Raw genomic sequence first — 72,089 nt, forward strand, 5'->3', positions numbered from 1 at the left:
GCCCATTTTGATTTAAGCCAGTGTTAAAGTTTTACTTGGGAAGAGGTGCTTCAAAGTGTTGCTTTGTGCCTTTGTAAATCTGATTTATGAAGATTTTTTTTCAGGATGGGGTTTCTCCAAATAACCAGGGCAGCCTCAGAGTCATAGAGATCCACCTGCCCCCACTTTCCAAGCACTGGGACTAAATGTGTGCACCGCCACCACCTGGCAATAACGCAACTTTTATTGACATTTTGGTTTTGCTGTCAGTGACGTTTAACATTAACAAGTCAGGTGGCTATTTGTACTTCTGTGTAACTTAGGCTGTGATTTTGACAAACTATAGACAGAGGAACTGTTGCTCTTTGAAAGCATTGTCTGTAGCTGTTTCTGCCCTCTAAGGGCATATTCATCTCAGGGGACTTGTCTCTCAGTTAAGGAAAGTATCTTAATGACTAATTTCAGTTTAAAAGATGAAGAGCTATGGTGTACAGGGATGGGGAGGGTGCATGTGAAAAAGCTCAGATGTTCTCTGAGAAGGGAGAATGACCGGGACATCTGTGAAGATTGGGATCTCCCTATAGGGAGAATACCAGCAAAATAAAAAAAAGGAGTAAACTAACAGGAACTGGATCTTGCACTGCAAGCATCAAAGGCATTAGGGATGAGCTGTCTCTGCAGCCTGCTTGCCTAGCACGCATGAACCCAGGTTACACTCACAGGACGATAATCAGGGTGCTGTTTCTGTAAGCCTAGTGTTTGATAGGTGGGGTTAGAAAGATCCGGAGATTGTGGTTATCCTGGACTACATAGTGTGTTTGCGGCCAGCCTGGGACACACAAGACAGAAAAAGGCAAGAGGAAATGAAGTTAAAAAAAAAAATCTCTAGATAGTTATAGAGAACTTAGGTTTCCAGTTGACTAGCAGGTTTGAAAAACATATTTAAACTAGTAAAGATGAGATGGTCCTAGAATGGAAACACTGACGAACACCAAGGCCATGTAATAAAATTTTGGATACGAAATATTTAAAATTTAAAGATGCGAATTTTTTCCAGAGACCTTGTTTCTATGTGTAGTCCTGGCTATCCTGGAATATGCTTTTTAGTAGATCAGGCTAGCCTCTAATTCAGAGATCTGCTTGCCTCTGCCTCCCAAGTGCTGGGATTAAAGGTGTGAAGCACCATATATGGCTGTTTTTTTTTTTTTTCAAAGCACATTGAAAGAAAAATCTGCTTATGCTGATGCACAACACAATACAGCTTTATAGTTCATAGTTAATAATTTCACATTTAGCCCCCTTTTTGGCCCTCTATTCAGTTCTGATAACTTGCCTGCCACTTCTGGTACAAGACCACAATGTTATGAAAGCTGCCTCTCAGCCAAGGTTTAAAATGTGTGGACCAATTTCTTTCCTGTACCCTAGTGAGTCCCTGTACCCCAGTGAGTCCCTGTATCCATCAGTCCTTGTACCCCAGGCAGTCCCTGTACTCCAGGCAGTCCCTGTACCCTAGTCAGTCCCTGCACCCCAGTCAGTTCCTGTGCCCTAGGCAGTCCCTGTACCCTAGTCAGGTCTTGTAATCTCAGTAGCCACAGTCCCTGTAACCCCAGTCAGTCACTGTAGCCCCAGTCATATTTCAAGCAAAAAGCAAGATTCATGTTGGTTTCAATAAGATCATTGTTTACCTTCCATTAGTGTTTTTGTTTTATTATATTATTTTGGGTTTTTAAGACAGGGTTTTTCTATACAGTCTTGGCTGTTCTGGACCTCACTCTATAAACCAAGCTGGCCTTGAACTCAGAGATCCACCTGCCTCTCTCTGCCTCCCCAGAGGCCTGGCTCAGGGTCTCACCCTGGTAGTCCTGGCTGGCCTTGAATTTATGGTATTCCTCTTACACTGCTACTAACACTCTGTGATGACAAGCACAAAGCACCTGTGTAGCTCCATTGCTTTTTTATAGTTACTGTAGAAGGAAATTAGCAATGGTTTCTTTTAGAAAATCCTTAACAATGCTAAAAATGTCAGAGGGGACTGGGGAAGCAGATGTGCTGGAGGCCGGAGGGCTTGCTTAGCCTGAAGCCCAAGTGTGCTCCCTGGCACTGCATAGACCAGTCCAGGTGGCACATGTTCATAACCGAAGACTTGGGAAGATATGCTAGGGAAATCAGAGGTCCAAGGTCACTCACAGGCTACACAGTCAGAGGCAACCCTGGGATACCTGAGGCAGCGTCTGAATAAAAAGATGATATGCTTTGATAAGCTGCTTATACTGTGCACAACTGACATCTTGAATCTGTCTCCTGCATTTAGCATGCTGTGTTGTCATTCACACAACAGCTCTGGGAATTTACTGTCTGTACTCGTGGAGCTCAGATGGCAACCTTGATGGTCCGTCTTCCCCTTCCACCTTGGGTAGGCCAGGGTCCTTTGCTGTTCAGCTCTCTGCATGTCAGGAGACAAGTCTGGGAGCTGCTGGGGACGCTCTCTCCCACCTCATCATAGAATGCTTGAGTTGTAGGTATGTGCTCCTTTGTCCGATTTGTCTTGGCTTTTGTGGGTCTGAACTCAGACCCTCATACTTCACTTAAGCCAGTGGGTTGGCTGCTGGTGAGGATGTGAGCAACATCATCTCTGTACACTGCTGGCAGGAAGTAAGGTCGCACAGCCCATTATGGGAACTATGAAGGTTTCAAAGATTGAGTAGCTGGTACAGTGCTGTGCACCTATAATTACTCACTATTACTCAGAGCGGAGATGTGAAGGCGGGTAGAGATCTTGAGCCAAGGAGTGCAGGGCCAGGCCAGGCAACACGGCAGGCAACTCCATCTCAAAACTAATTAGCCAGATGTATTGACACAGATCAGTAAACACGTTTGGTGTATACATCCAAAGGAATTAAACCAATTTGTAAAACAAAACTTCTCCATTGTAACACTATTCACAAACAGCCAAAACAGAAAAGAGAAAGAAAAAAAGACTCCTAAATATCCACCAAATGTTCAAGGAAGAAAGATGAAGTACTTACTATTCACATCATGTTTGCTCATAGAAAGAATGAAACCCTGGCATTTGTAATTTGTGAGTGCTCTTAAACATTCTTTACAAGTTTTGTTATACCTTCTCTCTACGTGTATGTCTATGGACATGCATGAGCAAAGGGTGCACATGTTGAGGTCAGAGAACTTGCTTGGTTTTTTCTTCCATGCGGGTTCTACCCACCACCCTGCCCATAAGGCTATAAAGGTTGATCTGTCAGCTCACACCTACAGGTCCAGTACTTGGGAAGCTGCTGGAGTAGTCTGAGGCCAGCCTGGGCTACATATAGAGTAACTGGCCATTTTGAGTTAGAGTATGAGACACTGTCTCAAACCAAAAAGCTAGAAATAGCACAGAACATTGACTTTACAGGTTAAGAGCACAGTCCAGTAGTGCTCAGCCACTGTGAGGCTGGGGAGGTTGGGCAACGGTGCTGCCTATCAGGTTACTGTTCGGCGGGCGAGAAGCAAGAGGTTATGGTACACGGTTACACAAAGTAGTGACCACAGTGGACAATGTGTCGCAGATTTCATAAGGCTAGATTTTGAGTACCCACACACACAAATGGGGCCAGGGCAGTCTGATGCTGGGGCTATAGACTGCCAGCAGAACATTTGCTTAGCATGTACAAGGTCTCTAGGCTCAATCCTTAGTACCAAACAACAAAACAAAACAGACCCATAGAACAAGAGCGCAAGATTAGTCTGGGGTTACAGGAGAAGACTGGAAAAGAAAAAAGAAACAACCCCAAAGGGCAGGAGAGACAGCCTAGTGGCTCAACAGTTAAGAGTATACTGAATTTGGTTCCCAACACCCAGTTGGGGCAAGATAACAAAATCACTTATTAAGTCCAGACCTAGGGGATTTGACACCCTTTTCTGGCCTGCACATGGGCACAAATGCACAGTATTTTTTAAAAAGGCAAGGCAAGTTTATAATGATAAGATGCATTGTGGCCTTCTGGGGGGGGGGTCAGTAAAACAGGGTGACTTCCTGTTGTCTGACTCTACACAGCAAGGTGCAAGTTTGGACCAATCAGACACTAGCATTAATAACTGAGGTTGGAAAAAAAAGATCACATGTACCATCAAGGGCCATGGGCATTTTTAATGGTTATACAAAGTACAGAGCACCTGGCAGTGCCTAACAAATATTAATTAAAACCAAGACCATTTATTGAGTAGTATTTCAAATTACCTCCAAATGCTACATTCATACATTTAAAAAAAAATCTGTATCATGTATGTTTATGGGAGTGGATACACATGTACCACAGCGCCTACGTCATTAAAGGGCAACCCTGGGGTTGGCCCTTCCCCCTTGAGTCAGTGTCTTTTGTTTGTGGCATACAGGTCTCTACCTGCCATCTCATTGTAGCATCTCACTGTAGAACACTGAAGTTACGGATGCACGCACAGCATCTAGACTTACTTGTGTTTTAAAGATTTGAACTCAAGTCCTCAGGCTTACGGAAGCACTTAACTCAGATTGAGCCGTGTCTCTAGCCTTTGCATGTTTCTGATGAACAACATTCAGCATATGAAAGAAACTAAGTTCAAACACCAACAAAGCTGGGAAACTGCTCTTCGTTGCAAAAGGAACAACACTTTGAGGTGATCGGTAGCCAGGAACCTGTTACAGGAGTGGAGCTGCAATTAAAGTGAAGGCTGGGTGAGCTTCAAGAATGAGCTCAATAATGTGAGTAACCAGTTCAGATTTGACAGTTCTGTGTACCAAATCTTTAGTCAGTGTGGGAAACAGGATCGAGTAGTAGATCTCATCAGTAGGAAGTAAGAATATAATCTTGCTGGACTACCTCCAATTAGAGGGAGTATGCTGCATGTGGGCATACATGGTCAGGACAGCTTAGCCCTGACACAGGTGTGTGCGCTCGACATCAGGGCAGAGCTGAGCTGCCCCAGCAAGGCTGAGCTGGCTCAAAGGCAGCATCTCTGGATGACTCCACATCTGCAGCACTAGTGTTACTTTGGCTCAGTGGTGGCAAGCGCTTGTTGCTCTTGCATAGGACCTGAATTTGGTTCCCAACATCCACATCAGGCAGCTCACAACTACCTGTGACTCCAGCTGGTTAGAGGGCGCCAATGCTCTCCTCTCCCTCCACGGACACACACACTTTAAAACAGAAAAAAGGGGGAGGGGTTATCACTTAGAATTTCAAATGGTAAAACACCACATTCAAGTGTCTTGACCCAAGCACCAGAGAACCAGCAATTATGTAAGTACCATGTACACGACACTCCAAGCACCTTGCTGCTAGATGTGCCTGCGTTTTGATTCCACCACCAAAACCCTCGGCTACTGCCCAGCACCTCAGGACAGCAGACTAGCAGTTTAACCATATGACCAGCCCTATCTTTGCCAGGTTCTCTAAAACCACATAACCTGCCCAAATCCTTGAGTGCCTTCACTGAGCTCCAGACAGACGTAGTAGTGAAGACCCCCTCCAGCCTCACAGTACATGCTTGGCAGCAGGACAGACAGTGAACACAGCCACACATTTTAAGCGGATTCTGTTTCATTAAGGAATTTAATACCAACCCAGAATTCCAAGAAAACCATACAGCTAGAACTGCCCAATTCCTCATCACTGAGAGTTAAGCACCCTGCCCTCCTTTTAGAAACCTAACTTCTAATTATTAAAAACAACGATCTTCCACCAGCCCCTCTGAAGTACATTTTCAACGTTGAGAATTTTGTCTAGTCAGCTTGACTTACAGGCTCAAAGGATCTTGGAAAGAGAAGAAATGAGACACTACTATCTTTAAATAACATACATTTTCAACAAGTGAAAAGTTTACTGAAAACTTTTATTGTAATCAAAAAGTGACATAACGGGGCTGTAATGAGTTCAGCAAATCATTCTGCTGATATTTTTGAACTGATATCAGCATTTGCCAGGCAATTAAAAAAATTCAAATGTGAAAATTTCACAGTAAACTCCACCCCAACTAATTAATGGTGGTTAAAAATAATAGGCCCTAGCAAAACCTCTCATGTTCCATGGTCACAACTCACAATTCTGTACAAAAGTTCGTTATAAAGCTCTGATGTAAAAATGAAATAATCAAGCAGCAAATACTTTAAGTGCAGCACAGGGTCTTCCATTCATTATTTACAAGGCTGGAATCTCTTTACATTATAACAGAATTTAATACAGATGACTTAGTAATTAAGTCAATTAAAACATCCGTCCTTCACACAGTGACAGATTTCACTTTTTGGTCATCTTTCTCCTTCTCCTTGTCTTTGTTCTTCTTCGCCTTCTTCTTCTTGTGTTTATGTTTCTGGCTCTTCTCCACATCACCGTCCACGCCTGCATGCTTCTTGTGCTTCTTGTGCTTTTTATGCTTCTTGTGCTTTTTCTTGTCTTTCTTCTTTTTCTTCTTTTTGCTGTCTTGGCTTTCTGCCGAGCTGGCACTGCTGCTGTGGCTCCGGGTCTGGCTGCCGGAAGGGCTATGACTTCTACTTGGACTAACACTGGGGCTACTTTGGCTCTGGCTCCTGTCTGCACCTGGCTGGCTGGCTGTTGCTACATTCAAGCTCTCTTTTGCTTTCTCTGTTGTTTTCTCTTTCAAGTCCTTGGAGACACTGGCAACAGCTTCTTCTTCCTTCACAGACACATTACTCTCACTATCGCTCTCGTTATAGTCTGGTTCAAAAGCAGCCTCATCAGTCTCTCTAGTTAGATCAGAGGAAAGCCTCGAGGAATGACTCAACTGGGGTTTTGGCTTGATGGTGCTCTTCTCAACCTGCCCAGCAGCCAGCTCCTTCTCCATGGGAGGGTCTGGCGGGTTGGGGATAGATGGCAGCTTGCTGCCACTGGACTCTTTCCCGTTCCGAGAAGCCTCAGCAGCATGCTTCTCCCGTTCCTTCCCCGCATTTTTGTCTACAGACTTTGTCTCCTCACATGAGCGTTTGGTTTCATAGGAGGCTTTATGATCATGAGGCTTTTTGTCTCTTGGGGGACTAGAATTACTTTTTTTTAACTCTGTCCCCTTTTTAGGTACATCTTTCTCCTCCCTCAGCTTACTTTTCTGTCCAGATAAAGAATCTTTACTCCGAGGAGGAGAGTCTTTTCTTCTTGCTAATTCACTTCTTTCGTCTCTTCGTTTGGAACTGGAATAATCTCTGCTGTCGTAGTCCGTTTTCTTGTCTCTACCAGGAGTGAAGTCTTTATTTGAGGAACCACGAACAGACTCATGCTTCTCTGAAGTCCTGGTCTCTTTGGAAGACTGAGAGAGATTCTTAAAATGTCCTTGCTCACTCAGGCGGTCCACAGTGCTCTCCTTGTCTGGCTGGATACTGGTCTTCCTCTTGTCAGGGTTGTCCTTCTCCGACCCTGAGTGATCCCGGTCCTTGGCTCTCCCCTTCTCACTGGACACAGAGCCCTTTGAGCTCCTGAGCTCATGCTGTATTACCTCATGGCTGACCTCCTTGGTAAGCTTCTGAATTTTCTCAGACTGCTCATTTTCTTTCTCAGTGCACTTAACTGTAGCTGATGGCTTAGTAGTGACATTTTTTATAATACTGGATGGTTTCCCTACACTCTGTATAGGCTGTGTGGTTCTAACATCATCTTCTTCTTCAGATTCAAAGTCATCTTTATCCCATTTGGACTGAGGAACCTGAATCATAATTATAACATCTTCTGCAGGCGCTGTATTATCATTATTATATTCCTCCATAGTTTTAATGACTGTTCTCTTTGTATCTGTCTTTTCTTCAGATTTCCTCACAGGACTGCCTCCAGTTGAGCTTGTACTAAAACAAATGAAACTTTTAATTAATAAAAAATTTATTTCTAATAAAACATTGGTAAGTAAATTTTTTTAAAAGTTAGCTTAAAATAGGATGTCATTTTAGCTTTAAAAAGTTCAATTATTCTGCCCTAAGAAAGACACACATAATCAAACTATACAAAAACCAATGTGGTTCACCTGTCCCAACTTGAAACAATGCTGCAAACCAGACTCATCTGTCTAATCCCCACGATGCAGACTCTTAAGAACATAAATGGATCAGATCAAATGATATAATTTCTTATAAAGGACACTCTCTGCTGTCACCCCCCCCCCCCAGCCTCCATACCTGGTGTAGTCCACAAGCGTGGAGCTGGGGCCTTCAGTCCCAGCTACTTTCCGTCTGGCCTTTCCCTTGACTTTTTCCTGTTTGATTTTGTTAGATGTTGACTCCAGTTTTTCAGAGGGTTCTTTTGTAGTAGATGGATTTTCTGCATTTCCAATTTTTTTTCCAGTTTCTCTATTGAGTTTAATTTTTTTGGCTGGGGTAGTTGATGATGCACTCTTGTCCTTTTCTGGGGTCCTTTCCAGCTTTTCAACATCACCTTCCATTTTCCGCTTTGGTGATGGTTTCACTATTTCTGTTCCTTCCACTTTAGAGATTTTCATTGAAGAGGACTCAAAATCTACACTCTTCTCTTCGGTTTTTCTCTTTCGTTTCTCTCCCTTGCTTTCAAGTAGTTTATTTTTCTCAGGCTTCTTGGCCTTCTCGTCCTTATTGGCTGGCTTTTCTGACTTGATGTCTTTGGAACAGTCCTTTTTTGCCTTCTCCTCCTTGACTGGCTTTGCCTCCTGGTGTTCTTTTGCAGATTTGGAGTGGGCTTTTCTAGGGGTTCCAGTGACCTTCTCATCCTTCTGAGATGAGGAAGGTTTTACAGAGTCGACCTTTGTAGCCTCCTCTTTGGCTTTTTTGAGTGGAGGTTCAGACCGAGGAGATTTTTCACGGTCTCCATCTACCTTGTCTTGGGGTCCTTTAGAAGGTTTTAAAACATTTTCTTTCTTGGCTGTAGCAGACCCATCACTTTTCCGTTTGGTCTTGTCACTTTTTACTTTTGGCTTATCCTTTTCTCTCTTGTCTTTTTCAGATACTGATTTGAAGGTGATAGATTCTGCATCCATTGGTTCATCCCTAACAGGTGTAGCATCGTCTCTGCTTGGGAGAACAAACAGTGCATCTGTCTTTGTTTCATCGATCCCTGAGGATTCCCTGGATTTCCTAGAAGTTTCCAGTAGCTCTGGGTTCAGGAAGCTCTCACTCTCTTCCCCCTTTCTTCGTTTCCTGTGTTTCTTATGCTTGTTTCCTTTGCCGTCTCCTGGAACATTTTCACTCTCCTTCTCTTTCGATTTTGGATTATCTTTTGGATTGTGACTATCTCTTGTCGAAAGCTTTTCTGGATAGTTGCCACCTAGATTTCTATTTCTATGACTTTGTCCAGCAACATAGTCTTCTCTGCGCCCTCTTGTAAAGGGTGAATTTCTGATATTAAGAGGTAAGAGTCTCTCTGGAGAAAAGTCCTCTCTGTTGGCCGAGGGTCTAGGCTGGGCTCCCACTGCGTACCCTTTGTAGTACTTCTCATACCACTCTCGGTATTTCCTCTCCCATTCCCGGTAGCGTTCTTTCTCAAATGGGTCTCTAAAGTCGACACTCCGCCCATAATAGGCTTTGATATCATAAGGGGGTGGAACTTCTCTGTATCTATTAAAATACTCACGCTCTGTTTCTCCTTGAGGTACATTGCGTTTAGTGGGAGACTGTCCCCTAAATGCTTGAGGAGATCTCGACCGTGAGTGGTATCGTCTATAGGGAGGTGACCTTGACCTAGATCGGTGGTATCCATGAGATCTGGACCGTGAACGGTAATTGCGGCTCTTGCCTCTGCCTCTCCTGGGGTATGGGGGTGACCGTGAATAGGAGCGAGAGTGTGAGCGGCTGAAGGACCGAGAGTAAGAGCGTGAACGTGTTGAGCCAGACCTTGACTTTGAGTAAGTGTATGAACTTCTTGAATACGATGACCCACTATAGGGAGATTTAGACCTAAAAACAAAAGCACAGTTGATGGTTGAGAAATATACATAAAGTAAAAATAGACAGTCTAGTATTCTTTTCTCACGGTTTTCTCTTTCTTTGCATCAAGTTTCATCTTAGATGATTAAAGAGGTGCAGTGACCTCGACTGGAATGGAATAAAGTACACAAGTCACTTAGTACAAAACAAAAGCCAAGGCTTGACATCAGAGTGGAGTGCATTAATGTACCGTGAGTTTTATGAGCTATTAACATCAAACAAATGCCAATTAAATTTAAATTTCACTTCCTGTCTGATTATTTAGGTAGGAATCTATTTTTTATCTTACACTAGCCAATAGTCTAGCTTTAAAAGGAACCACATTTTAAGTGTTAAGTCTAAAAAACAAAGTCTTTAAACAAGCTTCCAGGGAACTTCCATAACTGGTTTTTCTTTTCTAACAATCCAGCAAGGTGTATTCTACCACTACTTTTTATCGCACAGGTTAATGTTACAGCAAGAAGCTGCAGCCTATGGCAAAGGCCCTCAGAATACTCTCGGGCTAGTCCCCTATGTCTTTCCTTCCATAAACATTTCCCATTTATCTCATATTATGAATACCTTCAAGGGACAAGGACAACTTAGTCCCCATAAATGCTAGTTCTACACAATAGAATTTACACTGAGATTATTTTAATGGACATATTGGGGAATAAGCTACATCTCCTCCATTCTGTAAAACTAGACCGAATCAGAAAAATCTCCTAAGTGCAATGTTATTTATATCCATAGGTAATCCCTGGATATTCAAAGTCCCATTTGTAATTCTGTTGTGAAGGCTTGCAAAACACTAACCTGGAAAATGAGCGCCTACGCTCCTTTTGAATCTTTTTGTATTCCATCAATTCCTTAGCAAAATCATTTGTAAACTCATCTAGCTTGGACTTTTTCTTTTCCCTAGTAAAATAAAGTTAAAGAGTGAAAGTTAACAAAAACCATTTAAGAAAACTAACAAGACAAATGTAATTAGATCATGAATGAAATGAATGAAATTGCCATTAGTTTTCTACTTTAAAACTATGAATAACTAGGTATCCCTGAGGAAGTTGCTTGTATGGCTTTGGTTTAAATTTTAGGTGAATTTTCTTTACTAACTGGAAACACTGGAAAATGTTTCCAAAAATACCTATTTAATGTTATATCAGAAAATGAAAAAAGTGTATGGTAATTTCAAACTAAAATACTCACTCTTCCTTTAGTCGTCGCTGCTCTCTATAGAATTCTTCCCTGGACAAAGGAGGTGCTTGTGTTGTAGGGATGGTATTTGAATGGGCAGTCTGCACTCCTGATGATACCCAAGGTGTTGATATATTGGCAGGAGCTGGCGGGAACCCTGGAGGAGGGACACTATATCCTGCTGGTGGAGGCTGGCCAGGAGGAAACTGAGGAGAAAACTGTGGGGGAGGTACACCTGGAGGAAGAGGAAGTGTATGGGGAGGAGGTGGATACAAAGGAGGTGGTGGGACAGGCACAAAGACTGGAGTTGCTGGTAGTGATGGGCCTTGAGTCCTCTGTGATCGTTCGCTGTGGTGTCGCCCGCGGTTTATACTTCTGGAGAGATAAATTCCAAGGTATTAAACCTTTACATTAAATTCGTCTTTGACAAATGAGGTTTTCTTTTTCTGTTTATAATTATTTTCCAAAGTGCAAAAATGGAATAGAATCAACTACTTCAGTACAAATGCAATGAAGGTGTTATTTGTATACATTAACCCTACAGGACAGGTATGGTGATATAGGTCTACAGTCTCAAGCCTTTTGAGACCAGCTTGGGTAACATACCAAGAACTTGGCTAAATATAAAAACCTCTCAACAACCTTATTTCAAAATCCTGGACCCTCTGCAAGAGTGCAAGTGCTCTTAACCACTGAACTACCTCTCCAGCTCCCAAGGTACTAATTTTTAAAGGTCTTTATCAACTGACAGCAAACGTATTTGGAAGGAAGTGACAGGTTAATATACCTGTGACCTAGTTCTCCCCCAGATACTTTTCTAGACTCAAAGTTTACATTAACAAAAAAAACAAAAAACCCCACTGTAACTTCCTTTTGGAAGAAGTGGGTGAAACTAAACAAAACAGAATCATACTAATTCTAGTATTTGTAATTAAAACTGAAGATATCAACATTTTCCCCCAAAAAAGGTTAAACAAAAAAGGTTAACAGTGCTAAAGTGTCTGAATTGTCTCAAAGAATTTGAATGCTTTTGCTAAACAAATTGAGCAGGTGGTATGGAAGGCAGGTGTTCAGACTTGTCTGCTCAGAACTATATCTACGATTCAGTACACATCCCCTTTGCTCAATGCAATCTGCCATGAGATTGGCAATTCTGAGTGGCCCACTAGAAGATCAGTCATAGCCTTTATCAAGCTTGGAAATTTCTGCATCCTGATTTAAATAACTATCACCATATAAAACCTAAGATTCTTAAGTTAACATTGTGAGAGTAAGAGCCCTAAACAAATCTCCTGGTCTCTTCTTATGGAAAAGAGAAGGCGAGGAAAAATTGAGACAAAGAAACACAATGTTTTTCCCCATCTGGAAACTGAGCTAACTTTCATAAGCTGTATCCTGCCATGTGCCAATACAAACCAAGAAATCAGTGGAAGGAATTCAAAGAACAGAGTCTCAGGGACTCTGAGGAGATGGCTCAGTGAGTAGGTAAGGGTGCTTGCACAAGTACAGGGAGCAGAGCCCAAACCCTCAGCACCCACATAAAAAGCCAGGTGTGGCCATGTATTCCTACGTTTAACCCCAGTGTTGTGGGGGCAGAGACAGGCCGACTCCTAGGGCTTGCTGTTTCCCAGTCTAGCTCCAGTTTTAGTGAGCTACTTTTTCCCAAGAGTAAGGCAGGGAGTGACAGAGCAGGGTACCTGACATCCTTCTTGGACCTCTATAAGCATGTATTCTCATATACACAGGAGTGTACATACCAAAATGTAACTTTTCTATGTTTTTCTATTTCCATCCCTCCTTCCTGGTCTTTTTAAGTCATGCAAACTAGCTTCTAACTCAACAATCTTCCTGCCTCAGCCTCCCTGGGATTATAGTTGTGCTCTAAACCTCTCAATAAAGAGTTTTTGTAAACAAACCTTCAAATGAGACTTTATTCTGCATCTGGATCCTAGGGATTACACCTAGGGCCTTATACAGGCCAGGCAAGAAGAAACTAACCACTGAACTGTAACTCCCAGTTCCCAAATTGAAGGATCACTAGAAAAAACTTATTAAGAGAAAGAAGGAGAGCAAATAACCACTCCTTCCTTACCACTCCAGAGTTTTCTTTGTATATTTCCCAGTGCTATGGGGTTCTTTTCTAAGAGTTTTAGCATGCTTACCTGTAACAGCTTCTTTCTCCTCTTCTAATTTGCTGTGGTGGGGAAACCAGGTACCCAAGTTTGTTGGAACTGTGAAAGGTTTAAAACAAAACAGAACTGAGTATTTATTTTTCTTAGGTGTAACGTATCATTATTACAGTACATTATAACCAGTCAGTGCATTTTAACTTGCTTTGAAGTTTCCTCATCTTAAACTTAATTATATAATTTTAGTGTTTAGCAAGGCTCTATGTAGGTATCTCACATGCTCAAGTAGAATACTTTTTGAGTGCAAACAATGAGAAAATAGAAGTTGAAGAGAAACCTGTACACTCACAGTCCTGTACCCAGTAACGATGCCAACTCCACTGTGTCTGTCCCTACATCCACACACAGGTGCACCTGTCTCTAAACTTCATATGCTTTCTTTTTTTTTTTTTCTTTCTGGTTTTGTGTTTTTATTGGGGTTTATTATAGGCAGGAGGAACTGCCACCATAAAGTATGCCCCTCCCACCAAGCAGGTCCATTCTAATCCTCCTCCTGTGCCTTCTGCAACTTTTTCTTTTTCTTTGTGCTGTTCTTTGTGCAGCTAGCAGCAGCCTCAGGCTCCTCAGAGAATTCCCTTTTCTTCTGAGGGGCATATGCTTTCTAACGATATGTTCTACTAGCCTCTCATCAGTCTATTTTCTCTACAAGAAATTTGGTTTATCTTTTCAAACAAAAGAAAACAAAATTTAGTATGTAAGTTTCATAGAAACGTCTATGTAATTCATAGAAATAAATCAGAATATTAATTTAAAAAATACTTGAATTTATGTGTATGAGCATTCTGCCTACATGTATGTCTGTGTACCAGGTCCATGCAAATGGTAGCTGCAGAGTTTCAGAGAGGGCATTAGATACCCTAGAGCTGAGATAAAGACAGTTGTGGGTGCTGGGAACCAAATCCAGGTCCTCTTGGAGATGAAATGCTCTTAATTACTTAGTCATCTCTCCAGACCAAATATAATAATTTTTAATGCCATAAAGCATCAGAAAAGTCACATCCTATAGATTTTAATAACTATTAACAAGTCAGAAAAAAATGAGATTAATGTGGTAGACATTAATCTTACAATGTTTTTATTTACTAAATTGAATTTTGATCATCCAAATTAAGACAGAAAAGAGTTCAACTGTTTAAAAAAGTGAAGAATCTAGAAAATTTAAATATGGGATCAATTTACTAATTTGAGGTCCTATCAAGATCCAAATGTACTAAATGCAGAAAAGAACTTAAAAGTTTGTTATTTCATTGTTTTGGAAAAGAATTGCAATGTGACCTCTGAAATGGGTTTAAAGTTCATGAGCCCATTTATTGTGGACTTTCGAGATTTTTCAGATAGCAATCTGAAATATTTGTAGACAGCATAAAAGTACTGGAAGAATTAAGAAAATGGTGTTGTGAACACATAAAGTGTGATTAAAAGTCTATTTTATTGTTTCTTTCTAAACCACAAAATATCTAAAGTTAAAATTTATTGAACTCCATAGACAATACACAGCACCATCTGGTCAAGAGAAGTCAAGATGCAGCATCAGATCAAGACTGGATAAGATTGATCATTATGCACACAGTGCCACTGTGACTCTGAAGGTGGCTTCTGTTGGGAAAGGCTACACAGCACGCACCTAAGACTGCTGCTGCTCTCTATATGCAGCTTGCCTTTGCTCAACTGGCTATCAGATACTTTCACCATATAGAACCAACTATGTTACTAGGGGAAGTTCAGTCAATACACTGGGGAGTCAAAAATAATGGGCGGGTAGCAAAGCTCCAGAACAGAATATGTTCCTAACTCCCTGTCCTGAAGCCCTGCACTCAATTCCTAGTAACACACACCATACACACATCCATATATACATACACACATCCATACACAGACTTATGTGTACATTTTCTCTTGTATAAATTTGTCTCCAACCAAGCTTTTCAAACAGCATTATTTTCAGAAAATAATTCAACATATAAATCTGAATTTGTGTTCTAAAAACTATCTACTAGGACTGGAGAGATGACTCAGTGGTTAAGAGCACTAACTGCTCCTCCAGAGGTCCTGAGTTCAAATCCCAACAACCACATAGTGGGGGTCACAACCATCTGTAATGGGATCTGATGCCCTCTTCTGGTGTGCGTCTGAAGTCAGCTGCAGTGTACTCATATAAATAAAAATAAATAAATCTTTAAAGACAAAAACAAAAACAACCCTGTACTAATCTGGCATATTTAAAGAAGTTTACAATAAAAAGCATTCAGCAAGAGCCTGTCTAATATGAAGTTGCCACATTTTAGTTCAAAGGCAAGTATCTGAGGTTATTTTGAATATACTTACTGTTCCCAACCTGGTCGACCACCACCTGGACGAGCAGCATTTATTCTTACTGGACCTTATAAACAAAACAAAAATGATGAATAAGAAATTCAATGTTATTTATTTCCTAAAGGGAAAAAGATCCAAATCAAAATTAATTTTACTCACCAGTTGTGGGTATTAACTGTCCATGCAATAATGACTGTCCCAACAAAGATGGAGTTCCAAGGACTGGCACCTGGTAACCCTTTAGGAATAAGCACATACACACAAAACAAGAATAGTTAAAGTTTTAAAAAGTCAAAGCAAAAATGAAAAAAAAAAGTATATTGTTAAAAAAAAAACAACCCTACATTATAAAGGCAGTACAGTCTACCTTTTCTTCCATAAGAGCAGTAATAGCAATTGAGGACGCTCCCTTTGAGTGTTCTGATGCAAGGGCGGCAGCTGGTAATAGTTTATTATCAGAATCCCTAGAAAACAGTGTAACATAAGAAAACGTCACCATAGTGGATGATGATGAGTAAAATGACAACTATCAGTAATATTGCTTATCTATTATATCTATACCCAGCATTATGAGTTAGTGATAATGATTGTATATGAGGAAAGTCAAAGGCCTGGGCCGGTAAAGAGCTCTCCGTGCATAACATAAGTGGTGGGCCAGCGAGATGCTTTAGGAGGAGGCATTCCATGCAGACCTAACAACAGAAACTCGACCCTCAAGCCCTACAAGATGGCACTAGAGAATCAAGTCCCTATAGTTGTCCTCTATCTCTACCCACATAGCTGGGGTTGCCACACTCCTGCATATACACTAAAAAAAGATGGAATTGCCTGAAAAAATACTACATACGATACATATGATAGAAAAATAAGTGCAGAAATATAAAACTTCAAAATATTGCTACTCTTTAATATAGTTTCTCATGTTGTGACCTCCAAACATAAAATTATTTGTTAATCCTTCCTAAGTATAATTTTGCTTCTGTTATGAATCATAATGCAAATAACTGTGTTTTCCAGTGGTCTTAGGCAACCTGTGAAAGGGTCAGTCAACTTCCAAAGAGGTTTCAACCCACAAGTTAAGAACCAATCACTGCTCTAAGAGCAGTCTTTGTATTATTTCCTTTACTGATTAAATAAAGGCTAAACTCGAACAGTGGGTATTTTTATATATGTAAAGGTTTCACCTTTAAAATTTTCTTTCAGTATCTATGAAACAGAACCTGACACCTGTGTTTTGTTAGATTTTTATGTAAATAACTGCTCTATCTGCATGTACACCTGCACGCCAGAAGAGGGCATCAGATCCCAGGCTACATGGTTGTGAGCTACCATGTGGTTGCCTGAAAATTGAACTCAGAACCTCTGGAAGAACAGACAATACTCTTAACTACCGAGCCATCTTTCCAGTCCCCAAAGCTGGCTAGTTGTTAAGAGAATGCATGTGTTAGTGGACCACAAAATCCACTGTTGCTTTCAGGAGGTCACCACAACTTATTCTTTCTTTCTTCCCATCCCCCTTCCCTATGGTCTTTCTAGATACGATTTTTCTGTGAAGCCCTGGCTGTTCTGGAAGTCAGAAATCCTCCTGCCTTTTCCTCCTGAGTCATGGGATTGAACACATGTGCCGCCACTGCTAGGCTAAAATTTAGTATTTTAGTAAGCACAGGGGTCCATTAAAGAAGGTGATACTTTAGGGGCTGGAGAGAGAGATCTGAGGTTAAGAGCATCACTTGCTGTTCTAGGACCCAGGCTTTATTCCCGGCACTCATATAACAGCTCACAATCATCTGTAACTCAGTTCTAATTAAGGGTTCCAACACCCGCCTTTGCGACTGCAGACATAAATGCAGACAAAACACCCATACATATAAAAATAATAAAATTAGAAAAAAAAAAAACCTTTAAACTTAGCAACCAGGAAGGAGGCAGGCAGAGGTAAATCTCTGAATTTAGAGGCCAGATTGGGTCTACATAGTGAGACTGTACCTCAAAAATAATAACTATTATCAAAGGAAAATCCTTTTGTTTTCAATAATAAGACATATAGTAGACTTACCGAAAAGGCCCATCGGATTTTTCTGAGTGGACTGATATAGATACTGTTGCAGTTATATCAGGCACTGGAGCTGGGGCAGAAGATGGATTGCCAGGCACGGAAGGAGCCAAGGAGGATGGATTTGAAGTTAACGAAGATATAGAGGGAGTTGAGTGAGCTGAGGAAGATGTCACTGGAATCATCAGAGGATCCTGCTGTCTTGATATGGGAGATCTCATCAGAGGTTGCAGGTTCCGCTGAATGAGTGGTCTTGGCGCTGATATTGGAGGTGGGGGTGGAGGTAACTGTTTTCGTAGTCTTTTTGTATAGCCAGTTTCATTTTTGAAGTTATTAACAGCCTATTATAGACATCAAACACAAAAATGCAGAATAAATAATGTATCACTCATTTCAATCGGTAAAAATGTTAAAGATTTTTTTTGTGTAAAAAAAAAAACAGTATAAAAGCTACCTGTCGTAAAAACTTGTTGGCAATTAAAGCATCAGGAGAAACATCATTTTGATGACATGTTGGACATGTATGCTCATCTGACTCCAGGAGTGCTGTCCTTATACCTATGTATGATAAGATGTTAAACATGAACTGGCACAGTAGCAACTTGGTGTTGACATAATGAATTAATGATACCTCCCAGGCCTAAACCATGAGACTGTCTCAAAAACAAACAAACAAAAAAAGTAACTTTATCGACATGATTGTGAGCTACTATGTGGTACTTGGAACTGAACTTGGGTCTGCTGAAACATCGGCCAGCACTTAATAGATGAGCCATCTCTCCAGTCCCAAACAGTTTTGAGACAAGGTCTCACGGTGTAACCCAGGCTGGCCTTGAACTCACAGATTTCCTTCTGACTCTACCTCCAAGTTAAATAAAAAAAAAATGCCACCATATATGGACCTCAAACAAATGTTTAAACAGGTATAAAATGTATTATATCAAATATTCATTTTTATTTAGCTGGCAATCAAAATATTATACAAAGAAAATAGAACTAGGTCTAGAAAGGAGTGACAAATTCTTTAGTTTTTAGTTTACTACTCTCACAGAGGACTGGGGTTCAGTTTCTAGAGCCTACATGACAGCTCGCCCATACCTGCTCTGTGGCTTCTAAGTCACCACACACACACACAGTACAGAGAAATACATGCAGGCAAAACAACCTCTCCTGTGTGTGTGTGTGTGTGTGTGTGTGTGTGTGTGTGTGTGTGTGTGTGTGTGTCTATCTGTCTGTCACACACACACACACACACACACACACACACACACACGTAAGGATCTTGTTAAAAAGTAATGGCAAAAGGTCAGGGCATATATTAACCTAAGGGTGGCTTAAGCTAGCTTAAGCTAAAAAATAAGTAAGTTAACAAAGGTAAAAAAGACCAGTTATTAAAATCAACCAACCATCCATCCACCCAAACATGAAATACACATCTTTACAAGGATTTCCAATCTCTTACACTCATCACAGTAACTGTTTCCACAGCAGGGAATGACAACAGCATCAGTCATAATGTCTTTGCAGATGAGGCACAAGAGCTCGTCTGGGATAGGATCATCTTCTTCTGAAGATGACGATGGCTCCTCTGGTAAGAAGGGTGGTTTCTCTTTCTTCCCAATTGCATAGGCCTCTCTGGAAAAGAGGTCCAGCATTTAAGACTGTCAGAAGGTAAAGGAGTCATGCTCTATGCTCAGTACACTGTATCATAACAGCAACACATGATTTCAGTACAATGACTGTGTAGACCAACATGTCTTTCGATGCTAGAAGGCAGTTATAGCTATACTATAGACACAGAACAGAATCACAAATAATTAAAAGTAAATGCTTAAAAGAAACTAAAAGGATCTTAGAATTCTTAACTCTAGGAAGTAAAGGCCAGGGATACATGTTAGGTTACCAGTATTTCTATGTGCCAGACATAGACAGAATTTGAATAAGAGAATACCCTAAATCAAGTTTTCCTTTACCAAATGTTTCTTTAAAAAAACCAAACAAAGAAACAAACAAAAAGACCAAAAACACCTTCGCCCACATTCTAGCATTCTGTAACAGCCATGCAGACACCAAGCTAATGTCCCATGTATTATCTATGACCAGGCCCTCAACCTGACTATATGATATGCTTGTAACTACTTTAAAAGATTAGTCTACTTAAGTCAATTAAACGTGATTTAATGATCATAATGCATTACACAAATATGAAAGAACACATCATTACACATTCTGGGTCCAGTGTTTTTGTAGAAATGATTTTTCTGGTGGTGGGAATTAAATATATCTAAGAACACACACAGAGTTTACTCTGAGACTTGCCTCTGCTGCTTCTACAACCCCCCCACTTCTCCATACTCCAAGTTGTAAAGCATAGGAATTCTTAGAGAGGAACCTTTGTCTCATTTAGGAACATGCTGTGCTCATCTCAGGGCTGAAATGAACAGTCTCGGCTGGATGGAGGAGGGTACCTTAGGTGTGTTATTTGTGTTGCAGCTGCTCCATAGACATCACCACGATTCCACAAATAAGTATCAATTTGCTTATGCCCCATTGTTCCCAATTTGTGAAAGAGGAGTCTCCCACTGCCCAAGAGAAAAGAAAAAAGGGAAAAACAAAAAGGAGGGAGGGGAAGAAAACAGAGGATAGAAAAAGAAACAGAAGAAGAGTCTGAGTTGCTTATCAGTGGTGTCAGTGGAAAGAGTGAATGTTTCATTTAAAATATTTGGGCTCCCATCTCTCCCCAGTATAGGCCGTGTGTCTAACACAAATGGGCTTTTCTCCCCCAGAACTCAAAAGCAATGAATTATTATTAGTTAGGGTTCACAGGTGATGCTAACTTTTCCAACACAAACTTCTATTCTTTAAGAACTTTTACATAATATAGATGAAGCAGTCTGCTCTTAAATTGACTGCAAAAATCAATTGCAATTTAAAATTGTTCCATAGCGTTTATGACATGTCTCTGAATTAGACAGATAGAGCATAACAACAGACTGCTATAAGATGAACCACAGAAAACTCAGGATGGTGGCTGATGAAGGCAGGAGTGAGCAGAGCCTGAGAGTGGGGCTGGAGTGGAGGACAATCATTCTTATTGAAAGCATCTGAATATCAGAGTACGCATACATCCCTAATGCTCCATGTGTTCAGCAGCAACCCCGCCTGCTCACCACACGACGCCTCAACAGTCGTGTGCAAAGCCGAGGAACTGACCTCTCACTTAGAACATGGACACCCAGCCTCTGAAGTGGAGTTACTCAAAGGATGTCCTAAGATCTCAACTTTGTGATCCTCTGCAAGGCTAGCTGAACAACGCAGAATCAGGATCTTATCACAATTTCTAAATAAAAACTGGAGGTTCATAGCATAGAATCTAGAATCACGCCCTAGAGGAACACCTAAAATCTACCTGTGTTCAAGCTGTGTGGAGAAGATAGTGAAGACAGCAGCCAACTACATTACTGAGAGCAGACCTTTAGAACACTAAAACACTGACTGCCAGACTGCCAGACCTTCCTGTTATTCCTTTGTCAAATACTGGCTTAGAAGGAGCCTAACAAAACGGCTCAGCAGGTAAACTGTTTGCCAGACTTCCTGTAAAGTTACAAGAGAACCAACTCCACAAAGGGGCGCGCTCTCTCTCTGTCTCTGTCTCACACACACATACACAGACACACATACACAGACACACATACACAGACACACACACACCACACACACACACAACCCTACTAAGAAGGAAAAAAAACTGGCTTAAAAATACAGTCTGAAAGCATATTAGAAATAGGCTCTAAGACTGGTCTGGTGGTACCTATACATTAACACCAACAATAGAAGGAAGGTCGAGGAACACATATTTGAGACTATCTTGTACTCCAAAGACTTGTTTCAAAAAGAGAAGAAAAAGAAAGAACACTAAGGCATTGTACAGAGCTGGCTGACCCAGTAGTTTGTGAACTAAGTCAGAGCGTAACTGAAGATGACGTGGTATAGCTAAACCTAGCCAGAGTCTCGGCATTTCAGCCCTGCCTGGCATTTACACTGCCTTGGTATCTCACTGCACTTTCACTCCTAAACATTTGTTTCTCACAGTGATTACATGTTTTATTCACTTAGGAAATGGAAACAGCTTATGTTAAGATAATGTAGGAGCATGTATGAGAATGAGGAAGAAAGAAATGACAGAAAGAAAAAAAATCAGAAGACTACAAGGGAAGTGGCACTCACTAATGACAAAAATCCCCAAATTCATTTGAAATTTGCATAAATGGAGCAGACTGCAGCCTCTCAGAATTAACACAGACATGTAACATGTGGAGATGAACAATTCTGGAATGGAAACTTCCCAAGGAAACCAAGTAGCCAAGTTATTAGCCCAAGTGTGAAACACTATACCCTGGGACTGCCTGGTCCCCACAGGTCACAGCTAGCTGCATACTTACGCATCTATAGTCGGTATTGCGTATTTTCCAGTGTTCGTAAGCATTGCGCCTTTCATGTTAGGATCTTTCACTTCCATCATAAAACTTCTAGGAATTCCAGTGCTCTTTTTGATCCTAGGACCAGATTCAAAGTTCTTATCCTATACGGAGGAAGCAAGAGGAAAGGAAGACAAAACAGTCTTTAGTAATGTCTGTGCACACCTCACACAGTGCTTCTCACTGACTTTGACTTGTATGCCTCATACACAGGAACTCAGTTAGTTCTCAGAATTGCCATGTGAGCTAAGTACTAATCGCCTCTATTTCAGAGAAAATGAGACTTAGGGACAAGGAACATGCTCTATTCAACAAGACAGCCTTGGACCTGGCAGCCTGGACTCCAGAAGTTGTGCTCATCTACCAGATTAAAGGGGAGCTTGACCATGGTAAATACAGTTAAGAGATGACTCTAAGAATAACAACACATATCAGTTTCTACATGGAACTTACCCCGTTTGTTGGGCAATTCTTAATATAATGACCAGGTTTACCACAACGAAAACAGGTATAAGACGGAGGTGGCGGGCCTACTAGAGTTTTCTTCATGTAACTGAAAAGGAAAAATAATTCATATGTACATAGACGCTTAGGAAAATAATGCTTCTGATTGTGGGGGCAGAAACACCCCAAAGTTCCTACTAACATAAAAATATTTATAAACTTACTTGATTGGGTCGTATTCATGGCCAGATTGCGACATCATTGCTTTAATTTTGTCTTCCTCAGAAGCATTGGCTTCAGCCAGATTGGCAGTCTGTTTAACAGGTAATTATTTGACACACACATTAGAAACACATTAAGACCACACAGCAAAGACAACACACGCATTCTACACAGAGCAGCATCTATCTAAGTGGGTTGTGCTCAATAGTAGGCACTGGGCATTCTGACATCACTATGCTGTCCAGGGGAGCAAGGGAGGCTGCACAAGTCCTTCTTGGGGGACTCAAACCTTAGACCTTGTCTGTACCTTACATTAAAGGCCAGGTGAGATTAAGGCAAAAGAGAAAACACATGTCAAACATTTAAAAGATTTCAAGTATCACAGCACTGAGACTATAATTTACATTTAGAACTTGGAAGGTAGGGGTGGGGTAAATAACATTACTACACACTACAAGGCTTTTTGGTTAGTGGTGTCTGATTGTACATTAAGTTCAAAGGTATGCATTAAGCATTCAAAAATTTAAACTATGGATAAGCCTTATGAACTTTTATTTTTAATAAATATAAGTCTGGATATAAACAGGGTCTAAGGGAGTGATTTTCTAGTAACCTGGATATTCAAGCATCTACTGCTCATACCAGCCACTCACTCACTCGGGTTTATCTTTACATTCATCCACAAAACAAGCAACCAGTTTTAACATTTTATTGTAATTTTAAATACACAGAATGCTTAATATTAACAGAACTTGGAACAACATTAACATTTACAGAAAACTGATTACAGATGTTCAACTAATTTGTTTGAACCTAAACATTATTTTACAAATAGATTAAAAAAAAAAGAAGAACCCAAACTTCCAAACCTTCCCGACTCCTCCCAGCCAATTAACAATAGTAGAAAAGAACGACACTCAACCCTTACAACACATAAAATAGCATCTACTATAAGCTGCCAAAGAGGTGACCTCTGTGCTAAACCACTTTACACTAGAAAATGGTAAGATGGCTCAGCCACACTATTTAGGATCATTACTTTGGTGTTTAGTTTTCTTAGGACTAGAGTTTAAGTAGCAATTTGTTATCAGGACATCTTTTAAGGATACATCCTAGAAAAAAGAACCCACGACTAAGTCAAGGATAAGACAGGGATATCACTAAAAGATAACGTCCCATTTTCTTTTCTGAAGTTGGCTATTAAATTGGACTTTACATTTCTTGATAGTAGGGGAAAAAAGATTTTTGGGAATCCTTTTGAGCCCTCAATTCTACCTGTTCTGTTCTTCTAAAGACACATTCTACAATCTAAAATATAGTCTTAAAAAAAAGAAAAAAGGATCCACCACTCGTGCTTTCAGCACACAGAAGATACACAGTATGGAGCATAAGTGCAAGCAACCTTGTCAAACAACATGGTGTATACAGTGATTGAAGGAGGTAACAAAGTGACCCTCTGCCAAACATACACACTCATATTCCTGCAAACAGCTTCACAAGTATACACAATTCACGTAGTCTGTGTTCAAACAAATTAGGTTGTTTAAATTGTTCTAATGCAGACAGACTACAAGTCTAAAGCATAAAGAAACAACTGTACCACATTTAAAATATTGACCTTGGTGGGATCAATTAAAAATTTCAAGAATTAAGCACGATCGTCCATGTAAAGGAAATCTTCTGTTTTGGCTATTCTAAAAGAAGTCCACATAATTCACAGCCAAAACCAGGGAATTCCTCCAGAATTATGTTAGTTTCCAGTGTCTAATTAAACAAAATGGTGTAAGGGGGGAAAAATGGTTAAGTGTAGCTTCTTGTGTTTCTTCAGTCTTGAAGATGAACCTTATCCAGGGGCTGACCAAGTTATCCCCTCTATCTTCTCAGGCCAGCATGGCCGTAACAATATGTACAATGCATTCACAAAATAATCCTCCCCCACCCATCTTTTAAAAAAAGTTTCACATGTTTAAAATGTTATAAAGACTTATATTTTCAAGAATATATATATATACCTTTGTAAGCTGGGCCAGAGAAATAGACGCAGAAGAGTCATCAATCTGTTCACAAAAAATTAAACACACATTCAAGTTCCACACTGAAAACAACTGAAAGTGATTATTTAGCCCCTAAAGTCACTTAATGTCAAATACTGGGCATTTTCTTACTTCTCTTAAGACTGTTAAATTTTGTTTGAAACCTGAAAATATGCTCAAGCTATTTTATCTTTTGTTTACACTTCATACCTAGTTTAAAAGGCTATGTACGATGTATGGAGGACTTAAAACAGTGAAAAGTTGGGGGACGATACGAACCCCATGTCTTTCTATGATCTCTAAAATTTGATAATGCTCACAACAATGTACAGTGCAAGAGAATTTTTTTTTAAAATAATCTTATTTTTTTCTGTAATTGTAAAAACAAGCAGCTCTTTAGGGCCCAGGTATTGCTATGAAGGTAACATCTCCCAGGCAATCCCTACTGTTTTCCGTTTTCAACATTAACTGCTCAGTCTGTCTGTCTCCCTATCCAAGAGTAACAACAGCTCCTCTTGTCAAGAAACCACAGGTTTCTTTATCAAGGCAAAAGACTGCTAAGCGAACTCCACCCCCAAACACACACCCCCAAAGAAAGAAAAAGGAAAAACAGAAAAGAAACCAAAAAGGTAACCTGGGAAAACATCAAAGAGCTGTCATACACAATGATAGATTTTAGTATTTGGAGAAGTCAATTGGGCAAGAATATATTAAGGACACAAGAGGGCTTTTAAAATGTATTTTAAGACGTTAATATTTTTAAAGCTCCTTCACTTGATCTCATTAAATGATTTTTTTAAGGTGCTTATCTGCAAAGGCATTTTTAGTAATTAACTTCTGGATAAAATATCCCTAAATCTCCTTATTTAGTGTCTTATTCAATGTTATAAGTTTCTCATGTTTCTGGTGAGAATTCTTTGGGATGGACAGACTCAATAGGATATCTGTCTCAAAGAAAATGTTTTCAAATATCCTTCTATAACACAAAAACTGAAATACAACAAGATTCATTATGAAGTCCTTTGCCAATATCCACTCTAGAACAAATTCAATAAATGCAGGAATTGTATTAGCTAAATTTAAGATGCATCTTAGCTAGCCATGGTGGTACCTGCCTATGAAGCTGAAGCAAGAGAACCATAAGTTCCAGAGCTGGGCTACAGAGTGGGCTTGAGGTCAGCATGACCTACGTGGCAAGACTCTGCCTCAAAATAAATCTTACAGATGTCTGGGTTCAGTCTGATGAGTATTACTGGGATGTTTATTTAAACAGATGTTCTTTGTTCCACACTTACGGACTGTAGGGTTCACTGTGTACCAAGCTTACATTTCTAATGTATAACTAAAAATACACAAGCAAAAGCTTTCTTGCTGCCTCTAAAAATTTTTTAAGGACTAATCTGAAGAAGCAGAAATTAGGAAAAAAATATAAATATCCTTATCCATAAGAAAGTCTAAGCTACTCAAGTTTCTTTGTACAGGGCTACATTTTAAATCACCAGGAATTACTCAGACAAGGGTCTGATTAACAGTTGCTGGAGCAATCAAATCTAACGTAATTCTGACCCTGTCACTTTCTTCCTCTTCTTTTATTATGAACTTCTTGAGTTCAAAGTGGTTTCCCACACAAACTGCATATTTGGTGTTCCCACCAAATAATCTCTATACTATCTAATGACCTTATAGACTAAGAGAGCAAATGTAGCAGGGCATTAAGACACAAGTAAAAAATGTTCACAAAGTTTGGCTGAAAAATTTAGGAATTTTTATTTCCTAAAACATAAATAGAAAGTGACTTCTCAGTAAAATTCTGTTAAACCTGCCATATTTATAAGATTTTAAAAAAATGATTACTACAGAGCTCACTGAAATTAACTCTCTTCTGTATTAGGGCCTTGTTTCTGGGAAATCTGTTTAGGCCAATTATATCTGAATGAAACTAAAAGAACCCAAACAATGTAATCACAATGTTTAGTTAGCAAGAACATCTAGCTTCGGAGTACCAGAGCAACATGGAAGGAAGGATGGCTAAGGTTTAGGAATAAACAGATAGTCATCTTTATCAGACTTGGCTTAAAATACCAAAAATGAACACGATACGTGGTGATCCACACTTGTTATATCAGCCCTTGCAAGGCTGAGGCAGGAGGACTGCCATGAGTTCAAGGCTGGCCTAGGCTGCATATCAAGTACCAGACCAGCTAGAGTTGCTAAACGGCAAGACCTTGGTGTCTTAAAAAAACAAACAAACAAAAGAACAAAAAAACAAAGTTGAGCATAATGGTACAAGCCTACAATCCCAGTACATGGGAGGTGAGGCAAAACTCGAGCGCTCAGGGGGGTAGCCTCCTATACAGAGGCTAGCCTGAGCTACAAGATCCAATCTCAAAATAAAAAAAATCCCAAGTATATGAACATACTCTTCCTAATCACAATTTTAAAATGTTGTCCAGGATCTCTATTTTGCTTGTTAATATGTATACCTAAACCATCCTTATTCCTAAGTTATGAGTACTAGTCAGTGAACATGTTTCCGTGATCCTGAATGTCAACAAAGCAGCAACCAAGCAAAAAAAGAGAGACAACAGATTATGTTATGTCTCCATCTCACTTAATTCTATCTAAAATTAAAACTGTTTAAGGCACTCAAAGGAAGAGAAATCTGAATAAGCTTACCATAAACTTTTTATAAATGTAATACAGACATGCCAGGGAACACACAAGGCTAAAAGAATGTTAACTTTATTTATGAACATGTGACTTGTGTTTATACACATGCTAATAAACAAAAAGGAAATAATTATTTTCAAGAAATAAAATTTCATCTGAATTAATTTAAATACTATATAAGAAGTTTATACAAATGTGTTACATTAGCTACTACAGTCACCGGGACAGTTTTCTAATTTGTGCTAGCATTTGGATACATAAAAATCAGTTTTAAACCAATCACCAGCAAAACAGAAACTTGGACAGTTTTTACAGCATTATGCTTTAAAAAACAAAAAACCCAAAGAATAAAAAAACAACCCCCTCCCCCCAAAAAACTCATTTATCCAAAAGTGGGGAAAACTCCCGAAACACTGACTTTTAATCTTTGAATCACTGTATTTAGTTAGACAGGAACTATAGCCCATATACTGTAGAGAACAAGTTCAAAGTTGAGATATTCTACTTATCATGTTTAAGATCCAATGATTCAAGGTTAGTGAAATGCCTCATACACAAACGTCAGTATTATTTTAAAAAGAGTAAAATGAAATAGCAAGCAATACCCCTGACTTCTAAATGAAGATTTCAAATACTGTGTTTTGTGTACAAGTATTAATTAAGCCTGAGCAGCAAAATGTTTATAGAGAACCATTAAATTTATAGACCCCAATTAAAACAGCCCTGTGTTCTACACCTGTCCCACAATTTAGAAGTGGTGCTTTTACTTAAAAGCTCAAAGTCAAAATAGTGTCACACTTTGGGTTAACCTGTAGTTATAAAAAGATGTTACCCCAGTTAACAGGGTTGCTTTTGATAAGATACAGCTTTCAATAATCTGTAACTAGTGAAGCAGTTTAGTATCTTCTGAGAAAGGGAAACTTTCTACTTTGAACAGACTAGCTTGTGTATGAACTGTATAAACCATGAGAATCACTGGCATGTTTATGCAGTCTGGGTGGTGGAGACGCAATTTCAGTCTGTTCTGTATAGTACACGGGTACACAAAGGACCGGTGCTCAAAGGCACCAAATAAATAAAGCAAGACTGAGTCTAAAGCTGCATCAGAGGTCTCTCAAAAGCTCTCTTCTATGTGTTTGCACTTGAAGAAAGGATCAAATAATGTAAGTTCTGCATGGTGCTAATCCATTTCTGAAAGCCATCAATTAGGCAAGGAAAAAAACCTAGTAAACTAAGTGAAACAACGTGGAAATGGCAAAATATACACTCCAAAACAATTTTTTATTGCAAGAAACAAAAAGCACAAAACAGCCTGTACATACATACAAAATGCTAACTATAGACAGACAGATGCAGAACATGTTGTCATGTTCTTCAGTGTTAAACCTACATCATCTAAAAAGGATCATACATTACTGTACAACAGTGTCATATAGGGAGAGTGCTGTCATATTTAATATGAAACAGTAAAGGGTACAAATTACCCATTTCTACAGAGTAACTGCAAATTATACCACATATATATCCATATTCAACTGAACTGTCATCAAAATACAATTTGTTTACAGTGGGCGCTATGGTCAGTGGGTGTTCTAAGTGAGTTACTTCACTGAAACGCTATAAAGGTAAAAGCAATTGTGTAGAAAAAGGGTGATTGTGTTTTTACATACTGCTTTTGTAGTTCCCATCACTGGTTCAGTTCGACTTCTAAAAAATAAAACAGAAACAAAAACTAACATTAGCTATTTATGAATTTCATATACATATGTATGTATGTGTATGCATATGTGTGGGTTTGCAGTCTCCTTTAGCCTAGGCCAGCCTTGAACTCACTATACAGTAAGGCCAGATCCTCTTGCCTCTTCCTCACAAGTGCTGGAATGTGTACATTACCATGTATGACTAATAAATATTAATATATAGCTCTAAACTTACATCCTTAGGAATATAATTTTCTTTTGATTAAAAAAGCTTTAACATAATTTCTGATATACTAAATAAGCAACTTTAATCACTATTTACTACTTCCAAATTGTTTAAGATACATTCATACTTTCTAAAAAATTCATATTGAGGAATTTTAAGAGACTTATCAGTTATAACATATCACTTCGGAAAGGTACTGTACTTATAAACTTTGTGTTTTACTTATAATGGATTTAAAAAGTAGTCTTTCCTTTTTTTTGTAAACCAAGATATAAATTTCTACATACCCAATTTCTTAAGCAAAGCACTGCTGATATGTTTATAAATGAGATCTCTGATAGACTGCAGTGCTCAAAACTAGCTTTCAAATCCAGATAGGATAATGATTATTTTAATTTAAAATATATTTTAAAGATGGTAGTGGTGGCATACACCTTAAATTTCAACACTCAGAAGGCAGAGGCAGGTGGACCTTTGTAAGTTCTAGGACAGCCACGGCTATATACACAGACTGTGTCTCAAAACTAGATAAACATTTCAAAACAATAAGCAAGTATTTAACAAAATTTAAGGTGTCTGGAAAATACAACATAGTCTGAAAATATTTTAAAATCCATTTCATGCTTAAGTATAATTGGACAAATTGTTGCTAGAAGAGCAGATAAACAAACCCAAAGTTTCTTTAGCCTAAATAAACTAGAAGGGGAATCAGAAGTGAGGTCATCCTAAAGATTACTGTAGAGAAAAAATGACAGCACCTAAGTTCACACATAATTTTGAACTGCTGACAAAAATAACGAACTTTCTATCATTTGCTGAAACTGAGCATTTTATGAGGCAAACATTATCAATAAAAATTCTACATAAAAATTAAGCAATTTTATTTGAAGCACCTTCATGGCATGAACTTCAAAAACTCCTTTTCTCTAGAGTTTTTAAGTACCAAAAGAATTTCAGAGATGAAATGTTTGTTATTTAGTTATTTCATTTTTTAAAAGACAAAGTCGTTCTATATAGCTATATGGCCCTGGATGTCCTGATATTTGCTACGTAGACCAAGCTTGCTATGTAGATCCACTTGCTTCTGTTTCCTGAACAGGATTAAAGGATATGCCACTAGGATTAAAGACATATGCCACTACACCCTGCTTGTTATATGTTTAAAAAAAAAAAAAAAACAAAAAAACCACATGGCAAGTGTAATTTCAAGCTAAGACATAGAAAATAATTCTACCTTATTTATGTATTATAGTTCTGCTGTCAATATAAAACTTTGAGATGACCATGCCCAGTGAAAAACTGTAATTTTAGCTACTCATGGGGCTAAGGCAGCAGGGCATCAAATTCAAGGTCATAAGAGCTATAGATTCAAATCTACCACCACCAGCCTGAGTGACTTAGCAAGAGGATGGGTCTGTCTTGAAAAACTGAAGGAGAAAAAGATCTATGGATGTGGTTCAATAGTAGAATGCTCAATACAAGCAAGGGACTAGGTTTAATCCTCAGTACTGAATTAATAATAAAGAGGAATTGGTAAGGATATAGTTTTGTCTCTTTAATAAATACAAGTTCTAAAATACTCGAGACTGGGGCTGGAGAGATGGCTCAACAGTTAAGAGCACTGACTGCTCTTCTGGAGGTCCTGAGTTCAAATCCCAGCAACCACATGGTGGCTCACAACCATCTGTAATGGGATCTGATGCCCACTTCTGGTGTGTCTGAAGACAGCTACAGTGTACTCATATACAAAATAAATAAATAAATCTTTAAAAAAAAAATACTCGAGACTGCTCTAACTTTATTTTAGTAATAAGTACTCATCCTATGCCAAGCACTACTTAATTCCTCATAGACAAGACTGAGGGACAGCTATCCCTACCTATTTATCCCCATAAATATAAAATTGGATGTAGAATTCTTACTCTCATCCACCATAGATAAAAGGATGTTCAAATCATTTACAGAAAATAGTATGAACTTTCATTATAAACTCTGCAATATTCTGTATCTTAAAACATCTTCAGATTGCTTATTATTTAAGAAAAATGTGCTATATAAGCAATTGTGATTCTGTTACTTTGTACTTATTGCCAACAGGAGGTGGACAAATGTTCTGAGCAGTGTTGCCAGTTAAATTCATAACCCTACTATAGAGAAATTCTGAGATGAGAATAATTTATTCAAAGTCCCACTAGTTTGAGGCAATAAATGAAGTCAAATATGAACCTGACTCATACTCTATGGCCTTTGAGCCAAAACCTCTTATTGATAAAAAGCTTATGTTGGCATTACTTAATACCAGTAATGCTGTCAAAATATCTAAAACAGACCTCTATAACTCAATCATTTTTGTGGTGAAAACACTCCCTATGAAGCAAAAATGTTTCTTAGTAATAGCTCCCTTAACTATGAACTATGTCGACTTAGCCAGGAGGAAACATAGAAGAAAAAGAAGCTATCGAACTCCTGTTGCAGTTTTCATGATTAACATGATAAAATTTTAACATTAGTAAAATGTTTCAAAACCTTTAAAATAGGACATTTTTATAACTACATGAGTTTTTATACTCACATAACATATGTCTTGCTTGTAGACTTAACACCTCCAATAGGAATTCTTCTGACAATTACAGATGAATTTTTAGGAATGAGTGCATTATCATCAGTATATTCTGTAAACAGAGAATCAAACTTCTATTCAGGGATATAAGTTTTATGAAATGGGAAAACGTCAACCAAACATCAATTTTATGAAGTGAGCTTACAATACAAGAACACCAAAATCCATGTTTCTTGCAACTAGGAACTACTGTTAAAAGAAATATCCCAATCCTAAGTGAGTTCCTTTAACCGATACAATATGGTTAGTCAGATCCTTGGCTCTAGAATGGACTTTGTGAAACTCAATTTCCTAAGACTAAGCTACTTCCCAGCTCATTTAACCAAGTAATGCTTAACATGCAAACTACGGGGTTACTTGAAATGAGTGTACCTCCCAAGTCCTTAAACATGAGCTAAATATTATGACCCCTGTTCTCATGTAGCTTACTACTAGAAAAGGCCGGTTAAACATGAAATTAAAACCTATTGTTTTTAAAATTAAAGAATGGACAGAGGCTAACACTTTGGATAGAATGTTGTTCTAAACAAAGTCCCTCTGAAGGACTTAAGTTTGTAAATGGAAAGAATGACAAGCCAGCCAGACACACACATAAGCAAAGGAGAGGAACAGTAGTTACTCAGGAGAGAGCAATGTAAGGAAAAACAAGACACAAAGAAGACTGCAATGTTAAAGGAAATCAAGCAATGATATAAAACAAGTATAAGCTGTATACTGACTTATACTATTTCCATGTAAAACAAGGAAATCACTGGTGGATTTTCCGACAAGTGATGACAATTTACATTTGCATAGGAGACAAACTGAACAGAAACTGGGTGAGTGACTAAGAAGGCCACTTTATGGTCCAGTGACAGCCAGCATTAGTAACAATGCTGTGGAGGCTGCTCCTGGTATGAACATTGCGATGGAGAAAGAAGAACTATGCATAAATTTCTATGTTCACAGCTTTGGCAAGTGGATATTACTTTTTGAGTAAATCAAGAGGAATGAGTAACATTTGTCTATTCTATAATTACAATAGTTCTGTAAGAATGAAATTAAGTGGACTTTAAGTATAGTAAAAAGTTGTTAAGGAAGGAATGAGTAAAATTATCAAGCAAACAATTTAAGAGATTCAAAAATCTCCCTTAATCCTACAACCTAAAACAAAATGGCTCATTTTTCCTGCCTTCAATTATTTTACATATTTCAGGCTTTTAATGTTTATCAATTTTACTACTTTTGGCCATCAAGCATTTAGTTATTCCTTGTTCTACAGCAAATTGCCCAAGCAAGAGTTCTTTCAGCTGTTGACTATATTTCACAGGCATCCAATCAAGAATGATGCAATTTTCTAGATGTAGGCAGGTAAGACTATCATTATCTTGGACAGTTTCCAAATCCCAAGCAAGATGAGTAAGAAAAATTGGAAGCAAAAAATTGGGGTATTTTAAGTCTAATAATAAACTCAAACTAAAGAGTGTCAAATATTTGGCTGCTTCTTTACATGTAACAACCCCTCAAGTGTATTCACAAAACTTTTCAAAGACAACTTATTAGTCAGATGGAGTGATAACATGCTTGCAATTCCAATACCCAGGAGGCTGAAGCAGGAGGATTGCTATTGAGTTCAAGGCTAACCTAGATTACATACAGCAAGATCTAGTTAGAACAAATGACTAATTTGATCAGCACAGTGCTGAACTATAGTGATAAGGTCAGGTGCCCCAACACCCCTCAAATATAAGGTTCCAGCTGGATTATAGCACTTGCATTTACATGGTTTCCTAAGCCCAAGAGTATCTGACATATAAATCCTGAACAAGCAGTTCCTTTAGATTCGGAAAGGATCAGGGGCTGGAAATTTAGTTTAGTGATAAAGCACTTGACTTTGCACCAGGAAGGAAAAAACAAAAAGGCTTACCAGTGTACGTTTGTCTAAAGACTGAGAAGTGGATAGAATGAAAAACAAGATGAATTTGAGGAATAGATAGCTAGAGTAGGACTAAAAAAAAAAAAACCCTTCATACTTAGCTCCCAAATCAACCAAGTTCATCGTGAAAGTTCCTAGATAGAAGGGAGGGTCAGTGTACTTTTGGTGGTAAGCCTAGCCTCCAAAAGTTTTATTCAAAGACCATTTGGGATTCATTGTAAAACAGTCTAGAAACAAGCAGAATTAAGTCCAAAACAGAACTCTGACACAAACATTTTAGTTTTACCAATTGTTCATGGTCCTTGATACCTGACAGATTTCTATAGCTAAAAGAATGTTTTTTTACAGAAACATGGTATATCAGTAATTTAAACTCACTAAAATCGTCCAGTTTAATGTTTTCTTCTAGGGCCTAGAATCTAGGCAATCTAAAAAATTCTAAGTATCCCAAGCATTTATTTTGCAACCCTTAATTCACTAGACGACTCTAAACCAACTGCCTTTTAAAGTGGGCCTATCTCTGTGCCTACAAGCATGTCTAGTGTCTGTGAAGCCAGAAGTCATCATCAGGGCCCCAGGGAACAGACAGTAAGTTTTGAGTTCCTATGTGGGTGCTGGGAACACAAGTGGGGTCTTATGCAAGAAGAGTAAGTACTCTAAGAACTGAGCCATCTCTCCAGTTCCTTAAGTTTCTGTATCCCTCCCAATGCCCTACCCTAATCTGAGTGCATATAACAAAGAAAGCTCTCACAACTCTTTTCTTAACTAACCTAACATAAAACCTTCTTCAATTAAGGGCAGCACAGAGAAGAAAACTTGCTGTGAGGCAAAGAACTTCCCTGTACTTTAGGTTTCGGATATGTCCGGAACTAGAAAAATAATGCAAAGTCACATAATGTCAATTTATGGACAAGAATTTTTCAGTCACAACTTATTCCAGTCTAAAAGCTGCCTTTAAATGTTGGTTGGCAGCAAGATGGAAAAATCCTAGCTTCAAATGATTCAATTGTATAAATTGTAATAAAAATGAAACCTGTGTAGATGATAATTCAATGCCCAATATCCTGACTTCATTTATACTATCTTTCCTTTCATAAAGATGCATTTATATAGCAATGTAGCCAAAAACTCTTAAAGAAGCCATGTGTTTTATATACATCAATGTGCTGCTTTGTGGACTTTTTAAAGAGTTATTTCTTAGCTACTTATACCATAAGCAACCTTTCTTCCTAAGTAGAGAGATATTACCGAAAAAGACAATGATCTAAAATGTATTTACTTTAAAGGAAACAGACAATGCTCTTTTAGGATTAGCATTTACCTATATCTATACTACAAATGAAAAACTGGTCTTCTACCTGACAAGATTTGGTTGACCTACCAAACTACAGGTCATTGAGACTGAGATGAGGCCACACCCCAAAACACCACAACAAACAAACAAACAACTCCACACCTATCAAATTTAGCTTGGTGGAGCAGTCTGTGATACCAGCACTCAAGAGGCAGAGGAAAGCTGATCTGTGAGTCAGAGGCTAGCCTGATCTAAATAGAGAAGTCCATGCCACTAAGTAAGACCATGTCATAAACAAAACTCCAGATAGAACTCCATTTCTTCCCATACTATCAATGAATGTCACAAGTCTAATCTACTAGAGAGCATTCAGCGAGCATCGTCTGAGAAAAAGAAACCAAACCAAGCTCAGAGTAAGAAGGTGACTGTGACATCACCACCATTCAAGTCCCAGCACCAATATGTTTTAAGGGGTGGTGGTGCACCCCTTTGACTTCAGCACTCAGCCACAGAAGCAAGAGGATCTCTGAGTTCAAGGTGGTGCACACCTTTAATACCAGCACTAGGCAGGCAGAGGCAGGTGGATCTGAGTTCCAGGACAGAGCTACACAGAAAAACTATCTCAGAAAGAGACCCCATTATTACTTTTAAAATGAAGAACTCAAGTATTATAATCAGCGGCTTACTTATATTCACATACAGTAGCACTCTTTTTCAGACACACACACACACACACACACACACACACACACACACACACACACAGTGCTGGGGAAAGAACCCAAGGCCTTGCACTTTGAAACTTTGCTGAATTGTTCCAGTTAAAGTGTAGTCTAACACCCTCATTCCCCACACACTTGGGGAGCTCAAACATGGAGTTGTTGGGGTTGGAGGCCAATCTGGGTTACAGAATTCAACTTCTGAGTCAATATCTCGAATTCTGGAATTACACCTCCAGAGTGTTCACCTCAGAACATTTTATAATACAAAACCAATTCCAACACTAATTAAATCCTCAAAAATGGCTTTTCCACAAGCAACCCCATATAAATAAGTAAAAGGGGGCATGCAAATTGTCATCAGCTCCAAAACAGGTAACTACTGCTGCCTTAACAAGTGGGAAACCTTACACAGGCTCTCCTCTCCTGATGAAAACAAGTTAGGGAAAGTCACAAAGCAAACACCCAACAGACTTAGATGAAAACAATCCCTTTCTCTTTTCAATCCATCCCCACAGTTAAAGAGGAGGAGGGGGCGACATTTTGAGAAGAATCAGCCTGCTAGTAAAGACCGATCCCATCATTCAGAAGGCCAGTTAAACTCCAAGATCGGGTACTTCAATCTTTGGCTATCAATGAAACGCTGTGTATGACAACGGGTAAGAATGGAAGTTATGCCTGTAACAAGCAACGTACAATACCCATCTCGACCCAATAAATAGCTGCGGCCCATGTGCCTCTTACCTTCTTTCGTCTGCGCGTTGGTGATCTGCAGATCGCTATCGGCAGCTTTCAGCTTTTCTCTCCCCATAATCTGCTTCTTTAAGTCGCAGAGGGAGATATGGAGCCCATCAAAGGTGACGGTGTCGTAGTTGAGTTTAGAGGAAAATTTATAGTGCACACAGGACATTGTGGCAAAGGATTCCTAAGGTTCAGCGAGGAGACGTGGACACTCTCAATATATGTATATTTATAAACTTAAGAGCAAAATATGTACACACACAAAACACTCAAAAGACAACGAAGGACCCTAAGGCCTCAGATTAAATACCCCCCAACCACAAGCGGGGGTTCGTGAGAACAATAATCCGGAACCCCCCCGTACTCAGAATCGCTTCATGAGGGAGGAGCAGGACGGGAAAAGGGGCAATCGAGGATCCGCCAACCGGCACAATGTCACCCGGCTGGGTCCCACTCGCTCATGCTAAGGGCCGGCAAGAGACGGGGGCAGGCGGTGCAGTCAGTAGCGGTCAGTCCACACGTTAGAGTCCGAATGACCCCGCGGGGTCAGGGGTCCATAGCGGCCGCACCTCCCGGCTAGTCTCTCTCCGTGGATGGGGGTGACCCAGGCCCCGGGAGAAGATTGCGGGGAGAGGGCCTAGGCCCGGAGTCCACGAGCGGCCTCTCGCCTCCTCCCGGCTTCCGGACGACCGGCGTCGGCGTCCCCAGGCCCAGGCCCCCACCGCACACACACCCTGGCGCCTGCTCCCCGGAGGCCACGAGCGGCCCGCGGCCTAGGCCGAGATCGCGCGGTCGGCGGAGGAGAGGCCTTCCAGCGGCCGCCCGGTTCGGCTCCGCCTCCCCCCCGCCGCCGCCTGACACAAAGCCGGTGCGGGGCCCAGCTAGGCCGCGAGGCCCTTCCTCACCACCCCGGGCCCCGGTTGGCGGCTTCGCTGGCCCCGGGGACACCACCGAGGCTGCCCGACTCTTCCTCTTGCTGCTCCTCGCGCTGCTCCCGCTCCTGTCGCCTCTGAGCCCACGACCGCGTCGGGAAGCCCGGAAACGGTCGGGCGGCGGCGAGGGCTTCGCTGGATTCCCTCTTTATTATTTTTTTGTTCTGCCCCCCCGGCTGCTCTCCGGCCCGCACCCTGCGCCGACGACACCTCCGCGCCAGGCACTATGGCGGACGCGGCCTGGCTTCGGGCGAGCGCCCCCACTCCGGGGTCTCTTAAGCAGGGACTGCAAGGGCCGCGCAGGCGAGGCGGGGCTTGGGCGTGCGCCGATAGGCGGGCCGGGGGCGGGACCGTCTGCGTCACAAAGCGCACTGGCCCGCCCACGTGACCCGGCGCTTTGTGACTCCCTGCGTGGAACCTGAGGCTACGCGGCGAACCGGAGAATCTATGGGCGTCGGGATAGAGGGGGAGGCGGACCGTCCCACCAGTCCGGTCTAAAAGGGGCGCTCAAGCGGCCGCGGTCCCAAAGTGGGTGAACAGCTAATTCCACCCACGCACAAGTCTCATCACTGTGATGGCTGCTGTACCAGCGCTTACCAATTCCCCTCCCAACAGACTGCATACCCTGAGCTCCTCCAAAGCTGCTGGTGAGAATGGACCATCATCACCACCAGCAGCATCTTAAGAGATGTGTCCTACTCTTACCTTGTGTTTGGCACAGAGCTGACCGCTGATGTTTGCAAATTCTGGAGCCCAGTCTGGGTCGGAAGTAACTCCGGTCTCCCAAAGACGCTGTCAGAGAATAAAGGATTTGTTGGATCGCTGTGGATTAAACCATGAATATATTTCCATATTTAAGACCAAGCCTGGCATATTTGTGCCTCAATACAGGGGTTGAATAAATGTCAAATGAACAACAGAAAAAAAAAAAGTCTTCAACTTATAGAATAGAAACCTAGAACCGACGGGGGTGCATTTTTCGAATTTTCAAAGAAGGGAATGCTTGCCCGGTTGCAGGGTCCTCATTCCCTTTTAAATTACAAAATCCCTTAGGAGGGTTGACATTCTTTTTACTTGTGGCATGAGGGACATATTGCCTTTATAAATTCATAAATAATAAAAATTACTCTAAAACCGTGCAATTACTGTCATTTACAGTGTCCGATGTCCGGCCTCTTTGAATTTCACAGGCTAGGCTCAGAGAAGTTCAGTAACTGAGAACAAAATCATACACCCAAGAAGTAGCAGAGTTTTCAGGAATTTCCTGAATGCCAACGCCCCAGATTCTGACAGAACTTGGTTTAAATCTTGTTAGAGAAGCCTTCCTAAAGCCATCTTATTAAGATAGTCGTTGCTTTTGGCCTTCTTAGCTGCAAAGGAATATACCTGTTTGTACTTTTGGGCTTTTTTTTATTACTAATTATTTTTACTTGTTTGTTCTGAGGCCTCACTATGTAGCCACAGACTTGGCCTTGAAATCACAATCTTGCCTGTTTCCCCGATTGTATTGCCGGGTTTTTGTCCGTTGGTTAGTCTTTCCCATTCTCTCACCTAAGAACATGGAATTTACCCAGATTTTTGCTACATTCCTAAGTCTTGAAAGAGTATCTGGATACTGTAGATACATTTTGATGTTATCTATAGAAACACTGTGGCAATGTTAGGTAACTATAAGGAATAACCCCAGGGACAGAAGCACAGCTTAAATAAGTCACCTATAGATTAATTTTTATAATTGATAAGTTTCTCCCTCTTTTGGTAATTCAAAATTTCTTGCTATATGGTCCACTTCAGAGTGAGTTTCTTAAAAACTTGAATGAATGTCAGGCATGGTGGTACCCATGAACTTAAGAGGCATAGGCTGGCAGATCTCAGTGGATTCCAAACCAGCCTGGAATAATACCTTTTAGGCCAACCAGAGCTATATAGTGAGACCCTATCTCAAAAAAAAAAAAAATCTTTGAATGAAAGAGTACAGTAGAGTTGCAGAGGGATGAACTGGTTCATCTTTGGTAAGATCCAGGGGTGTAATTGTCTATGACTGTATTAAGAATTACAACAAAAAACAGAAAAACAGATATTCACTCAGCTAGATGGCAGATTCAATCCCCTCTCTACACACCATAGTTAATTGCTTTACCAAATCCAACAGCTGATCCATGAGGCACACACTGAGGGTGTCAGAATCTAATCAGAGGAGGAATTTGTGTCTCTGGGAAACACACAGTCAATAGGAGATGCTGAAGCTTTTATTCTCCCTCAGAGACTTCGTTTCCTGGATTTACAGGCACACTGAGTAGAAAGCATTAAGCTACCACAAAAATGTCCTCTTTTCATAGACATTTGTTTTTTAACCGTTTTGCTTTAGTGTGGTAATTTGCTACAATTAAGGAGCTAGTATCACTGTATTGTTATTAGCTGAAGTCCATAATTTACATCATAGTTCACTCTGTGTTAAATGGGCTTTGTTTTTGTTTTGTTTAAAGGATTTTGTTTTGTATTTAGGGCCTTCTTCATGCCGAGTTGGCACTCTTACGCTGAACTACATCGGCAGCCCTGATCTTACTGACTTAGTCTCTCCTACCAACCTCAAACTCCTGCAGTTACTGATCTTTTAACTGGTTTCATAGGTTGGCCATATTTTCTAAAATGTTACACAGTGAGAATCACACAGTATCCAACCTTTTCACTGGAATATTGTCCAAAAAGGGTGGGGGATGCGGGGTTGGGGATATGGGTCAATGGTAGAGTACTTGTTTACATGTATGGCCTTTGGAAACACAAAAAAACCTTTTTGTTACAATTTTTTCAGATTTTGTTTTTGAGACAGTCTCGTGGAGCCCGGGTTATCCGTCAACTTGTTTTTGTGGAGCTACTGATGACCTTGAACTTTTTGTTTTGTTTTTGGAGACAGGGTTTCTTTGTGCGCCCTGGCTATACTGGAACTCACTTTGTAGAGCACGCTGGCCTAGAACTCACAGAGATCTGCCTGCCTCTGTCTCTGCTCAGATTAAAGGCAGCACTGATGTGGAAGTCAAACAATGTGTAGGTCTTTGTTCTCATTTCTACCATAGGTGGGTATCAAACCCAGATTGTCAGGGTCAACAAATGCCAGTACATGCAGAGCCATCTCAATGGTCCTAGACTTGAGTTTTCTTAGTATCTATGTTTTATGATTTATATCAGATAAAAATGATGTTCTTTTTTTTATTTTTAGAAAGCCCCACTCAATGTGGGGCTTTCTGTGTAATTCCATTGGTAGATTGCTTGTCTAGTATGCAAGAAACCCTGGGTGTGGTTCTACTCAGCAACTAATAAATTGGACATGGTATCAAATACAAGCATAATTATATTAGTTAGGGTTCTGTAGAGTAACAACTTATAGAATGAATCTCTCTCTCTCTCTTCCCTCTCTCTTTCTATCTATACACATATACATATAGATATATTTGGATCTATGTATGGGATTTACATATACGGGACTTATTAGAATGACTTACAGGATATGCTCCAGCTAATCCAGTAATGTCTGGCTATGAATGGAAAGTTCAAGAACCCAGTATTTGTTCAGTCGGTGAAGTTGGATGTCTCAGTTGGTCTTCAGTCAAAGCTAGAATCCCAAAGAAGTAGGCTGTACTGCCAGAGAGGGAATGCACTTGCTGGCAAGCCGAGAGGAAAAAGCAAAAGCATCCTTCTTCCATGGCCTATTTATACGGGTTTCCAGCAGAAGGTGTGGCCTAAACTGAAGGTGTGGCCTAAACTAAAGGTGTGGCCTAAACTGAAGGTGTGTCTTCCTACCCCAAGATCCAGATTAAAGGAGCTGGAGAGGTGACTGTGTAGCTTCAATTCCCAGCAGCCACATGGCGGCTCACAACTATCTAAATAACTCCAACTCCAGAGGAATCTGACACTCTCATGACAGACATACATATCAGCAAAATGAATGCACACATGAAATAAATAAAATGAAAAATTAAAAAATCCAGATTAGAAGTGAATCTTCCTACTTCAAGTTAAGCAGAAAATCCACCCCCCCCCCCCGCGGCGCCATGTGCCCTCTGTTTTTTATTTTTAGTTACTTTGAGTTGATGTAATCAAGTTGATAACCAAGAATAGCCACCATGACTATCCTGTCAGCCTCAGCTATACAGCAAAGTTGAATCTAGCCTGCTCCATGAGACTGTCACAGAAGAGAACATGAAAGACAGAAAGCTTGGCATACTGAAAGCTGAAGTCTTAAATTGACACTACATTAAAACAGGATAACTAGTTAGGAACTAAAGGGGACAAGAAAAGAAAAATGGACCCCTCTTCATGCTCCTGATTGATTTCTGTCACTCAGCAGCTGACATCCAAGGGTTTCAGCATAGTTACCCAGGCCACCTGTATATGAACCAGGCATGTTCCCTGTGTTGAGAAACATCACAAACAAGATTTTCAAAAATGACTGATGATCTCTGATCTAAGTTCATCCTGTGTATAAAAAAGGTGTGAGTATATATGCCTGTAATCTCAGGAGGTGGAGGCAGGAGGATCAGGAGGATCAGGAGTTCAAAGTCAGCCTGGGCTTCCTGTCTAAAGGAAAAAAAGAAAAAGAAAAAGGAAAGGATTGCTTTGACTGCCTTATCCCTGCCATTGTTCCGTTCTCCAGTTGCAGACTTGCACAATACACCAAGAAAGTCTCTTCTTTGGGAACAGAATTCTGTGGATAAGAAAAATAACTCGGGGCTGGAGAGATGGCACACTTGCTGGTTTTGCAGAGGTCGGAGTTCAATTTCCAGCACTCACACGGCCTGGCAGCTCACACGTTCTGTAACACCAGTTTCAGGAGAATGAGCTCCTCTTCAGACTTCCACAGGTGCCAGGTACACGGGCAGTTCACAGACATTTATGAAGGTAAAACACTCATAGACATAAATAAAATAAATCTAAAATTGAAAAACAAAACAAAACAGAAAAGCAACCTAGGCCTAGTGGTGGCTTAGAGGTTAAGGGACTCTAGTGTACTTCCAGAGGACCTAAATTTTGTTCCAGCACCTAGGCCAGGTGGCTCCCAACCACATGACTGGTGGACTCCAGAGTAACATCCTCCAACCACACTGTGTGGCCCAGCAGCAGGCTGGCCTGCATATGCCACAGTCTGTGGGTGATATGGTGGTCCACAGGTCTCTGTCTGTCTTCCCCCTCCCATGCTGTACTTCCTAGATTTGGCTTGATTTGATTTTTATGAGTCCTAGGCAGAAAAGTCCTAGGCATGGTGATTTGAATATGCCTGGTCAGGTCCATGGGAAGTGGTTACTATTAGGAGATATGGCTTTATCGGACAAGGTGTCGCCTTGGTGGAGGAAGTGCGTTACTCGAAAGGTGGGTTTTGAGGCTCCTGTGTTTGTGCTCTGCCCAGTGTGGAATGATACCCTCCCCTGGCTGCCTGCAAAATTGAATCCCCTCCTGGTCGTCTTTAGACCAAGATGTAGAGCTCTCGGTTCCTCCAGTACCACATCTGCCTGCACACTCTGCACACTACCATGCTTCCCGCCATGATGATAGTAGGCTGAACCTCTGAAACTGTAAGCCAGCCCCAATTAAATGTTTTCCTGTATAAGAGTTGCCTTGGTCATGGTGTCTCTTCTCAGCAAACGAGACCCTATCTAAGATAGTCACTAAGCCAGGCTTCAAGTTAGGATGAACAAAGGACTTCCATTGGGTCTGTCCCTCACTGATATAAGAACACTACCACCAAAAAGGTGTCTCTTTGCCAGGGGGCAAGTGTGGTGTTTCATGGGCACCACTTGTGTGAATATGCTACTCCACAGACATACGGAATTTACTGTGATGACTTTCAGGCTGTAGTCCAACTAACCCAACAATGGCCAGCTGTGAGTAGGAAATTCAAGAATCTAGTAATTGCTCAGTCCCACGAGGCTGGGTGTTTCAATTGGTCTTCTGTATAATGTATAAGCTGGAATCCTAAAGAAGTAGAAGTAGGCTCCAATAGATGTACTGGCAAGTAAGTGCAAGCAGGAAAAGAACCAACCCTGCCTTCTTCCTACATTAGGTCTCCAGCAGAAGGTAAGGCCCAGATTAAAGGTGTGTCTCAAGATCTGGATTAAAGGCTTGAGTCTTCCAGCCTCAAGATCTAGATCAAAAGATTGTGTCTTCCAGCCTCAAGGTCTGGATCGCAGGTGTGCCCTCCATCTCTGGATCATAGGTCATTCTGGATACGGTCAAGTTGACCACTGGGAGCAGCCATCACACCAAGTCTGGCTCTCCAAAAAAGCAGCAAGTGCTCTTAACTGCCGAGATGTCTCCCAGCCCCTCGAGGACATGCTATGAAAAAAATCTTTTTATGAATTCTAAAGTCATGTAAAACTAAGCATTACACGTCTAAGGGTTCACATTTAATGCATGTTTTAAAAACACTTCAGGAGGGCCATTACTTTCGAGCTTCGTGATCATGACCTGAGGGAAACCTGCAGGAGCTATGCTACTCCAAAGGATCTGCTCCTGGGCAGGTGAGCAGGGTCGCAAGCATTTATTATTTAACTAAAAGTCAAGAATGAGCAATTAAACTTGCAGGAAGTCGTGTAGAAAACAAGGATGACAAGATACCTCTAGGAGACGAGAACCAGGTTCCCTTAGGCAGTAGGGTGGGGACCAATCGGTGGATCTGAGGTTGAGCCACTTTTTTTTTTTTTTTTTTTTTTTTTTTTTGGTCCTTTTTTTTTTTTGGAGCTGGGACCGTCACCTTTGGCTCCACTGAAATCCCAACTCCCATGGAGCACACGTGACCGACCCTTCCACTGAATGCATGAATAACTCTCTGGTTGGGCTGAAGGAACGTGTATAAGTATATGGATTCCTTACTGGCTCAGCCCATGATTTACTCAAAAAAAAAAAAAATCACCATTATCTACAGAGAGGCCAGCTTCCTCTCTGTCCAGTTCCTGCCATACACCTCATAGAAACCCACCCAGAGGGACAGGTGTTGTATGTAGTTCTCTCTTGGAGGAGTTCCTACCCTGGAGGGGGTTGTTTTTCACGTTTTTATTTTAGAGAGAGAGAGAGAGAGAGAGAGAGAGAGAGAGAGAGAGAGAGAGAGAGAGAGAGAGAGTATATTGTATTGGGTATTGGAAGGATGGCTCGTGGTTAAGAGCACTTGTTGCTCTTGGGTAGGACCTGAGTTCAGTTCCTGATACCCACATGATGGCTAATAACCATCTACAATTTTGGTTTTAGGGTATTTGACCCTCCTTCACCCCTCTTCAGACCTCCTTGGGTACCAAGAATATACATCTGGTACACATAATTACACTCAGACAAAACACTAATACACATAAAATAAATAAATATAATAAAATATTTTTAAAAGACTTAGTTATTTTTATCTTATATGTATGGGTAGATTCCCCACGTATATGTTTGTACACCATGAGTGTCATGCCGAGGAAGCCAGAGAGGGTGTGGGAGCCCTTTGGTTATAGAGACAGTTGTAGGGTTGGGGATTTAGCTCAGTGGTAGGCGCTTGCCTAGCAAGCGCCAAGGCCCCTGGTCCCAGCTCCAAAAAAAAAAAAAAAAAAAAAAAAGAGACAGTTGTGAGCTACCATGGGATGCTGAGAACTGAACCAGGGTCCTCTGGAAGACGAACCAGAAGTCTTAACTGTTGAGCCTCCAGTCCACTGTTTCTCTTAATTAATCTGTGTTGATTCTATTTACTCCTTTTCCAAGTTTCTTTATTTTTCTTGGGTGTAAGAAGGGAAATTCTTGGAAGCCACTTGACTTTGTGTGACTTTGGTGGGTGTTGAGTTTTTGGGTTCCTAGTTCTGTGGGTTAAGTCTACTCCAAGAACCCACATCAGTGACATTAGAAACATGACCTAGCCGTTCATTTGACCCCCATACTCTTTCCTTCCTCAACTGCAGCAAAGACTCTCACAAGCATTAAGACAAATAAAATAATGTAGTCCTTTCCAAAGGAATAAGAATTGGGCTTGTAAAAACAAACAAACAAACACAAAAAAGAAGTAGGCTTGTGTCTCAAATCTACTTAAGATTAGTCTATTTAGTTAAGCCTAGACTGATTTTAGGTAATCTAGTTAGACTTTTTTTTAAAGGCAGGGTATCATGAATCATGCAGTTTAGCCTGGAAACCCTCCTCTACGTCTCAAGTGCTGGGATGACAGACATTTGCCACCAAGCTTGGCTCTTTAACCATGAATAACATCCACTTTTGCTTGCATTTTAAATTCTTTGGCGTTCTCTTTTTCCATATGTGTGCAGTGCGTCTCTGAAGAGGACCTCAGAGTCTCTGGAACTGGAGTTACAGGCAGTTGTGAGATGCCGTCTGGGTGCTGAGAATCCAACCTGGGTCCTCTGTAGGAGCAGCATGTGCTCTTAACTGCAGAGCCATTTCTCCAAACCCAAAATACGGTTCTTGTTTTAAATAATAAAGATTTTCCTTCTCTGCTTCTATAGAGAGAAGAACTGAGACTGATTACAAGTAAGGCCTCGGGGGTTGGATATTTAGCTCAGTGGTAGAGCGCTTGCCTAGCAAACGCAAGGCCCTGGGTTCGGTCCCCAGCCAAAACAAAACAAACAACAAAACAAAACAAAACAAAACAAACAAAAAAAAACAAGTAAGGCCTCCTTCAGTGATGCAGGCCACTCACCCAGGGAGAAGCTAGGAGGATGGGATATCCAACAGCAACTTGCAGAACAAAGGAAAGCCCAATACTTTTATAGACTGTGTTCTCTTTTTCTTTCTCTTCCTTTATATGTGTGTGGTGTACATGCACGTGTGCATGTTTGCATGTACTCGGGCATGTATGAGTGTGCCATGCATGGGTTTGTAGGTTTGTGGAGGCCAGGGATTGAGGTCAGGAGTCATATAACTCTTTCACCTTATTCATCAAGACAGACTCTCTCAATCAAACCCAGATCTGCAAGATATGGCTGGTCTTCCTAACCAGCTTGCTCCAGGAGCCCTTGTCTGCATCTGCTGAGGCTCACACTATGGGTGGGTATAGTGTCCAGCATTTGTGTTGATTCTGAGATTCCAAGTTACTGTCCCATACTTGTTTTGTGGGCTTTAATCACTAAGTCATCTCCATGGCCAAACTTTTAAAGACTTTTGGGGGGGGGGACTTTGAATCCTAGTGTCCCCCCTACCTTGGGGTTGTGACATGCTAGAAGTTTAAGCAGCGTTGTCACAGAGGACTATGGTTTAGTTGATCCTCTCCTCGGGGATAACATCTATCAGCGAATAGTTAATAGTTTTCTCGAAACACTAGAACCAATGAATTAAGGGGAAAAGAAGTCCTCATTTGCTCATACTGAAATCAGATAGGGAACCTGACAGTGAGACTGGGAGTGGCCCTGGGAGCATGAATACGCCACCAGCAGCTTCACATTAGACAATATAGGAAGAAAACTAAGGTCAGAGTAGACAGACTATAACAGAGTGTCATGTGGCCCAGGCTAGACTCAAGCTCACACTGCTTCTGATCCTCTTAGAGTTTAGGGGCTTCACCCCCATAACCAGTATGCGTGACAACAAGGATCAAACCCTTGTTTGCCATGTTCCCCACCTCAGAGTCACAGAGCTTTATCAGATTGGATCTTGGCCCCAGTTGCTGTGTGACCTCAGGAAGGCCACTTATCGTCTGAGGCCTTAGGCTTCCATCGCCTTGCCTCATGACTTCGGTGTGACTGTGTGCGGTAGGGCCCTGAGCGCCGGCTTAATTCTCTGCTGTTAACAGCCTGACCTTCTCTCCACTGTGAACCCAGACTTTTAACTGTGCGCGTGCGCACTTGCAAATGTGCGTGTGCCCAGGGAGGCTGGAGGCCTCAGACACCCTGGAGCTGCAGTTACAGCTTTGAGCTGCTGGGAACTGAACCCCAGTCCTCTGCAAGAGCAGTGTGTCCTCTTAAGCACTGGGCCTTCTCTCCAGCCCAACACAGAATTTAAGTTTTTAATTTTGCTCTGTGTTCCATAACTTAGGTTGTGGGACCTGGTTTGTTTTATGATAACTTTTATTGCTTGAGAATTTCATAGATATTTCACATGATGTATTTTGACCAAATCCATCCCTGTTCTCTTCCCTCTTATCCCTCCCTTGGCCCACATCTCCTTTCCAACTTCATATGCTCTCTTTTCTTAACCCATTGAATCCAATTAGCGCTCCATGTATGTGCAATGATGTAGGGTGGGCCACTTCCCTGAAGAAAATGGACTCTTCCCCAGTAGCAACAACAGCACCTCAGCTGGGCAGGACTTCTACAGTCCTTCTTCCATCTATGCTGGGATACTGTCTGGCTTGATCTTGGCCGCTCTAGTGTATACAGTTACAGCTGCTGTGGACTCGGATTTTTTTGATCTGTAAACTGTGATTAAATAATCTCTTCTTAGAAACAGACTAGTGTGGCGGTTCCCAAGGGCTGGGGCTGGGAAGATGCAGCCTGGTATAGCTGCCAACAGCCTAAGGAGTTCTTTCTCCACAGGGACCTCCACTCAAGTAAACTTGGATCCTTGACTACACCGCAGAAAAGAGTCCAGGACAAACCAGACTGAGACTAAGTTAGTAAATCTATGAAGTAGAGATAAGGCACAGGGCAACCTTCATAGTGAAGCCTGGGCATCTACTGTTTATTTTTAATTAATTAATGATATTTATATGAGTACACTGTAGCTGTCTTCGGACACATGAGAAGAGGACATCAGATCCCACTACAGATGGCTGTGAGCCACCATGTGGTTGCTGGGAATTGAACTCAGGACCTCTGGAAGGGCAGTCAGTGCTCTTAACTACTCAGCCATATCTCCAGGCCTTATTTTTAATTTTTAAAACATTTTATTGGGGGGTTGGGGATTTAGCTCAGTGGTAGAGCACTTGCCTAGCAAGCGCAAGGCCCTGGGTTGATCCCCAGCTCCGAAAAAAAGAAAAAAAAACAACCCAATTTTGTGTGTATGTGTGCTGCAGCATGTGTGCATGTGAGTGCGTATGTGCATGCCAGCATGCCTGCCTGTGTGTGTGTGTGTGTGTGTGTGTGTGTGTGTGTGTGTGTGTGTGTGTGTGTGTGTGTAGGATAGAGGACAGCTTTTGTGGGTCCTGGGGAACAAGTTCAGGCTGTCAATTTTCTTAAGAGAAAAAGCCACATGAAGTGGCTTTGCAATGACTACATGTATGATCTGTGGCTTTCTGTGTCGCTTTATCCGAAGGTGTAATTTATAACAAGGTTTAAAGATTAACATTTTAAAACTAAATAACAGGTAAAGGTAAAGGAAGGAAGGAAGGAAGAAAGGAAAGAAGGAAAGAAAGGGAGAGAGAGAGAGAGAGAGAGAGAGAGAGAGAGAGAGAGAGAGAGAGAGAGAGAAACACCCTGGCTAGTTTTATTATCTTAAAGGGTTTCCTTTGGTCAACAAAATGATAAGGTGGTCTATGAAGTACACTATTTAGATTTAGGAGTGGAGAGAGCTGTTTATAAGTTAAACACAACGCAAGGCCACTGACACCCTGGCCCTGAGTCAGCACAGGTTGTTTTACCAGCCTCGTTTGTGGTGTCTTTAGGTGGCCCGCGGCTATCTCTATAGGTCATCGGCTTTATCGGTCATGCTGAACCTTCTGACTCTGTCAGCAGGAACACAGGCTAGATCCTAAGTTACAGAGCATCTTTCCCTTCCCTGTCTTCTTTACCTTTCCCTCTTCCTGTCCTGCCTCAGAGGCAGAAAGATCTTCTTTTTCTCAAGAAGGGAAAACTGGGGAAATGGGGTTCAATTTCATTCTGCAAAATGAAAATGTTCTAGCCATTTATTACATAACACTGTGAATATACTTCATTGTACAGACTATATATATATAGAGAGAGACTACACACACACACACACACACACACACACACGTAGAGAGAGACAGAGACAGAGACAGAGACAGAGACAGAGAGATAGAGAGGTAGAGTGGGGAAGCAAACAAGGATCATAGAGCAGAAGACCAAGAGAGCTTGTCCCCGAAATGGCTGGGACACCGGAAGTGAAGCTTCTGGGTTGGAGAGGTTTAGGATATGGGCGGGGAGAGAAGAGCAGAGAGGAGCCACCAGTACTGAGTAAATCTGGCAGCCAGTGTGCATTTTGGTATTGTAATAGGCACCACAGTTAGCCATTTGTCCTGGGTTTCTTTGGGACTTGACAATGCCCACTCATGTACATGAGATCACGTGAACGTATTTGTACAACACACACACACACACACACACACTAGTGCTCTATTGATAAACTATGTAAATACTTGATATTACTGACATACATTTTAAATGATTAAGATGACATATTATGTAATGATTAAAATGATATTAAAATTATGTTTATTTTTTTTACATTTTTATTTATTTTTTTCTGAGTGGCTGTTTGCATTTCATTACACATATGTGGAAGTCAGAAGACAACTTTTGGGAATCAGTTCTTTGAATCCCAGGGATTGAACTCAGGTTATCAGGCTTGGGGGCCAAGTACCTTTACCTAATGAGCTATCTCAATGGGTCCTAGTAAAATGATGTTTAAGGAAGACAAGACAAGCAGCCCCACAAAACTGAAAGAGTTGTTAAAGCAGGTTAAAGCTTGTTGGGGTGCACAAGAATCCTGTAATGTTTGGGACATTCAAGTGGCCATTAATAGAAGGTATCTTTCTGAAGCAGTTGTAACCTGAACATCTGTGCAGCAAGGGATGGTGTCTAGGTCATTGCTCCTCGCCACACCTGTGCCAAATACTTTTCTCTAATTTGCTCCTTAAATCAACAACCCTGTGAGTCAGCCCCAGAATCATCCCCATTCTATAAACAAGGCAGTGAAGTTCAGAGAGGTGAAGTCACAGGCTTGGTGTCACACAGCATGGGGTGTGCCTGGCTGGGGTGAATAGTCTCTGAACCATAGACTACGTTTTACTGGCTTCCCCAGGAGGCTTGAGTTGTCCTCTGGAGGATCCCTGAGAAGGGCCACCCCATCACCAGGAACCAAAGACACAACAGGAAGCCTGACCACATGAGGGATAAGCGCTCTCTCTCTCTCTCTCTCTCTCTCTCTCTCTCTCTCTCTCTCTCTCTCTCTCTCTCTCTCTCTTCTGTTTTTAAATCTTATCTCTGCTTTTGGATGAACTTCCCAGAGGGCACAGACCTTGTGTGGTGTGTGCCATCTGTCTGCCCCGAGGCACCTGGCACGAGTTGTATAATCGTTGATAATTGTTTGTGAAGCCCTGAAATAACTCTTGATAAGTGGTTCTGCCTGGCTTCTCCAGCACGGAGGAGCTTCGGACATGAAAGCAAAGCTGTGGCCTTGAGTTTTCTTCCTTGTTCCCAGCCTCCCTCAAGGCCTGCAGGTGGGGAGCTTTATTTACAGGTACTGCGGCTTAGGTTGTGGGTGCGGTATGACGCTGCTCTGACTTCCACCTTTACACACACCTCCGCTCCCTGACTCTCCACGGCCCACGCTCCACGCCTGCGGAGGGCTCTCCTGAGGCGGGCCAACTGCAGGTTTTGCTCTCGCGATGCAGCCAATTGCAGAGTGAAAATATTTGGAGGGGGAAAAAAAACTATGGATCTTGCATGAACTTTTCTTCTATTGCCACTCCCTAGGGAACATGGCATAACAAATGTCATAGAGCCCTCACCTTGGATGAGAGATTCTGAGTTGAGTCGTCTGGAATTTATCCACAGAATATGGGCGGAAGCTACGCATTCTGCTCAATGGCTGTTGAGCGTTTGCCTAGCATGCAGGTTGATTTCTAAAGTGTGTGTGTGTGTGTGTGTGTGTGTGTGTGTGTGTGTGTGTGTGTGTACGCGCACATGTGTGCGGGTGCCCTCAGAGGCCAGAGCAAGGAGTCAGATTCCCTGGGGCTGTAGTTACAGGTGCCGGTGAGCTGCCACCTGTGGGTGGTGGGACCAAGCTGTGGTACTGTGCAAGAAGCAGCAAGCACCCGTAACTCATCTCTTCAGCTCAGGGAATCGAATCAAAGTAAAGAGATGGTGTTTGAGCTGTGCCGGTGGCAAATGCCTGTAATCCTAGCTGAGGCAGAGGCAGGAAGGTTCCAAGGGCAAGCCTGAGCACCTTAGTGGGGGGACCTTGTCTCAAAATTAAAGTGAAAAGAGGGCTCGGGGTGCCGTTTAGTGGTCAGTGCTTGCCTGGAGAACAGGTAATGCACACTGGCTGTCGGTAAATCACGTGCTTCTTCTGCATCTACAGATCTGACTATGAGGGAGGGGTCTTGAAAACTAATTCCGAATACAGAGAGATGACAGCATCTCATTTATACTCTTGATGGTGCTGGGAGAGAGGGCTCATTCTTTGTTTCCAGAAGAGGAACATGGAGCCCCCATAAGGAGCACTACATACTGTACTCCCCCAAAATGAGCCCAAGGTCCCAACTGGTAGTGATGGAGTCAAGGTTCCAATCAGTCCTCACCTTCCTGTCAGGAGCTGCCTTGTCTGTGCCTACCAAAGGCTAAACTTCAACCCTGGCATCCCTAATGAGCTGCGTTTAGGTATCTATCTCTGCCTGGTAATTAAAGAGACAGGCACGCATTTTTAACCCTAGCACTTGCGGGCAGAAGCAGGCACATCTTTGTGAGTGTGAGGCCAACCTGGTTTACATAGTGAGTTCCAAGACAGTCAGGGTTGCATAGTGAGACCTTGCTAAACAAAACAAGACAACAAACAATAACAAAAATCCAGCTAACCACCATCACCAACACCTCAATACAGAGGCTGGTGGAATAGGTCAACAGTTAGGAGCACTGGCCACTCTCTCAGAGGTTTTCAGAATTCACATGGCAGCTCGCCACTGTTTGTAACTGCAGTTTCAGATGAGCTGACAACTGTCTTCTGGCTCCCTCTGGCACCAGGCATGCAAGATATATGTTACACGGACATACATGCAGGCAAAAGACCCATTCATAAAATTAAAAACAGCAACAATGGGGCTGGAGAGACGGCTCAGCGGAAGAGCACTGTCTGCTCCTCCACAGGCCCTGAGTTCAATTCCCAGCAACACATGGTGGCTCACAACCATCTGTAATGGGATCTGATCCCCTCTTCTGGTGTGTTTGAAGAGATGGACAGTATACTCACATACATAAAATAAATAAATGTAAGAAGAAAGATTAAAAAAAAAACCAAAAAACCCAGCAACAACAAATTAAACAAACAAAACAACCAAAGCCTTCAAGAGAAATAAGACAAAATCAAACAGCTGAGCCTGCTGACTCACTCACTGTGGCCATATCAGAAAAAAGAAGAAATAAAGAGCTTCCTCGGTCTCCCCAACACGTCTAGTTTTGGGGAAGCCAGGGGCAGGCAGCTCTAAGCTGGCCTGGTCAAGGCATGGTCCTGTCCACCATTGACCCATCGTCCCTGCCTTGGCTCCCATCTGTCCTGCAAGGCAGTCCGATAGATTGACAGAATTGTGTGAAATCTCTTCCTGGGAAGCAAGTTCCTCCTTCAGCTGCTGCCAAGGTCTGGCTTCCCTCCCGCAGCAGAGGACTCCTGGGGAAAGTTTTAAGGCTTCAGAATGGCTTGTTTAATAGTCTGAAAGCAAAGCGGTCACGCGTGTCTCCTTAGAATATTTCCCCTTCTGCCAAGATGGTTGCTGTACCATGGATTCCCAAGACATTCAGGTTTACCAGTGAGCTGTAATGATTCTGAGGAGGCTTTAGGACACCGGGGCTAAGGACAGTGACAATGCAAGGTGTGGTTATTTAGAAGGCAGAGACGAGGTGACCTAAACACTGTGCCTCATAGCATTTTGGCAGCACCACATGACCTGCGTTAGGGTTTCAGACTAGCTGGGAGGGTGACATTAAGGACAGCCATAGCTTCCTGTAGCTTCCACAGCCTGCTCCACCTGTCATTCAGGCTGATGACATAGATCTGTCAGGACTAGGTCATAGGCAATCCTAACACGTTCAGCCTAAGACTTGGTCTTGGGCCCAGAGGTGTTAGGAAGAGCGATCTTCCCCTGTGAGTCAGGAGGAGGTTGGCTAAGAGGAAAGGGAAGAAAGGCTGGTATTTCAGCATGGACTCTATGCCGAGGCACAGCACTTTTTCCAAACAGAGGCTGGAGACTCCCAAGGAGCTGGTCTTGTAAGACGCTCACGGGACTCTGACCCACAACCGGATGAAAAATTCACCCCATTTCTGGGTGTGGCAGCACACGCCCAAATTCCCACACTTAATGGCGGAGGCAGGAAGATCACAAAATTGAGACCAACCTGGGTTCCACAGCAAGACTCTGTCTCAAAGAACTCAAACCAACTGACTAAACACACACACACACACACACACACACACACACACACACACACACACACACACACACAAACAATTCAGGTAGGACGTGAGTGCCACAGCCAGTGTCAGCTCCTCCACAAACTCCACAGCGCACTGGAGCAAGCCATGCAAACTTGCTGCCTTTCTGTCAGATGGGATGGGAAACAATGGGCCTTATTCGCAGGCCTTTCAGGGGACCACACAGTGTATGTGCCCTGCTGACGAGGGCCTCCATGGTGCCACTTCACAGACGCCCCGAACGCAAGGGTTGCCATCATTAGTATTTGTAGGTGAGGTCTGAGGAAAGGCAATGCCCTTTCATTTGCCACAAACACAACACCCAACCACCCTCTGTTTCCAAATGCTCAGATGGTCTTGGTCCCTTGGCTCCTTGTTACCAACTGCTTGGAACGATAACCCTATATGTTTTGCCCAGTGATAGTGGATATGCCTTTAATCCTAACAGAGGCAGGCAGATCTCTGAGTTGGAGGCCAGCTTGGCCTACAGAGTGAGTTCCAGGACAGCCAAAGCTACACAGAGAAACCCTGTCTCAAAAAACCAAAACTTAATACATTTTAAGAAAAGGTAAGGGCTGGAGAGATGGCTCAGTGGTTAAGAGCAGTGTCTGTTATTCCAGAGGTCCTGAGTTCAGTTCCCAGCAACAACATGGTGGTTCACAACCATCTGTAATGGGATACCTCTTCTGGTGTGTGGTTTGAGTACAGCTACAGTGTACTCATATACATAAAATAAATAAATATTTAAATAAATAAATACATAAATGAAGAAAGAAAGAAAAAGATAAGAACACGTTTTGCTTTGCAAAAGCAGTCAGCTGTTTTCCAAGGTAGCTTCAGTTCGCACTGTCAGCGATGGCACCATTGGGGTTGAAATGCTCCACAAACATTTACCTATCACAGGTTTGGTGGCCAAGCCTTCGGACCACTGAAAGGTGGAACCTGTAGGAGGTGGAGCCTGCCGGGAGGAAGTTAGGTCATGGGGGGAGGGTCACAGAAGGGGATAATGGGGACTACAGCCTTTCCTTCTGTCTAAGGGAACAGATATCTTCTACCACACACTCTACCGTGGTATACTGGGCTACCACAGGCCCATAGCTACCAGGCCAAGGGATCACAAATGGAAACTTTTGAAATCAGAAGCGAAAAGAAACCTTTATTCTCCTTAAGTTGGTTTCCTCAGGTATTTTGTCACAGTAATGGACAGTAAAGACAGGGGCTGTGCATAGGACTCGCACTTGGTCTAATTCTTGTCAGTACTTGGTGTGACCATCTTTTCCTCCTTTACTATTGTTTTCTTAAAACGGTTTACATTTATTTATTGTGTGTGTGTGTGTGTGTGTGTGTGTGTGTGTGTGTGCTATGAGATTATGACGTCGGGGGACAACTCAGGGTCAATTCTCTCTTTCCATCATATGGGTCCTGGAGATCCAATCAAGTCACCAGCCTCCTTGGCAGGTACCTTTACCAACTGAACTATTTGATTTGTCCCCTTTACCTCTTCTAACAGACGTGCAGGGACACCTCATTGTGGTTACAATCTAAATTGCCAGAGAATAGTTAACATTTTACATGGGCTGGAGAGCTGGCCCAGCAGTTAAGAACACCAGTGAGTCTTGCAGAGGACCTGGGTTCAGTCCTGGCACCCACATGCTGGCTCATAACCAGCTGTAACTCCAGTTCCAGGGCATCTGGCACCTTCTTTTGGCTTCCTCACACCACTGACTGTATACAAGACACAGACATACATGCAGGCAAAATACTCATAAATAAAATAAATAGATCTTAAAAACAAACAAACAAACAAACAAACAATAACAACAACACCAGAAGAAAATGCCAGGAAAAGCAGGACTATTACATATCTATAAAACTGGCAAAATAAAGAGACAAATTTTGTAGTATGTGAATTAGGCTGTAATAATGATATTATAAAGAAGAAATAAGACATTTAATGGGACATAAACACATGAAAAATGATCAACCTTCTATGTCTGCCCCAGTTCCTGAATAATGACACGGACTATATTTATTTATAAGCCTATAGCTAGACATTGTTTCCCGTTAGCTAGTAACTCAATTATCCTGTTTATGCTAATCTTAGTTCTGCTGCATGAATGGCTACTTACCTCTCCTTCTTTTCCAGTCTGCTTCTTCCTCAATGCTCCACTGGCTGAATCTCCCTCCCTTCTCTGACTCCTTCCCGGAGTTTCTTTCTCTTTCTCTGCCTGGATCCCCAACCCTAAGCCCCACCTTACTCTTCTGCTTTTTGATATAGGCCATTGGCTTATTTTAACCAACCAGAAGGTGATGGAGAATAGCGTTTACAAAATACTGAGGCAGAAGATGCTTAACAACACCAAACTCTGGCCCATAATCACATCTGTGCAGTTCAGAAATCAGCATTTGAATAGTTTTTACACAGTGCACAAAACATTACTCCAACACAACCTTTTTTTTTCTTTTTGGTAGGTATGGGGGAACAAGGTTCCTCTGTGCAGCCCTGGCTGGTCTGCACTTTGTAGACCAAACTGGCCTCCAACTCAAGAGATCTGCCTGCCTCTGCCTCCTGAGGGATGGGATTAAAGCCCTGCACTACCACATCTGGATCAGAAAGCAATCAACTTTTAAAATGTGTATAGGCGTTTGCCTGAATCTGTGTTCATACTTCATGCACCACACACCTTCTTCTGTGCATTTTGTTTTTGGTCCTATAGGCATATTCAGTCACAACAGCCATGTTGTATATACTTACAATTAATTGTGCATATAAGTAGATTAAAAGCACTGCTGACTGTGGTAGCACATGCTAGTAGGATTTGGCGAAGGAGGCAGAGGTCAGAGGATCACTAATTTGAGGCCAGCCTGGGCTTTGCATTTAGAGCTGGGCATAGTGTCACATGCCTTTAATCTTAACACTTGAGAGGCAGAGGCTGGCAGATCTTGGAGTTTAAGGCCAGCCTGGTCTACAGAGTGAGTTCCAGGACAGGAGGGCTAGACAGAGAAACCCTATCTCAAACAGTCAAAAGCCAGGAGGCTGATAAAATGGCTCAGTGGTTAAGAGTGCTAGTACTAGCTGTTCTTCCAGAGGTCCGAGTTCAACTCCTGGCAACCACGTGGTGGTTCATGACCACCTCACTAAACAAACAAAACCACACAAAACAACCACATGCCCTCTTCCGGCATGCAATTGTACATGCAAACAGAGCACTTATACATAGGAAGAAAAAAATTAGATGAAGGAAATAAAAACCCAAAACCAATATGAAAGTGTTTATTTTTTTTTCTCTTGAAAAAAAGTGTGTGTGTGTGTGTGTGCACGCGCGTGTGCGCGCGCATGTGCTTACGAATAATATGGGTAAGTGGGAAGCTTAAAATTTTGAAGCAGGGGTTGGGGATTTAGCTCAGTGGTAGAGCACTTGCCTAGCAAGTGCAAGGCCCTGGGTTCGGTCCCCAGCTCCGAAAAAATAGAAAAAAATTTTTTGAAGCAATCTGTGTCTCTTATCCCAGGCTCTCTCAGTTTCCATTTAGGATGCATAGCCTGGTGACAGGGGACCAGGTCTCCTCTTATCTATTTGATTTTAGGTAACCGTTACAAGCCGGTGTGTTGGGGCGCCCCCTAGTGGATGTTCTTGATTTTGCACCCTTCGGTCTTGGCTCTCCCTCTTGGGTCCCTCTGTTACTTCCTACTGGAAAGCATTTTCTAGGCTCAGTCCTGGCTTGTCCTTACCCTGTGTTTCTAAGTTAAATCTGCAACCCACATTCGGGCTGTGTCTGACCATCTCAGCCCAGAAGAACTAACTCTTTAGTTACAGTGTTATAAACCTAGTCAGGGTTAGGATTGGTAACAGTTTCCTTCTTGGAGATAGTGTTTACATGCACCTTCATCCCTCTAAGTGAAACTGGGTATTTGTGAACCCTGGCTGTCTGGAACTCTCTCTGTAGACCAGGCTGGCCTTAAATTCAGAGATCCCCCTGCCTCTCCCGTACTGGGATTAAAGGTGTTTACCACCACACCCAGGTTTAACACCTGCACCTTAAAAAAACCAACCCAACCAAACAAACAAACCCCAAAATACAAACAAATAAAAAACCAACCAACCAACCAAATAAACAATATTCTACCCAGGTAGTGTTGGCTCAAGTCTTTAATCCCAGCAATATTCAAGAGTCAGAGCAGTGGATGCAATAGATCAAGTTCCTGGATAGCTAGGGCTCACGGAGAAAGCCTGTCTCAACAAACAGACAAAACAACCCCCAAAACCTCTATCTATCTATCTATCTATCTATCTATCTATCTATCTATCTATCTATCTATCTTTCTTTCTTTCTTTCTTTCTTTCTTTCTTTCTTTCTTTCTTTCTTTCTTTCTTTCTTTGCTACAGGGTCTCTCTACGTAGCCTGTAGCTCTGGCTGTCCTGGAAATCACTATGTAGACCAGGCAAGCCATGAAACTACAGGGTTTTGCCTGTTTCTGCCAAGTGCTGGGATTAAAGGCATATGCCACCATGTCTAATGTCCAAATTTGCACCTTTTATGTTTTGCCTTTTGGAGATTGGCCTTACTGACCCCTGCATCTTGGTAGACGCCATGGAGTTGTGGAAACACGGCTTTCTGGGGAGCTCACACTGGCTCTTCACTTAAAACTCACAGGCGGGTTGTGCACATTTGTAATCCCAGCACGGCTGATGCTGAGGCAGGAGGACTGCAGGTTAGAGGCCAGCCTGATTTACATAGTGAGTTTCAGGCCAGCCAGGGTTATACAGTGGGATTTTATTTAAAATTTTAAATGGTTTTATCTTAGTTAGGGTTTTATTGCTGTGAAGAGACACCATGGCCACAGCAACTCTTATAAAGGACAACATTTATTTGGGGCTGGTTTAAAATTTCAGAGGTTCAGTCCATTATCATCATGGCGGGAAGCATGGCAGTGTCCAGGCAGACTCGGTGCTGGAGAAGGAGCTGAGGGTTCTACATCCTGACCTGCAGGACACAAAAAGATAACATGTGTCACACTGAGCATAGCTTGAGTATAGGAGACCTCAACGCCTGCCCCCCCACAGTGACACACTTCCTCTAACAAGGCCACACCACCTAATAGTGCCCTATGACCCAAGCATTCCCTCCCATACATGAGTCTATGGGGGCCACAGCTATTCAAACCATCACAGGTCTCATGTGACTAATGGCTCCCATAGTGGACACCCCAGATTCAGCTATCATTTTGCTAGGTGTGAGGCTGCAGCTCTGCAGGTTGGAGCTGACATGGGCAAACAGGAAATGAGCCATTCTAAGGACTCTTTGCTCCTGTGTAGGCTGTTTCCTCTGAGAAACCATCAAAGTGTCTCCTATGGTGGCTGTGCCATGATGGCTGTGCCACGGTACAGTTCCATCTGAGATTTACCAGGATTTTAAGCTCTCTGTAACATTGCCAACCAAACAGTACTTATTGCTTTCTATTCTGTTTTGTTTAATACTAGGTGACTACATATGGGACATGGTATGTACTGCTATCTCATTGTAGACTTGCAATTTTAAAAATTACATTTATTCATTATTTGTGTGTGTGTGTGTGTGTGTGTGTGTGTGTGTGTGTGTGTGCGCAGGCATACTTGTGGCCTGGGACATGTGCAGAGGTCAGGATAAAAACCTATGGGAATTCCTTTTCTCCTTTGACCTGTGAATCCCGGGGATTGAACTCATGTCTCCAGGCTTGGCTGCAGGTACCTTTCCCTGTTGAGTCATCCCGTTGCTGGAATTGGAGACAGGTTGTTATAAAAAGGTTCTTAATCTGGACAAAGTTCTAATGTCTAAGAATCAGTGGACATGGCTGGCAATTTCTGGTCCAAACCTGTGGATACCTGGTACCTGGCTTAGCAGGTAAAAAGGCACTTACTGCTAAGTTGAGACCTTGCCCTCCAAAAACAATCAGTGAACAAACCCAAGGACATAAAATTTTACCCCCGTGGCTAAGAGTTTCATAGTTTTAGCTTCTTATAACTTTGGTCATTTTTTTTTTTTTTTGTGATGTGGCAGCTCACAGCCATCTGTAACTCCAGTCCCACGGCATCTGACGCCCTCTTCTGGCCTCTATAGGTACTACATGCACGAGGTCACAAACATGAACGAAATTGGGGTGGGCTTGGGGGACCAAAACCAAAACCCATACACATACATAAAATAAAAATAAATAAATCTGGAAACAAGATTCTTTTTTATTAACTTGAGTATTTCTTATATACATTTCGAGTGTTATTCCCTTTCCCGGTTTCTGGGCAAACATCCTACCCCCCCCCCCCCCCTCCTACTTACCGTTCCCTCCCAACCCCCCCCCATTGCCCCCCTCCCCCACAGTCTAGTTCACTGGGGGTTCAGTCTTAGCAGGACCCAGGGCTTCCCCTTCCACTGGTGCTCTTACTAGGATATTCATTGCTACCTATGAGGTCAGAGTCCAGGGTCAGTCCATGTATAGTCTTTAGGTAGTGGCTTAGTCCCTGGAAGCTCTGGTTGCTTGGCATTGTTGTACATATGGGGTCTCGAGCCCCTTCAAGCTCTTCAGTTCTTTCTCTGATTCCTTCAACGGGGTCCTATTCTCAATTCAGTGGTTTGCTGCTGGCAAACACCTCTGTATTTGCTGTATTCTGGCTGTGTCTCTCAGGAGCGATCTACATCCGGCTCCTGTCGGTCTGCACTTCTTTGCTTCATCCATCTTGTCTAATTGGGTGGCTGTATATGTATGGGCCACATGTGGGGCAGGCTCTGAATGGGTGTTCCTTCAGTCTCTGCTTTAATCTTTGCCTCTCTCTTCCCTGCCAAGGGTATTCTTTTTCCTCATTTAAAGAAGGAGTGAAGCATTCACATTTTGATCATCCATCTTGAGTTTCATTTGTTCTAGGGATCTAGGGTAATTCAAGCATTTGGGCTAATAGCCACTTATCAATGAGTGCATACCATGTATGTCTTTCTGTGATTGGGTTACCTCACTCAGGATGATATTGGAAACAAGATTTTTAAAAGAAGGTTGCTTCACCAAGATGTGTGGGTTAATTTCTAGATTTTTGAATCTTGGTCCATGTTTTATTGTATATCTTTATATCAGTGTCCCTTGAGTGAGCTTTAAAACGAAAAACTACGATTCCTCCAACTCAACTCTTTCTGTTTCTCCTTTTGGCCAGGTCTCAGGGAGCTCAGACTGGCCTCAGACTCACGACAGAGATGAAGATCTCTCGGAGTTTGACTCTCCTCTTTCCATCTCCTGAGGGATGATGGCATTCCAAGTTTGAGCCACCGTGTTCCGTTTGCGGCTTTTCTTTTTAAAGAAGTTCAGTTACTCGGGCTCTTATCATTCCATTTGAGTTTTAGAATCAACTTTTCCAACATTTGTCAAAAACCACTGTGGAGGGGCTCAGCAAGTATCCTGCTTGTTTTGCAAGCGCGAAGACTGGGGTTTCCACCCCTAGCACCCACATCAACACCGCACAGGCGTGATGACCAGTTTATAACCTCAGCACTGGGTAGACAGAGACAGGAGAGTCCCCAGAGCTGACCAGACTAACTGCTTCATGAGGGTCTGGGGTCAAGTGAGAGACTGCCTGGATAGAGGAGCTGGAGAGACTGGCCTCCACTTCTGTGTGCACCAACAAATGCACACGTGAAAAACCATACCCGCAGGCTCTCCCTCCCTCTCAATAACAGAAAAAGGTCGTTGGGCTTTTTGTAGCAATAGCATTAAGGTCACTTGCTCGGGAAGCCCTGTCATGATAGCGCTCCTCGCTTCTCTGATTCACAATGCCAGCCTTGTTTAATTTATCTCCTTGATACATTAGAACGTTCAGGGGCCAATTTTTCATATCTCCTGGGTAAAATTTGTTTCAAAGCGTTGTATTCAGTCTGATGCTATTAGAAATGGAATTGTTTTCTTAACTTAGTTTTCAGTTTACCCATTGCTGATGTATAAAAACCACAGCTGACTGCGTTTGTGCGTCCTGCTGCTGCCCGGTACACTTGCTGAATTTATTAGTGCTAATAATTTCTGGGATGGGGGAATTCACAGGCTTTCCTATAGCTAGGTCACTAATGTCTAAAAAGGATGATAACTTATGTAAATGAATTATTTATTCTAGCTAGCCTGTATAAAAGGCACAGAATCCTGATAATATACAAGCTGTAAGCCTAGATTGGGCAGGTCGTGAACTATTCTAACTTACATCCCAGCCATATGGCCCTTGTTACTCGCTGTTTGAGTCTCGCCTGGGTTATCTCTTGTCCCATCAGCCTGTCCTCAGGGTCTATTTTCTCTTGGACTGTGGTCCATCTCCTCTCACGGGTGGCCTCCTCCTCTCACGGGGTGGCCTCCTCCTCTCTCTACCTCCTTTTTTCTCCTCCTCCTGGTCTCTCCGGAAACCCCTCACTGGATCCTCGAGTCCCGCCTGTATCTCTCTACTGCCCAGTCACAGCCTCTAGCTTCTTATTAACCAATTAACTTAAAAGTAGGGAGCAAGGTTTACATAGTGCAAAAAAAAAAAAAAAAGTTTACTTGGTGTATGTGAGGATCTGCTCGCTGCGGTGGGGAAAACCTGATCTTAGGGGGCAGTATTTAACATTTAAGAGCATAGCAGCGCCAGACCAACCCCACAACACATTTACACTTTCACTTTCAGATTTGATGCTTTGTGTGGCTAGAACTGGCGGGGCTCTGATGACTAGTAATGGCAGAAGCCCGCCTGCTTATCCTACTTCTTGGACTGCTAATCATCCTGCTGGGTGTGGGATTCATGAAGGTCGGTCACGTGCTTTGTCTGTACCAATGAGGACCAGCATGTGGGTTTCTCTGTTAATGCCTTGCGTTACATTTTACTATTTGGCTTTTAAGGAGGTGAGAAGCGAGACTTACCATTTCCGCTTGCTTGTCCCTGCTGAGAACTGAGTTGCCTGATGCAGCTAGGGTTAGAAATTCCACGGCCTTGATCAAATGCCATACCAGGACTCCTTCAAGGCACTGCTGCTTTTTGATATGACAAAGTGGTGGCTGGAGGTGGGCTGAAGCCAAGGTGGTTCTGGAAAGTTCCCACACAGACAGCCATATTGACCTCCGTCCCGTGGCTAGGAAGTAATTCAAGAGAAGAATATAGGTCTCCTTTGGTTTAGGTTGCTGAAAGAACAGATTAACTACATTTTTAAAACTAATATCATCGGGGTTGGGGATTTAGCTCAGCGGTAGAGCGCTTGCCGCGCAAGGCCCTGGGTTCGGTCCCCAGCTCCGAAAAAAAAAAAAAAGAAAGAAAAAAAGAAAAAAACCTAATATCATCATCGTCGTTGTCGTGCGCGTGTGCGTGTGCGTGTGCGTGTGCGTGTGGTGCGCGCGCCACATAACATAGGTGGAGGTCAGAGAACATCTTTGTGGAATCATCTTTCTTCTTCTACCGTTATCTAAATTCTGGGGATTGAAATCTGGTCAGCAGGCCTCTGCAGCAAGTGTTTTTATCCACGGAACCATCTTATGGGCTCCAGAAAGGATAAATTTGGAATGGACTGTGGTCATCATCAGTATCCTACCTAGAATGGAGATGTTACTGGTGAAGTTCTCCTAGAAGCAGATGCTGCAGTGAAAATGCAAGGACAATAGTTTTATGGGGCAATCGAACCAAAGAAACACTCGGATGAGAGATACGCACCAGGAGGGGAAGGAAGCTGGGTAGGAAGGTTTATGAAGCAGGACATTGTTGGGGCAACTGGGTTCCAAATACCACAGAGAAACCTTGGGAGAAAATATGGACCATGCCCTTCAGCGTTATCTTATATACAGCCATATCTACATCTATATCTATGTCTACATAGGGAGGGGCTGACCCAACGACTGCTTTTATCAATAGACTGGTTTAAATTTTAAATTTTATTTTACTTATTATTACCACTTCTCTCTCTGTCTCTCTGTTTCTGTCTCTCTGTCTCTCTGTCTCTCGTGGTGTGTGTGTGTGTGTGTGTGTGTGTAAGAGAGAGAGAAAGAGAGAGAGAGAGAGAGAGAGAGAGAGAGAGAGAGAGAGAGAGAGAGAGAGAGAATGATTCTCACCATAGAAGTGCTGGGATTACAGATGTGAGCCACTGCCCCTAGTTTTCTGTGACCAGGGACTGAGTTCAGGCTGTGTGGCAGGTAGTTTTACCTACTGAACTATATCACCAGTTAATGACTCTTTTAAAACATGTTTTGAAGAAGCCTATTATTTAAGTTAGTATAACAGATAAGGGCTTCAAGACATTTTCATACGGACATGTCATTATAATTCACTGTATTTTATCTCCCCACCTTCAGCTCCTTCCTGTCTGTGGCTGGTTCCCTTTTTCCCACCAGGTAGACCCCACTTCTGCTTTGGTATTGAATGTAATTCTGTCACTCTCCCACTTCCCTTAGGATTTCTTCTTCTCTACCAAGGTCCTAGTTCTAGTGGCTTTCACACACACATAAATACACACTTTTTTTTTTCTTTTTTTCTTTTTTCTTTTTTTCAGAGCTGGGGACAGAACCCAGGGCCTTGCGCTTGCTAGGCAAGCGCTCTACCACTGAGCTAAATCCCCAACCCTAAATACACACTTTTAAAATCAGGTTCTGACTAAGAGAGACAACGTGGAATTCATCTCCCCAAGTCTGATTTATTTCGATGAGCACAGTGGTTTTCCTGACACTGTTCTGTCACCTCAGCTCTCTGGAGGTCAAGGTCATCCTTAACTCCACAGGAGAGTTCAATGTCCGCTTGAGGTACAGGAGACCCAGTCTTTGAAAACTGGGGGTGGGGTGGGAAAGGTTTCTAGTTGCAACTCTCATTTCCTGAAAATGGCCTGATTTCATCTTTCTTCACAACTCCACTATAATTTCTCTTTCTGTTCATCTGGGCCGGCCCAGTTACCAGAACCACAGCAATACGCGTGGAGGTGCAAGTCTCTCCGTGCTAGCAGACTTAGGGTTGTCTGGGCTGGCGACTGGGTCGTATGGAAGCTCTCGTTAGTTTTTGAGGAACTTCCATGCCAACAACCATAGGGCACAGTGCAAGTTTACATCAGTGTCTAAATGTCTCTTTTCCTCACATCCTAACTAGCAAGCACTTGTGGGCCTTCTCTATTTTTATTTTGCTGCTGTTGTTGTTGTTGTTTGTTTTGAGACATCAATAGCCTGGGATGGACTGAAGTTTACTATGTAGCCCAGGCTGGCCTTGAACTCCTGTTCTTCTTGCCTCAGTCTCTCAAGTCCTGTGATTACAGCGTGGATCACAACATACATCATTTGCTTCCTCAATGCTATCTCTTCTGAAGGAGTGAAGAGAGAATTTTGTTTTAACATGCTTTGTACACGAACCCCAAATCTAATGAGCAACTGGCAGAGAGACACCCTCCTGGCCGTTTTGTAGGCTGGTGATTGTTTCCTTTGCTGTAGAGAGTTTGAACTTTGTGCCACTCCATACTTGATCCAGGGACGCCCATCAGTCCTCGCTAAAGGCACTCCCAGCCTCCCTAACAGGTGCATTAGGCAAACTCACATAGGAGACAAGGCTCTTCGCAGAGGAAAGCCACAGTGAGAGACACATGGCTTTGAGCTTCCCCTGAGCCTTTCAAGATGTCTTCTCATTGGTTCTTCCCAATATTGACCCTTGTTTCAACTTCTTATTTAGAAAAGAAGGTTTTCCAAAAGAGGGTTAGTGGGATAAGGTAACTGGCACTGATTCAGGTCAAGGCTTATTTTCAATATTCAACTCTCTTCCGCTTTGACCCGAAACTCCTTCTCACACAGAGTTCTTTGTTGAGATCTGTTCCACACACCATAGAATGTCTCCGTGCCTTTCCCGGGGCCTCACCTGTGCCTGGGCCTCTTTCACTTACTGCAAGGTTCCTCCCCTGCCACCCTCCCTGCAACCGCTAATTTACTTTCTGTCTGTCTAGCATCTTAGTGCTGGGGATTGAACCCAGGACCTGTACGTGCTGTGCACACACTGAAGCACTGAGTGGCATTTCTGGCTTTGTGGTTTGTCTGTTTTGATAGTCTGTACAAACAGAACCATAGAAGGTGCGGCCTTTGCCACGTGACGCCTTTTTCCCAGCCAAGGCTTTGCTCGGCTCATCTGCATCAGAGTGTACTCACACCTTTTGATGGCTGAAACATACGGGATCATGGCACTATCGGGTCACGGCACTATAGGATCACTACCTTATTAACCCTCGGAGATGGATACTGGGCTTGTCCTTAACTTTTTGCTATCATGAACAATAGGCCTTTTGGAACACGTGTGTGCACTTTTCTGTGTAGCTACGTGCATGAATTTTCCTTAGATATATATAGCCAGGAGCAGGATTTCTGGGTTCTATGGTAACCCCATGTTTTATAATTTGAGAAACTGTCAAACTTTTCCACAAGAGGCTGCTCCATTCTGCTTCCCTTCAGCAGCATAGGAAGGCTCCAGGTTAATCCCTCCCCATGCTCACCAGCACCTGTCCTTCTTCCTGATCATGGCCTCCTGGTGGGGATGATAAGCCATAGTGGCTTTGATTAGCATGTCCCTAATGACTGGTGATGATGAGCATCTTTTCCTGTGCTTGTTTGATTTTTTTTTTTTGTTGTTGTTGTTGATTTTTGTTTGCCTGGTGCTTTAACCCAGATTTCATGCCCACTTCTGGTGCGAAGCTCAGAGCAGGCTGGGTTGCTGTGACTGCCTCTTCACTGGTGAAACTAGCTCAGAACACGGAGTTTTCCAGTAAGTCCTCTGCATTAGCGACATCTCCACTCTCTCTTCGTTGTGTAGCAGCGATTTTGGGCCTTTTTGATAATGACAACCAATTAGTTCTACTGGGATAGTAGCTCCATCGTCCGTTGCTAGGCTACTGGAGCTCAGAGCTCCAGGTGATCGGGCTTCAGAGTGTGGAATGATTACTGTGTCATTCAGTAGCGCTGTCTCTCCCCAGGGAATCAGGGCCTCTAACTGCAGGACTTAAGGCTTCAGGAAGAGAGGTGATCTAGATTCCCTAAGTGTGCCATTGGGAGTGGCGGAGGCCACATAACTGCCTGTTGGATCTTGGGTCTCTGTATTGTGTTACCGGGGCACTACCATATACAGGTTGTTGGCTCAGAGTGTATATCACATCTTGATGGACAACACTTTGATCTGTCAGGAATCATTCCTAGACTGGAGTCTTAGTAGCGACTTGAATGGATCCTGTTACTGTTCTGTTACATATTACATAGGTGTCTGTCTATGAAGCAGTCCCCCAAAGGTCCACGTGCTGGGGACTTGGTTGCCAGCCGATGGGCTCTGGGAAGTGAATGGCTTCTTAGGTCTCTGACCTAATGAGCACATTATCCCTTTGATGGATTTGCATCATGATGGCATTACTGGGAAGTAGTGAGAGGTAGGCGGTGGGCTTAACTGAAGGAAGCTAGTCATCCAGAGCATCCTTCGAAGGATGTATCTGGATGGTCCTGTAACTTTTTTTTTTTTCTTTTCTTTTTTTCGGAGCTGGGGACCGAACCCAGGGCCTTGTGCTTGCTAGGCAAGCGCTCTACCACTGAGCTAAATCCCCAACCCTGTCCTGTAACCCTTTGTGTATGTCTGTCACCCCTCTGCTTCCTATTTGCTGTGAGGTCAGTGGCTTCTGCCACATGCTTCCACTACTGGGAAGTTTTGCCTTACTACGACTGAGAATCAGCAGCATCAGGGTGACCTACCAGAATTCCTAAAACAAAGACCCCATTCCTTCGTTACATTGTTTCTGTCAGGCATTTTGTTACAGTGATGAGGTATCTTCCTGTGTGTCATACAGTTGCCAAGGACCACTCTCGGCTTTGATAGGGGTGTCTGGGAGCAGTGAAAACAAAGACTCAAGTCAAATTGTAGGATTGAGCTGGTGGCCTAGGCTGTGCTCGAGAGATAGCTTTCTAGTGTGTTTTCTCTCTGTTCTGCACTCTTTTTCTCTGATCTGCTTTCTCTGGAGATCTCCAGATCTCTCTCTCTCTCTCTCTCTCTCTCTCTCTCTCTCTCTCTCTCTCTCTCCCCCTCCGCCCCCCCCTCAAGGAGCGCCCCCCCCTTCTGCTCAGGACAGTTCTCTAAGCAGTTTTCCCTTGCTATTCTAAAAAATTTTACACACAATCCAGTCATTTACTCCAGGTTCCCTTTTGATTATCCTATGAATCAGCATACTGTGACCCAGCCCCTCAATTATCAAGAGATAGCAAGCACACATTGTCTTTTAACACTGCTAAAGAATTCAGAGACCTGCCTGTCTCTGTTAAGCACAGACAGTAAGCTAGTTGTGGGACCCCCATCCTGAAATTACCATTTCTACCACACCTGGGCCTAACCCTGCTCTGTTCCTGCTCTGACCCTGAACTCAGTAATCTGTCTGCCTCCATAAACACAGGCAAAAACAAAACAAAACAAAACAAAACAAAACTAGCTAGGTGGGATCTCCTGCGATCACCACTCACTAAATCTCTTTAGCTCCCTCCTTAGTGTCTTTCTGACAAGTTGGCTCACAGCACAGTTGCTTTTGTTTTGTTTTTTGTTTTTTGTTTTTTTTAGATTTGTGAAGTCCTTCATAATTTATATTGCATACTTAAATTTTAAATAGCTGAGAAATGAGATGTTTCTGAGGCTGTTGGACAGCAAGTCCTGGGTATCAGCTGTCTACACCTCGTAGGTGTCACAATTGCAAGCACACGGCACCACACCAGGCTTTTGTTTTTTTCTTTAAGATTTACTACTTATTATGTATACAGTACTCTTTCTCTGCATTCCAGAAGAGGGCGCCAGATCTCATTATAGTTTTGAGCCACCATGTGCATCCTGGGAATTTAACTCAGGACCTCTGGAAGAGCAGTCAGTGCTCTCGACCTCTGAGCCATCTCTCTAGCCTGAAAAAGTATATATTTTTGAACCCACATTTTTAGAGTTCTTTTCCACAGCCTTAAGGGCTGTCCTAAAGGTCCCAGTGTTTACCATTTTGCGAGACATTAGCCACAACACCACCTCCCAGACTTGTGCTGTCTCTGATCCTCATGGAGTCAATAATGCTAACAGGAGGGCATCCCTTGAAGGAGAAGTGTAAAATATGTAGATTATTATACAAAAAGCCTTATGTCCATAGCAGCCACTGATACTCATGGAGGTCCATGCCCGCTGGCCCTACCTTGTCCCCAGGAACGATGTCATTCTGTCCCTAACAAAGCCATGCTGGACCTGGTATACAGTGTCATATTCAGTTACTTTTTTCTTTCATAAGTGAGTTCTTTGGATTAAGGAAAAAAAAAATCAGAGGCCAGGCATGGTTGTGTACACCTTTCATCTCAGCACTTGCAGAGGCAGAGAGGCAGAGAGGCAGAGAGGCAGAGGCAGAGGAGGCAGAGGCAGAGGCAGAGGCAGAGGCAGAGAGGCAGAGGCAGAGGCAGAGAGGCAGAGGCAGAGAGGCAGAGGCAGAGAGGCAGAGGCAGAGGCAGAGGCAGAGGCAGAGGGGCAGAGGCAGAGGCAGAGAGGCAGAGCAGAGGCAGAGGGGCAGAGGCAGGGGCAGGAGAGAGGCAGAGGCAGAGGCAGAGGCAGGGGCAGGGGGGCAGGGGGGGGCAGGGCAGGGGAGGCAGGGAGGCAGGGGAGGCAGGGAGGCAGAGGCAGAGGCAGAGGCAGGGGGCAGAGGCAGGGGCAGAGGCAGAGAGGCAGAGGCAGAGGCAGAGGCAGAGGCAGAGGCAGAGGCAGAGGCAGAGGCAGAGGCAGAGGGAGAGGCAGAGGCAGAGGCAGAGGCAGGCAGATCTCTGAGTTCAAGACCAGCCTGGCCCATCAAGCAAATTTTAGGGCCACACAGTTAGGGCTTTAGAGTCAGATCCTGCCTCAAAACAAACAAACAAACAAACAAACAAACAAACAAACCAACGACCCACCACAACGCCACTGCCACTACAGTTTCTTAGTGTTGTATTGCTGTGAGGAGAAATCATGACCACGGCAACTCTTATAATAGAAAACATGTAGTTGAGGATGGCTCACCGTTTCACAGGTTTAGTCATTTTCAGCATATCAGGAAGCATGGCAGAACGTAGGCAGACATGGTGCTGGGGAAGGAGCTGAGAGGTCTACATCCGGATCTGCAGGCAGCCGGAAGACTGACATTGGGCTTGGCTTGAGCTCCTGACACCTCAAAGCCTACCCCCCAGTGACACACTTTTTCTAACAAGGCCAAACCTCCTACTCTCTAGGATGCTATGTCTAGTAATGCTTCTCCCTAATGACTAAGTATTCAAATCTATGAGCCAATGGGGTCCATTCCTATTCAAACCACCACAAACAGGTACATGGTATCCTGTGAGTCATTAGAGAGTGGTGCTGTGCTACAGACAGAAAGGGAAACAAATTCACACTTAGGTTTTGTGGTGCTTAGTAGGGGAGAGTCATTCTCAGGAGGGGAGCTTCTTACCGGGTACACATGGCTCAATGCAGTCACCCTGCCACCGCGTTTGTGTCCCACTAGGGTGTCCCACATTAAGGATTTAGTGTTAGTACAGGATGCCAGTATACCACATGTTCAGCAACATCAGTGGCTGGGGCAGTCTTGGAAGGGTTGCCATGTGGATGGACCCTCGCTGAGTCTGTCTCTTAATCGGTTTAAGGACACACTGCGCCAGCACAGTGGCACAGCTGAGTACATAGCCATTGACCTCCATCTTCCTGTGTGTTTTCTAGCTGGCATTGATGTGAGACACGCGGAAGCATGTGGCACTTTCCCTGCAGATCTGTCCATCAAGATCTCTGGTACCCAGCTCTTGTTCCTTCCAGGATCCTCACCAACCCTTTATGCAATGCACTGCCTATAAGTTTCAGTATATCCTAGAAGTCAAGCTCCTGGGGCCTCCCAAAGTTTGAGCAGTACTGTTCCCTACCATGAATATCTCTGTGGCAGGAGGCCTGTCAAGTCATAGGGCCCACATTTTTAGGACCCCCCTCGTCCTGAAGCTGGCACCTAGACAAAGCTGTATTTTTCTCTAGGCCTAATTCAGAACCAATAACACTATGCTGGCTGGTCTGATGTCAACCAGACACACACACTAGAGGTATCTGAAAGGAGAGAACCTAACTGAGGAAGTGCCTCCATAAGATTCAGCTGTCGGGCATTTTCTTAATTAGCGATTGATGGGGGAGAGCCCAGCCCATTGTGGGTGGTGCCATTCCTGGGTTCAATAAGAAAACGTGCTGAGCAAGCCATGGGGAGTAAGCTGATAAGCAGCAGTCCTCCATGGCCTCTAGGTTCCTGGATTATTTGAGTTCCTGTCCTGACTTCTTCGATGTTAAAAATTGATGTGGAAATTTAAGCCAAATAAACCCTTGCCTGCCTAACTTGTCTTTTGGTCATGGCGTTTCATCGAGCAACAACCTGAATGGTGAATGCCTAGAGTCTCCAGCCCTCCGGGGCAGCTAAGGCAAGTAGTTTGAGTCGGGGGAGACACTGTAGCATTCTCAAAGAAGCTGTGAGCTGCTTTCAAAACTCCAAAGGGACCTACCAAATGCTGTGGTCTTCAGTGGCAGGAAACAGACATGCGATATTCTGTATTCTTCCCTTGGAGCAAGTGTCTCTAACCACTGGGCTGGAAGGAAAGCATCGTCGATGTGTCAGGGGCTTGTGCTATCTTCTACTCCAAAGTACCCAGAATCTCAGTGGTTTCCCACTTCTTTCTCAAGTCTTACAGTTCCAGGGGCTATGGGTACGATGAGTCTGAGTAACATCCTGTTGGCCGTCCAGAAGACCAAGGTTGTAAGACCTTGGAACAACAGTGACACAGAGCAGTGGAGTTAGCGCTGCTCTGTGCAGGACTGTGAATATGTGTTAACTGTCTGTGTCAAGTTAACGGGATGCTTGGATTCTCATTTCTGATGGTGACTGGGAGGAACCCAGCTGCCGGAGCAGTCACCGGATCTTCACGTCAGAGTCTTTGTGGACAGCTTCTGAGACTCCCAAAGAGCAGAAGGTGGGCATGGAAGGTTCGGCTTCAGGGAGTGATGCCGTTTACTTATCCTGCAAAGGGTGACAGGGGATAGACTGCAGAGGACAGCAGGGCATTTGATAAGGTGTCATTTTTTGTATCCAGGACATTTTAGAATTGTTGACTTGGTGGACCTCATTTC

The 72,089-nt window shown here is 42.6% G+C and overlaps 1 protein-coding gene across 4 annotated transcripts; it reads right to left on the reverse strand.

Moving 5' to 3' along the window:
• Positions 1 to 5,823: 5,823 nt before the first annotated feature.
• On the reverse strand, positions 5,824 to 37,944 carry Rbbp6 (RB binding protein 6, ubiquitin ligase). Of its 4 annotated transcripts, XM_032892718.1 has the most exons (19): positions 36,698 to 37,944; positions 31,978 to 32,077; positions 29,150 to 29,186; positions 24,789 to 24,833; positions 22,779 to 22,867; positions 22,564 to 22,663; positions 22,075 to 22,214; positions 20,101 to 20,214; positions 19,095 to 19,267; positions 18,087 to 18,190; positions 17,636 to 17,973; positions 15,947 to 16,043; positions 15,739 to 15,817; positions 15,592 to 15,646; positions 13,240 to 13,308; positions 11,090 to 11,452; positions 10,697 to 10,798; positions 8,126 to 9,871; positions 5,824 to 7,798 (listed from the first exon to the last, which is right to left on the reverse strand). In XM_032892718.1, the coding sequence occupies exons 1-19, from the start codon at positions 36,861 to 36,863 to the stop codon at positions 6,232 to 6,234; spliced, it is 5,484 nt and encodes a 1,827-aa protein (XP_032748609.1). In that variant the 5' UTR covers positions 36,864 to 37,944; the 3' UTR covers positions 5,824 to 6,231. The 4 variants fall into 4 exon arrangements, with proteins under 4 accessions (XP_032748609.1, XP_032748610.1, XP_032748611.1 ...); XM_032892719.1 differs by lacking the exon at positions 10,697 to 10,798; XM_032892720.1 differs by lacking the exon at positions 20,101 to 20,214 and having other exon boundaries at positions 6,232 to 7,798; positions 36,698 to 36,863.
• Between the last annotated feature and the right edge of the window lie 34,145 nt (positions 37,945 to 72,089).

This window comes from Rattus rattus, chromosome 2, assembly GCF_011064425.1.
Source record: "Rattus rattus isolate New Zealand chromosome 2, Rrattus_CSIRO_v1, whole genome shotgun sequence".
Lineage (NCBI taxonomy): Eukaryota > Metazoa > Chordata > Mammalia > Rodentia > Muridae > Rattus > Rattus rattus.

Bases quoted from the DNA above. Each gene is read 5' to 3' on its own strand.
- Rbbp6 (XM_032892718.1), bottom strand. From the start codon at position 36,863: ATGTCCTGTGTGCACTATAAATTTTCCTCTAAACTCAACTACGACACC. The intron at 19,268-20,100 runs GTACCCTCCTCC...CCTCTTTTCCAG, and splicing joins ACACAAATAACACACCTAAG to AGAGGCCTATGCAATTGGGA. The intron at 15,818-15,946 runs GTAGACTGTACT...TTATTCCTAAAG, and splicing joins CTGCTCTTATGGAAGAAAAG to GGTTACCAGGTGCCAGTCCT.